This window comes from Triturus cristatus, chromosome 6 (assembly GCF_964204655.1).
Source record: "Triturus cristatus chromosome 6, aTriCri1.1, whole genome shotgun sequence".
In the NCBI taxonomy this organism is placed as follows: domain Eukaryota; kingdom Metazoa; phylum Chordata; class Amphibia; order Caudata; family Salamandridae; genus Triturus; species Triturus cristatus.
Genome location: NC_140589.1, coordinates 1,853,187,022 through 1,853,259,110, shown reverse-complemented (window position 1 = coordinate 1,853,259,110; position 72,089 = coordinate 1,853,187,022).

Below are 72,089 nucleotides of genomic sequence, written 5' to 3'. Positions count from 1 at the left end.
ATGGTGTTCATGACGTGGGTGGTGTCTTCAGTGCTGATGGGTGTCCATTCGCTGGGGGTGGTGTTGGCGGTCGTAGGTTTGGCGTCTGGAAGCGGAGTCTGGGGTCCGAAGATGTCGTGTATCTCTATGATCTTGCGGTAGAAGAACGTGGTGAGGGAGTTGCAGAGGTCTTGTGATGGTGTTATGTCGTTGTTGCTGGGGTTGGAGAGCTCTTTGATGATGCTGAAGAGTTCCTTGCTGTTGTGGGTGTTGTTGTCCAGCCGCTCTTTGAATGATGTCCTTTTGGTGGTGCGGATCATCTGGTGGTAGTCGCGGGTGGCGCTCTTGGGGGCTGTCACGTTTTCTGATGTCCGTTCGTGGCGCCATGTATTTTCGAGGGTTATGCAGGTTTTCTTTGCGTCTTTGAGGGGGTCTGTAAACCACAAGGTCTTTCTTTTGCCGGTCTTGCCTGGGGGTTCTTTAGTGGAGCAAGGTCGTCGGCACAGTTGGTGATTCACTGTGCGAGATTGTGTGCTGAGTTGTTGGTGTCAGGGGTGTTGACAGGTGGGTTCTTGCTCAGTGATGTGGTTAGTTGGTCTGTGGTGACTTTGATCCAGCATCTGCGGGGGATCTGTTGCGTGTGGTGGTGGGATGTGGTCTTCTTGAAGGTAAAGTGAATGCAGCTGTGGTCGGTCCAGTGTAGTATGGTGGAGTGGCTGAAGTAGACGTGGTTGCTGGCGGCGAAGATGGGGTCGAGCGTGTGGCCAGCGCGGTGGGTAGGCGTGTCCACCAGTTGCTTGAGTCCGATGTTGGCGAGGTTGTCCAGCAGAGTGGTGGTGTTGCTATCGTTTGTTTCGAGGTGGAAGTTTAGGTCCCCTAGGAGGATGTATTCTGGTGATACCAGGGCGTGTGGGCTGATAAAGTCGGCGATGGTTTTGATGAATTGTGTGCACCCGCCTGGGGGTCTGTAGATGAGCGTTCCTCTGAGGGTGGTCTGGGGGTCGGTGTGGATCTGGAAGTGTAGGTGTTCGGCGGTGGAGAGAGTATCTTCGGTGTTGGTCGTGATGCTGATGGTGTTCCTGTAGATGATGGCGATTCCTCCACCAGTTTTATTGGCGCGGTCCTTCCGGGTGATCTTGTAGCCGTCCGGGATGGCTATGGCGATGTTGGGGGCTGAGGAGGCGTTCATCCAGGTTTCCATGAGGAAGGCGACGTCTGGTGCTGTCCTATCAAGGAGGTCCCAGAGTTCGACAGCGTGCTTGTGGACGGAGCGGGTGTTTAGAAGGACGCACTTGAGGTGGTTGTAGTTTGGTTCTGCGGGCGGGGGGCAGGTTAGTAGGCAGGTGAATTTGCAGGCTTGACAGGTGAAGGGTCCGTGGGTGCACTTCGGGGCGGCTCGGTAGCAGGCTGGTGGTCGTCCGGTGTTGAGTGCATTGAGGGCGGCAGAGTCGTATCTCAGTCGATTTCTCTGGTTTCGGCGTGGGCCAGGGGTTCTGGCGCTGTGCGCGGTCCAGGCGCGGACGGGCGCAGACGGGCTAGCCTTAGGCGCGCCTTTGGCGTGCCAGCGGCGCGACCACTGCGCGCGGCCTCCATATGAGGGGCCGAGGGAGGGAGGAGCAGCTGGGAGGTGGGAGCGGGGCGGCCAATGGGAGTGAAGGGGGCGGGGCCGCAGGGGCTCAGCGGCGGGAGAAAACGGAGAGGGTCACAGAGGGAGGGGGATAACAGAAGAAAAGGGGGCACAATGGGAAAAAGAAAGGGTAAGAGCACAGGGGTACAGAATGTAAAAGGGATTAGGGGTACAACAAAAATACAATCAAGCAGAGGCAAAAGCGGCCAAAACGGAGGTAACCAGGCAACACAGCACACAGCCGGGATGCAGGTGGCTGACACGGGTGTAGGCAGTGGATCCGATCACATATGGGGCTGCGTGGCGGTGAGGGGAGCTCAGATATCTAGCACAGGAACTCACACTCACGGTCATGGCAGCATGCTCCATGAGGGGACAGATACATCACCTGGGAGAACCAATGCCAAATCACACTACACCCACCAGCAGGCCCTGTCACACACACCCCTTGCACAAGCACAAACCCCCGGGGCAGAAAATGGATTTACCCACTCTCACAATGGACATGTGACACAACAATATCAATCCATAGCCAAAGATGCATCCAAGCCTAAATTCTACATGTCAAACACTCTGGCGAACATTTCAATTGTTCCCCTGCAACATACCCATCCACAAGTGAACATTGAGGGGAATGCTAGGCACATACAACTACCTGGAGGAACTGTGCCAACTTGAACATGTATGAAACATGGATGTCACATGAAACAGCATTAACATAGTCTCTTTCTCACACACAGGGCAACATCATGGATCTCCCCCCAACAATGGGGGGGAAGAATCACAGTCCCAGGCTCGGGAGGAATCTGATCCCACCGGCAGTGACGCCTCTCAACACTCCGTGGATGACCCCAACCCACCTGGACCCTCTGGTGTCCAAGCCCCTGTAGCACCTGTGTCATGTACATCTGTGCCAACCACCACCCCCATTCCTGCCACATCCCAGGAGACACCCAGGAGCCCTGCCCGCACTGAACAACTGAGCCAGTCTGACCTGGAGGGACAAGGTTCGCCGTGCACCCAGGAGGAGGCAGACAACACCGCAACTGCCATCCCTCAGGGGTCCCGTAGACCCGATGTGCCCACAACGGCAGGCCAGGCTCGTGTGGGCAGGGGTGGTGGGAGTGGAGGCAGGCGGAGGCGAGAACCTGACCAGCCAGCTGAAGGGACCGGTATGTCACACGTACGCAACATCATGGAGGCATACCGGCGTGACACCAGGGCCATCAGTCAGGTAGTGGAGACCCTCACAGAGATGAAAAACCAGCAGGCCGAGCAACACGCCAGTGAACAACAACACCAAGGACGGATGGAGGCAAGACTGGCTGAGCTCCTGGCGGTGCAAACGGACATTTACAAGTATCAATTTACATAAGCCGTTCACTCCGTCGGATCGCCGACAACATTGGCAACCCTCCCTGTGCCACCAGGCGAAGACCACCACCAGCCACAGGGAGGGAGGAGGAGGAGGAGGATTCGTCCGATGGAGCGTCCCAAGCATCGTTAAGGCCTGCATATGAGGGTCCCGCGAGGAAGGTGGGTCGTCCACGGAAAAGACCGTGCGAGGCAGCGGACCATCCACATCTCCCAGGTCACCTGGCCTGGCACCGGGCCTTCATGCGCAACAGCAGCACCCCATTCACTGACATTCTCTGCCACATGGACTTGCTGGTCACAGTCTGACCAATGATGACCAACACTGTGGTCTGGATTCTGATGACTTCAAATGCCAAGGATCCCATCTCCCCTTGTGAACTTTGGATTCTAGGCACACGGTATAGCACCTATTTATAACAAAACAGGCACACCACCGAGAATAAAACTAAATTGCTTTAATTAGATGTTGCAGTCATTTTGCATGAGTCCACAACATACGTGTGGGGAAATGTCAAACTATGCCTGAGTGTTGAACTAACTCCAGCCATCCATTCCCTGGGATCTGAGTCCGGTCCAGGACACACATGGGTCACAATGTATCATCCAATACAGACTGGGAGCACAATACTCACCCGTGATGGCCTCAAGCTGCTGAGGGGGGACTTGCAATACTGTGTGGACAAACCAATTAGGAAGAGGATGATGAAGGGCCAGAGGTCATGGCTCATGTGGAGGTTCCCGGGGAGGGAGTCCCAGGTATGTTTGGCCAGGTGGGAGAACCATCTCCTTCATGCTGGAGTTTGGTGGATGTGAAGAATGGTGGCCAGGGCAAGTTTGGATGCATAGAGTTGGCCCAACGGGGTCTTGGATGACCGTCGTCCAAGGTTGATTTTGGTGTCTGGGGTTGTGGACTGCCTCCTGAGTGTATGTGAGGAGTTTGAAGGTCATCCTGCAGCACACAGTGATCACTTGCAGCTATCTCAGGTGGACGTTGATGTGGCTGGTGCACGGGATGTTGAAGCTGAGGTGTGCAGATGCACCCTGGATGTGGACAAGTTTGCCGGGAGTTTGGCTGTACTTGCTCTGTAGGGTGCGTGGCTGTAGTTGACACAGCTGGTGTCGTGGACCTGGGGGACGGTCTGTCTTGCCTTGGAGTGGATCTATCTGTGGGTAATGTGCATCATGCAGAGGGTGTTGCAGCATGAGGTACAGATGCTGGTGAGTTGCATGGCAATTGTGAGCGTCGAGTCCAGGATGCACACCATTTTGTGTGCGTGGCCATTGGGTGCTGTTGCAGTGCCCTGGTGGGTGGGACACAAGAAGTTGACCCAGCTGTAAGGGGACAATCCTCAGATGATTACCTCAGTCCTGGCAAAGTCCAGCCTCATGTGGCTGATGCTCACCCATTCATCAACGGACCTCATGCCTTCTTGAAGGTTGGAACCGGCAATGGCTGTGTCTTTGGTGAGGGTGAGGAGCAGCTGGCTGTCAATGGCATACGAGATGATGATGAGGTTGTGTGCGCATGTGATGGTGAAGAGGGGGGCATGGACACATTGAAGATTGACACGCTGAGAGATGATCCCTTGGCCATGTGCCAGATGACGCCACTGTACTACATGCTTAAGGCTTGAGTCCCACTCCCATGGCCTTGCTGATGATCTACTAGGTGATTTCATCAGGGTCCATACCCGGGATACCAGTGTTGGAGATGTGTGAGCTGACAGTGTGTGAGCACATCATGTATAATGCTGTGGAGAGGTCAAGGGGGGTGGCCTCACAATTGTTGAGCAGGGCAAAGTTGTCGTTGTTGGTGGTAATGATGACGTTTGCAGTGGGGTGATTACAGTGGAAGATGGCCTTGTGCAGGTTGCCTGGAGCTCTTTGCGTGGAGGAAGTCTGTCAGTCGCTCGTCGCCTGTCTTCCTGATGACATTTGCGGGCTAGGGAAGCACGGTGAGGTTCCTTGAGAGCCTGCGTTCCTGCCGTCCGTTGTCTAAGAAGGGCCTGGGTCACTGCATGCCTCCATCTACCATGGAATGTGGATAACTCCAATGATACATACATGACGTGCTGGACGGGGGCTACAAGGATAAGGAATGATGTGGTTGAGATGTTGTGTGGGAAGCGGCCTGATGGAGATCCCCAGTGGATGTTGCACATGAGCCGGGTGTTGTATCTCTTGATGATGGAAGGGCTAAACCTGAGGGGGCTTGCTCCCACGTAGAATAGTGCACTCTGCCTCTGTGTGCCAAGGCTTGCGTGCATGTCCATGAGCTTGCAGTGGTAGAGAGTAGAAAGGGATTGGCTCAGCCTTGCAAGGGTGGGCTGTCTTTTGGATGGAGAGCTGATGTCAGTGCATTCACAATGCTGAAGAGCTCCATGATGTCGTGCGCTGTGTTTGCCTCGGCACCTTCTGAAGGATCTCCAATTGTCCTTGCTGATGACATGGTGATGGCTGTGTGTGCCGTTTTCCCGGCTTGTTTGGCCACTGATGGTTATTTGTGTTGCAAGCTGTGCACAATAGTCCTGCTAGACTTGTATGAGTCCACTCGCTGTGCCTGGTCCCAGGTGGCGTAATTCTTGATGTGCGTCACAGGAAAGTCCGTCAACGTGGCTAGATTTTTGGATCAGTTGCTGATCCAGTGTGTGAGGTTGCAGGGTGTGGCGGTGGTGTTGGTTCCAGTGTCCCACACAGCATGTCTGTGTTGACTTACATCAAGCATCTTTGGTAGCGGGGTGTGTGTCAGTGTGTTGCTTGTCAGAAACGTGGATGCCAATGTGGATGGATCAATGATGGATGCTGGTGTGGTTCTCATCCAGCCAGAAGTTCCGGGCCCACAGCCACATGTATCCTGTGGATGTGAGTGCATGCGTGACGATGGACGTGTTGATGGCTTTGTGGAATTGTGGATGTAGGCCTGGCGATCTGTAGATGAGTTTTACTCTGAGGGTTTGCAGGGGGTTTGTGCCAAACCCGATTAGTGACCCTAAGTGCGTACTTGGGAATAGATATCAATTCATCCCCCGGGATTGTTAGTGTCGTCCCTGCGGCTGCTCTTGTAGCCATCTGAGATGGCAATGAAGAAGTTATGTGCTGCGGATGCTTTTATCCACGTCACTGTCATGAAGGTGATGTGTGGTCCTGTTGTGTTGAGGAGGTAACAGAGTCCAATGGCGTGCTGTTGGACGGAGCCGGTGTGGAGTAGGAGGGACATGACCTGGTTGTTGTGGGAGGGCCTGGAAGGTGGGGCAGAGCTGTGTAGGCAGTTGGAGTTGCACACTCAGCATGCGAAGGTGTCGTGTGTGCGCTTAGGGTATGCCTGAGAGCATGCAGTTGATTTTCAGTTGGACATTGCTTGGGGGGTGGCTGCAACATGAGACTGTTGTGTGATTTGGGTCATGCAAGGACATGAGGGTCGTGCAATGTGCACGTTGCATGCGCTGATGGTCCTGTCTTTGGCACCGCGTGGCGGCAACAGTGGCACAGACAAGCTGATGACAGCCTAATGAATGGGTGGCGGGAGGAAGGGAGGAGCCTCTTGGAGGCATGTGGGTTGCAGAATCCGGGAATTTGGTGGGCCCTTTCCGCTGGGGCCGCAGCAGCAGGTGGCATGTACTGGAGACTATGACGAAAGTAGCACACAAAGACAAGGAGGTCAGAAAGGACAACAATTGCAACAGGCGTACGTAAAGGAAGGAGTGTCAGGTTAGTCATGGCTCACCCAGAGAAAATGGATGAACAATCACCAAAGATGACTGACAGGATCAGGAAACAGAAGGCCGAGCTGCGCACAGGAGACACACCCTCAGCCGGCGTGGGTGGTCCGTTGGGGTGAGCAACCTGCCCAAAAACATACAAACACATGGACCACATGCAAAATAGAGATCATTATCCATGAAGAACTACATGCATGTTGACGAACTACACATAAACTCCTAGGCATAATCTTTGACAACTATGCCAGAGGTGACGCATGCAAAGTGGCAAGAGACCTGCATTGACAGAGATGAGGCACTTATGAGTATGATGAACACCTTTATTACTTAAACTCACACTAAGGGAAATGCATCTATGTGAACAGACTCACAGGTCAATTGACTGAACATGTGGGACCTACGCTGGACACCCCCTTCACAACACACAAGTTAAGGGGATGACCAAAACACTTCCTGCTGCACACAGAGAGGCTGCAATTCACCATTGAGCCTGTTATGGGGATGTCCCACATTATGTCCACCCGCAGCATCCCGTAGGTTTAAGAGGGAATTTTTACACACATTGATGCCTTCACCTGAATCCAAAACCCATTACAGATGACTGTCAGGAAGGGTGACTATCAATTCATGGGAGTCATGCTACATGTTATGTGCCCCATGGTGAGTCGACATGTATGCATGTGAACACAACATGCACAGGAGCAGTCCATTCCAAACACGTACCACCCAAAAAAAGCCTTGCTTCAATCCTTACCCAAAATGACATTTCCCCGTGTCCGTGCATGGAACACTGATTCACCGTGCATGGAACGCTGATTCACCACACGTTGCAATACTCATGAGGAATAGCAGGAGGACAACGATGAGTGCAAAGATTTTTCGACGCATACATGGTCAGTTACTAAACATGAACAATGTTGTCCCCATGCTAATTGAAAAGAAAGTGTCTCTGCGAAAATGTGTGGAATGACATCCTCACTCGAGTGACACATCAGAACACACATCTAAGTCACTTAGCATACAGTCAGCTGGACACACACATTGCAACACATGCCACCCAAGGATACAAGCATGCACCCTCAGACCCAGTGACTCAACATTATGAGAAGAAGTTGAGTATGAGCTGACTCCGGATATCCTCCTCCTCGTCTCTTGCCTCCTGACCAAGCCCTTCATCCTCCATGGGTGGATGTTCCTGCTCATCCGGATCCAGGATGAGTGGCAATGCCTTCTCCACTGCCATGTTGTGCAGCATGCAGCACACGAGGAAGATATTGCAGACCTTCACCGGTGCATATGGGAGGGACCCGCCTGTCTTGTGAAGGCACCGGAATCGTCTCTTCAGGAGGCCAAATGTTCTCTCAATCACTCGCCTGGTGTGCCCTTGTGCATTGTTGTACCGGTGATCTGCAGCTGATCTTGGGTTGCTGAGAGGTGTCATCAGCCATGGCATGTTGGGATATCCAGAGTCACCTACATGGAAACATCATGTAAAGAAGTGGGTCAGGAGATGCCGTAAGAGCCAATGATAACGCAACACACAGGACAAACAGAGTATACCCACCAACAAGACATGCTTGTTCGTTGTGCAGCCGCAGCATCATTTGTGGCACCCTGCTACGCCTCATGATGTAGGCATCGTGTGCTGACCCTGGAAACCGTGCACAGATATGGGAAATCAGCATGTTAGCAAGACACACCACAAGGGCATTAATAGAGTGGTAATGTTTACGGTTGCAATAGGCTACCTCCTGTGCCTGTGGTGGTACCAAAGCTACATGTGTCCCATCAATGGACCCAATGACATGGGGCATCCCTCCCAGGGCATAGAAATCACCCTTGACACCTGTCAACTCCTCAGGAGTAGGGAAATGGATGAATTCATCAAGGTGCTCCAACATGGCTGCCAAAACATCACGCAGGACACGGCTGAACATTGTCTGGGACATGCCATCCACATCAGCTATGGTGAATTGAAACGTACTGGTGGCAAAAAAATGTAGGGCTGCCATCACCTTCATCTTGGGGGTCAGCGCAGTAGGATACCTGTGTCGCGGTTGGAGGTGTGGTGCCAGCTTGGCGGTCAAGTCCTCAATCAACTGTTGTGTGAATCTGTAACGTCAGATGCAGTCACGTTCCCTCATGGCACCCAAGTCTGGCATTGGTCGGGGGACAGGCGGTGCCCTGCAGAAAATGGAATTGAATAAGGAAGATTTTGATCATGACATCATCAATGTCAATGAACATAGCACATGCGAAACTGCTACTACACATCAGATGAAAACAGAGTCTGGTCTGTGCAATACATCCAGGACACGTATGCCACCCTGGTGATACTCCTACAAAAAGCAAGATACATCCGTTGATTGGCAAGTCTACATGACATGCCCGGAAACGACCTGGGGGCCAGTCTGAGTGAACAGCCAGAGACATCACAGGAGTGACATACATCCACATAGCTGCATTTAAAGGATGTCATCTCATACACACAGCTGACGGCAAGCTAGACGCACAGGTCACATGGAATGTCAAATGTACAGATCAAACACATTGCAATGAAGGGGTACACGTGAAAACAGAAACCACAGACATTAAGACGATGCAGATATGTCCTCATGTGAAAATGTCATGTTCGATGCATACAGACCCTGCTTACGTGGGAATCCACATGTGGCATGGTGTGCACAGATGTGTGCCATGCCCATCTCCACACAGACACATGTTGGATGCAGCAACAGCAGATGTAGTTGACGGAACACTAACAGCAAGCTCATGGGACCACATGACACACACATGAAATAGTCACATCGGGGCACGCTGATCGTTAAATGTCAGTTGGTAGTGTCCCTGTCCATAGCATCAGGGGACAGTTGCGGGTGGTGGTGACTGTGCCATGCCAGTGATGTAGTGCTTGACACGTTTGGACTACAGGCACACATGTGCAAAGTGTGAAGGGGAAGTGTGCCACATAGTGCCCTATCACACATGAAATGTGTACACAGGTCATCACACAACAATTGTGCAACTACAAGAGGAGACGTGCAATTTCACTGCCTGACACACCTAGGCCCTACACACGAAAGTCTGCAATGACAATGACTTGATGTACAGCCTTGTGCGAGTCTGAGACCTCCATTCCTATTGTGTGCGCCTCACCAGTGTAAGCGTGTGAAACACACCGTACACACGCTCTCAGAGCGTGTGTACGGTCCGTATCACTATAGGAGTGGTGCCGTAGGAGTACACGTGTGTGACCGCTCCATATACACACGCGTACTCCTACGGCACCACTACTATAGAGGTACGGACCGTACACATGCTCTGAGAGCATGTGTACGGTCCATATCACTGTAGTAGTGGTGCCATAGGAGTACGCATGGTACGGACCGTACACACGTCATGGGTACGGTCCGTATCACTATAGGAGTGGTGCCGTAGGAGTACGCGTGTGTGTACGCTCCGTACACACACACGTACTCCTACGGCACAACTACTATAGTGGTATGGACCGTACACACGCTCTGAGAGCGTGTGTACGGTCCGTATCACTGTAGTAGTGGTGCCGTAGGAGTACGCCTGGTACGGACCGTACACATGTCGTGGGTACAGTCCGTATCACTATAGGAGTGGTGCCATAGGAGTACACGTGTGTGTACGCTCCGTAAACACACGCGTACTCCTACGGCACCACTACTATAGTGGTACGGACCGTACACACGCTCTGAGAGCGTGTGTACGGTCCGTATCACTGTAGTAGTGGTGCCGTAGAAGTACGCATGGTACGGACCGTACACACGTCATGGGTATGGTCCGTATCACTATAGGAGTGGTGCCATAGGAGTACGCGTGTGTGTACGCTCTGTACACACACGCGTACTCCTACGGCACCACTACTATAGTGGTACGGACCGTACACACGCTCTGAGAGCAGATGTACGGTCCATATCACTGTTGTAGTGGTGCCGTAGGAGTACGCGTGGTACGGACCATACGCACGTCGTGGGTACGGTCCGTATCACTATAGAAGTGGTGCCGTAGGAGTACGCATTTGTGTACGCTCCGTACACACACGCGTACTCCTACGGCACCACTACTATAGTGGTACGGACCGTACACACGCTCTGAGAGCGTGTGTACGGTCCGTATCACTGTAGTAGTGGTGCCGTAGGAGTACGCGTGGTACGGACCATACACACGTCGTGGGTACGGTTCGTATCACTATAGGAGTGGTGCCGTAGGAGTACGCGTGTGTGTACGGTCCGTACACACACGCGTACTCCTACGACACCAGTACTATAGTGGTACGGAGCGTACACACGCTCTGAGAACATGTGTACGGTCCGTATCACTATTGGAGTGGTGCCGTACGTGTACGGGTATGTGTGAAACGCACCGTACTTGTGTTTTTGACTCAAAAACTACATAGTGGACAAGTATTAGGCCCAAAATGCATGCTGGTTGTCATGGATACCGAGATTTCAGTTGCAATGTGCACATCATGTGGGCTGGAAAAGTCAGTTGGGCCAAAAATTACAATGTTGCAAAGTGGTGTTTGCCTTGCTATGAAGCTCAAATTTTGAACCATGCAAAATCGTGTCATTGGTGTATGTTTAAAGGGATTGGAGGAAACGTAGGATGCAAATGAGTCTGACCAATCACTCTGTACTCCTGTAAATGAAAGCCCCCAGCAAGACAGATATAAGTCAGGCAGAACCCATGAGACGACACTTGCCTGCACAACTTTCCTGTCGACCACACTGCTGCTGTCTGTGTTTCCTCTGGCACCATGTCAAGGACTGTGGAGAGGGCATAGCCATTCACCCAGGAGGAGAATGAGGCCCTGCTGGATGTGCTCCTCCCACAGTACCCCAGCCTGTATGGGAGACCAGGGGAACAGGTGAGTGCTGACTCCACTACCTTTGACTGTGCACCTTTTTTGTGACTGTCCCTTCTGGCATTGTGTCCAGGTGTGACAGACATGCAATGTTGTTTAGAGTGGGTCCCAGGGGGGGGAAAGCTTATGTCTCTCATGCTGAGCATGATGTAGTTCCTGTGTGCACTCCTCACTTGCATTGTGCTTACTGTGACATTCACTGCATAGTGCATGACACATTCAGCCTGGCAAATCCTTTGGTGCATTTTTTGTCTATTGTCCTGAGGTGATTCAGTGGTCCTCCCGGTGTGAAAGGTGACTGTACCCACAGATGTGTGTGAGTTGAGTGGAGCTGTGGTGAGAGTGTCCAAGTGATGTGTACGCCCCATGGACATTGATGTGTGGGAATGTTCCTTGTCATGTGGGTGAGTGTGTATGTGAAGTGTTGCACCACAGCTGCATGGAGGAGGCAACAGCTCTACCCATCTGATGTGAGAAGTAAGCCGTGCTGTGTGTCTGACTTGATGAGGTAGCTCGACACCTGTGACACCCCACAGGCAAGTGGCACATGTGCAGAGTGAGGTTTGTATCCACTGTTGCCAATGGCAGGTGATTGATCTGTGCCTGTGTGTGTCTCTGTACTCTGCTGAGGTTGCGTCAGTGGCCTAGGGCATGTAACTGCTTAGAGGTGCTGTCCATCAGCCTGGTGTTGCATGTGATGCACAGTGTGTGCCATGATCAGGGAGTGTGTCACACCCCTCCTGCCACCTGTGTACTTTCAATGGCATGTAGTGCATTGGGGATTCCACAGAGGCCAGTGGACATATGAGAAAGAATCAATTCCTTGGCAGCATCCTATGCCCTGTCCAACATATCAAAGATGTACAAATGTGTGTCTCTGTGACATGTAGCATGTGTAGTGATGTTGTCTCACTTTGTCATCCTCACAGGTAACTTCCTACGAGAAGGGGGTCATCTGGAAGAGGATCGTCAGGGCCGTGAGGATGGCGGGGGATCGCAGTCAGCGCCTAGCCCAAGTCCGCAAACGCTGGCAAGACATCCGGTGCTGGACCCGGCGGATTGCCCGGGTCCAGCTGGACCTATCACCTCCACGCCCACACGGCGGGCGGTGACGCTTGACTCCCCACATGAAGCGTGTCCTGGCGGTGGTCTTCCCTGACCTGGATAGGCAGTTCCAGGAGAGATAGCAGCAAGGAGGGGGTAGGTACATGTGTGTTTGTTGTGTTGTGTGTCACCAGCTTTTGGAAGTGCTCTGTCGCCTGGATACACTGCCAGGGTTTATATGTGCCGTGCATATTCTGCTCCCCAAAGTCAAACGGTGCTCTTATTCATCCCTTCCCCTCCTTGACATATGTCCCCTGGTCTGTGTGCAATCACTATTGCAAATGGGAATCTAGGCTTCCAGTTAATCCAAGTGCACATTGCTTTCTGCATCCTGTGGGAGGGTGGTCTGTGACATGTGTTGGTATCTTGCCTGTGCCCTGTCCTCTTCACTCACTTTGGGGTCCATATTTGTTGGCACTGATGATGAGTCTCACCATAGGAGTGTGAGGTTTCAAATGAACACACTTGCAGCATGCATGACCGATGTTGTGGCCTCAGACATGATGTGTATGAGTGGGAGATATGCATAGTGCCAGGACGGTTGCTCATGTTACAGTCAGATCATTCCAGGCACAAGGAGCAGTGTGCCCACTACAGTCCCTTTAGACACACTTGCCTCGTAAACATGTGTATCATCCAACACTGTGCCCATTCTCTGTGTGTTCAGCATTGGTTTGCCTCTGTGGCATTGTTCCCTGGCCTCATTTGTATTTATCCAAAGTGTGCTACATGTGTCCACTGGACAGGGAGACCCCATTTGGCTTATGCATACTCACACTGGGCAGTGCCTGTGTGTCTATTCACAACTATCTGTTGATGGTTGTTTGTCACATATATGTGTTGGCAGCCTCACGAGGTGATGTGGGGTACAATTGGGAAATATTGCAGCACATTTTAGAAAACACTGATTAAGAGGTGTCATTTCTTGGTCTGTCTCAATCACATTGTCTCAGGTATGGGGGGTTTGTGCGGGCGAGGCCTACATGGCCAAACCTTATGTCTCCTTGCCAGGTCTGACCTGTGTGCAATAATTGGCTTGACAGAGACTCAACGTGCAGTGACCCAGTCATGTTGTGCAGGGGTTAATGTTTGTGCGTTGCAGCAAGTGTCAATACTTTAAATACATGATTCCTGCTCATACATTTTTGGCACCAGTGTGTGGTCCAGATGCTACGTAGTTTTGTCTTTGTGTGCTGACATCTGTGTGGACATTCTGGCTTGCCATGAGGGTGTCTCCTCAGATGTGTGCCTTTTTACGACACAATTGCAGGCCCCTCAGCTTATGCATTGTCCTGTGTTTGGACATGTGTGCCACTCCACATGACAGGCAGTGGGTCAGATGTGTTGCCAACTGTGTCATCAGGGAACGGATGGCCATGTGACAACTGGCATAATTAAAGTTGTTAGTCAAAAGAGTCTTGTACCTTGGCACTCACTACACTTGTCAACATGTCTTCCAGTTTTAAATGCTTTAGTTTGATGTTTTTGTGTGAAGACAATAATGTGCATGCATGACAGATGTCTCCCAAGGAAGTGCACAACAAACCACCTTTACACTTTCATGGAACACGCTGGCACTTTTTAAAAGAAGCCATTGTTCTCATAAGACTGTTTTGCAGATTATACATATACATGTTCCCAGAGTGTTGTGGAATTTGGGTAAGTGCTTTGTTGTTGTTGATACCAACTTACGAGTGTCAAGTCATCAAGACCTCCGTGTGCCCACGTATATGTACTTTCTGCAACACCATTTCTTTTTGACAGTGGGTCCTGTAGATAAGGCTGCCAGCTTCTTCAATGACTTGGTAAATGTAGTTTTGTGTGCACCTCCTTTGGAGACATCTTTTATACAGGCACATGTGTGTTCTGTTCACAAAATGGCACATTCCCACATTATTAACATGTTGATTGTGTGAAGAATTGTTATTCCCAAGGGACTAAAGTTTTTTGGGTTACTGTTCAAAATTACTTGCAAGGCTCTGATTGTGGGGACACCTTTACTATTGAGGTGTGTTAGTTATGCCTTGGGTACACCACTCCTGTTTCTTTCAGGGTAAACAAGAGGTGTCATGACCTCATTGTATTGCTGTGCTCACCTGTTCACAATCACTAGCTTCTCAGTATATTTCTCAGTCTAGTTTTGGGCTGGTGTGTCCTATTTTTCCTTGTGTCCAAGTGGCATAGTGGGTCTACCAACTGGAGAGTACAGGCCTTACATATGTGTGGAGTAATCTAGCTGTTACTCATGAAGCATTGCCTGATATGCACTGTGACCTATTTTTTTGGTACTCATGTGTCAGAAGTATACAGGTGACTGATGTTTTTCTGTATGTTCACCTTGCCCACAGCATCATCAACGGAAACCGAGGGAGACACATGCACGGACCTTGAGGAGGGACCCAGCACCAGTGCCACCAGTGCTGGCGAGTCATTGGGAGCCAGTGGCACGGAGGGCGAGGGAAGTCAGTCAGAGGACCTGTCTGGTGGGGACAACAACTACGACGCAGATGGGTCCGAGGCTGACCTCATCAAGGGGGCGGAGGCTGATACAACACCTTGCAGCAGCCCAACATCTGGTCCCGCCTCCTCCATTCCCATCACCACCCTCCAAGTTGCTCCGGTCCCTTCTGTCCGTGCAGAGCCACTGCATGTCTCCTTCAGTCCAGGCACCGCACCCCCTGCCCCTATCACCCCTGCTGCCCTCAGTGCTGAGTCTGTGGACATACAGCGGCAGTTGCAGGTTGGGCAGGCATCGATGCTGCATGTCCTCCATGGCCACACCACACTGCTGACACAGATGGTGTCGTTCATGGAGGGCATGTCAGCAACGATGTCTGACCAACGCCGTTTTCTGCAGTCCATGGACTCTTCACTGATGGCAGCAGTATCTCTCCTGCAGCGCTTCGTCCCCCCCCTACCCCAGCCCCATCCACACTTCCCTCTCCCATACCTGTCACATGCACACACAGACCTTCCCACGCACGCACCACACCAGACACAGCCAGCACACCACCAAGAAATGGCAAGCGCACACATCCTGACACACACACTCAGGGGGAGATAGGCACACCCACTGGGTCTGGGGCACAAATCCATACACGCAGCCACAGTCTGAGTACGCATGCCTCACAACCCAGTCCCTCCCACAGCACTCCCCTTGGCTCTCCTGCCCCCACTGTGACACCACCCCTCAAGCGGTCCAGGAAGTCCCCGGGCAGGGGAGTTGAGTCCACCCCCATGTCCACCCCCTCCCCCGCCCCATCCCTGCATCCCCCCTCCGTTGTCCCTGGTGTTTCTTCCGGTGAAGGGGTTACTCTGGACACCCTGGCAGAAGTATGCAGCGCCGAGCTAACCACCACCTTTGGCGCAGCCCCACCCCCTGTGGTGGACACGTCCACCCCTGCACCCACCCACCCTTCCCCCTCCTGTCCCTGCGGTGCCTGGTCCTTCCCCATATGATGCCCCCCCTGGTCGACGAACCTGAGGGTTCCAGTGTGCAGGCAAGCTAGGGGAGACATGTGCCCCAGTTTCCCCCCAAGGACTTATATGATGGACTGTCCATTGGCCTTTGTATATAGTCTTCTTACTTCCTTTTGTTTAATGCTGAATAAAGCATTTTATTTTTCCTTTGAACACTATTGCATTTCAGGTATTGATGTTGGTGCTGAGGCCCCATGAGTTGGTGTTGTGGTAATGTATCATTGTTCTGAGACATGTTCGAGTCTGATGGTGTTGAGGTTGACCATGGTATCCGCGTGCCATCACAAGGTCTCTGCCAAGAATCATTGGTAGTGTGTGTTATTATGGTTTTGAGACATTGTCCCAAGGAGTGTTCTTTCCTCTGTGGCACCTGACATCTTCCCTGCAAAGAGTTGCACAATTGTTGTGCTGACCTGTGTCTACATTTCCTTTGTTGGTGACGGATCCCTTCAACTATGGCCATGCCTGCTCAGCAATGTCTCCGGCTGCATCGTCTGTGCCATCCTTGCTATTCACTGTACTTGTGTATTGAGTATGTTGAAATGCCTTCATGGAGAAATCCTCCCTTTTCAGCACTATGCATGTGTGTAATCCCAGCCTAGCACACATTTGTTACTTGTTCTGCAGAGTATTTGGGCACATGACTCACAATTGTGGGCATTGTATCTGTGGAAACTCCACCCTATTCCTTCCATGAGAGACGACATCTTGGTGGCTGGCCCAGCACCGGTACATTCCTATCATTCCGGGGATGTGGGTGACAATGTGTGTTCCCTTCGGCTCTCTTACTTTAGTAGGCAGTGACATGACTATACAGTCTTGTGGCATGATCTCAGTGTGTGTATTGTGCTGCATCCGCCAGGGGAGGGTATGCATGTGTCATTTGTCCTCACACCCACATGTGGTGTGTCATGCAGTGGGGAAAAGACAGCCATCCTCCTGGGAGTGGGACACTGCTGTCAGTGATGTGTTGTTATGGCACTATCATCATAGTCAAAACTCAGGGATGCGTACATACACCCATGGAGTCGTGGGCATATGCTAATGATGTACACACCCCCATGTCTATGTCCACTGCTGGGAGTCCTCTGCACCCACCCACATATGTCTGTCCACTGCTGGGAGTCCTCTGCAGCCACCACTCATATGTCTGTCCACTGCTGGGAGTCCTCTGCACCCACCCCTCATATTGCAGTCCACTGCTGGGAGTCCTCTGCACCCACCCCTCATATGTCTGTCCACTGCTGTGAGTCCTCTGCACCCACCCCTCATATGTCTGTCCACTGCTGGGAGTCCTCTGCACCCACCCCTCATATTGCAGTCCACTGCTGGGAGTCCTCTGCACCTACTCCTCATATTGCAGTCCACTGCTGGGAGTCCTCTACACCCACCCCTCATATTGCAGGCCACTGCTGGGAGTCCTCTGCACCCACCCCTCATATTGCAGTCCACTGCTGGGAGTCCTCTGCACCCACCCACATATGTCTGTCCACTGCTGGGAGTCCTCTGCACCCACCCCTCATATTGCAGGCCAGTGCTGGGAGTCCTCTGCACCCACCCCCATGTCTCTGTCCACTGCTGGGAGTCCTCTGCACCCACCCCTCATATTGCAGGCCACTGCTGGGAGGCCTCTGCACCCACCCCTCATATGTCTGTCTACTGCTGGGAGTCCTCTGCACCCACCCCTCATATTGCATGCCACAGCTGGGAGTCCTCTGCACCCACCCCTCATATGTCTGTCCACTACTGGGAGTCCTCTGCAGCCACCCCTCATATGTCTGTCCACTGCTGGGAGTCCTCTGCACCCACCCTTCATATTGCAGTCCACTACTGGGAGTCCTCTGCACCCACCCACATATGTCTGTCCACTGCTGGGAGTCCTCTGCAACCACCCATATATGTCTGTCCACTGCTGGGAGTCCTCGGCACCCACCCATATATGTCTGTCAACTGCTGGTAGTGATGTGCACCCACCCCCATGTCTCTGTCCCCTGCTGGGAATCCTATGCAGCCACCCACCCACCCCCTTGGTGCTGTACACTGCTCTCCTTCCCCTCCACACACACCAATATAATGGTGATATGCTGCACCAGGCCTTACAACACCATTTGTGTTGTGTGTACGCCTTGTATCACAAGTGTACTGGTGCCGTAGGGGTACGTGTGATACGGACCGTTCCCCCGTATTCAGAGGGTGTGTACGGACCGTACCACGCGTACCCCTAAGGCCCCAATCCAATAGTGGTACGGGCCGTACACACGCTCTGAGAGCGTGTGTACGGTCCGTATCACTATAGAAGTGGTGCCATAGGAGTAGCGTGGTACGGACCGTACACCCGCTCTGATAGCGTGTGTACGGCACGTACCACGCGTACTCCTACGGCACCACTACTATAGTGATACGGACCGTACACCCGCTCTGATAGTGTGTGTACGGCACGTACCACGCTTACTCCTACGTCACCACTACAATAGTGATACGGACCGTACCCACTCTACGGATGTGTGGGTACGGTGCGTATCACTATTGTACTGGTGCCTTAGGGGTATGCGTGATACGGACCGTACACCCGCTCTGAGAGCGTGTGTACGGGCCGTACCATGTGTACTCCTACGGCACCACTACTATAGTGATACGGACCGTACCCACGCTATGGATGTGTGGGTACGGTGCGTATCACTATTGTACTGGTGACGTAGGGGTACATGTGATACGGACCGTACAACCGCTCTGACAGCGTGTGTACAGTCCATACCACGTGTACTCCTACGGCACCACTACTATAGTGGTACGGACAGTGCCCACGCTATGGATGTGTGGGTACGGTGCGTATCACTATTGTACTGGTGACGTAGGGGTACGCGTGATACAGACTGTACAACCGCTCTGTGTGTGTGTGTACGGTCCGTACCACGCGTACTCCTACAGCACCACTACTATAGTGGTACGGACCGTACCCACGCTATGGATGTGTGAGTACGGTGCGTATCAAGAATCTAGTGTTGCCGTAGGGGTACGCGTCCACATCCACTTCCGTTGTTGCGGGACGCAGGGATTGTTGGACACGCCCCCCCCCCCCCGAAGTGACCAGACCCTGGAGGTAATGTATGTACAGAATATAGTAGTTTTTAATTTGGGTATGGGTTATGTTTCCTGCCCCTCGCCCCCCCTTTGCCCCTGGGTGTTGTTCTCACCTTCTATGGCGTGCGCGGCGGTTTCGGTGCACCAGGTCATAGGCTAGGAGGGCCGGGATGACACATAGGATGGGGTCCATGGCTGTCCGTTGTGTACCGGGGCTCCGTATTCGCGTCGTACTCAATTTCCCGGGAGTTTTTGGCTGCCGTAAAAAATAAGCCGCGCGGAGTGACGTAGGCACGAATCGTACTTGCTGGTCCGTAAAACGCTGCCTGACTCCGTACGGACGTCACGTACGCGCTGTCCCAGATCAGAATCTTTGTGATTTTTTAGCCGTACGTAGTTTTGTACGATTCGTCCGGAAATTGTATTTCTGTACGAATCGTCCTTGCTGGATTGTACGGTGGGTTGGCTGGATACGAGTCGTACGGAGAATACGCTCAGTACGACGATTCGTACCTGGATTTTACAGGATCGGAATCGGCACCCAAGTATGTAAAATATCTAAAAAAATAACATTTAAGGGTGAAATAATATAAAACGATAGTGCATACTTGTGTATATACATCGATAAAATATTTTAATAACCCCTTTTGCATTTAAAAATTGTGACATGTTTTATTAAATATAATTAAATTACTCTCACTTAATTTTATATGATCCGTTTAGTAATGATTAATGCATAATACAAAAGTATTTTTTTTTAGGTGGAATGTATTATTTTATTTAAACTTCAGAAATTTATTTTAATTTAAATTTATATATTTACATTACTTAAACACTTAATTCAAATGTAATTTAACAGTGCTGTAGCATTTATTTCATTAGTTCAACATTTAAAAATAAAAATATAAAATAATTTTATATTATTGTGCAACATAATATTTTTGCATATTTTTCAAACATAAATAAGTGTTTATATTTTGCTAACATTTTACAATATGGAGACCTCCACCCAACTGCAGATATCTGCCCATGTTAAAGTACTGGGGACATTCCCCTACATTTTAATCAATGTAAATCTCTGTCCCTACTGCAAACAGAGCCGTGTATCATTTAAAGGCCAGTGAATATAAGAAGAATATAAATGTAGCCGAATCACAATACTATATTCATAGTATCATTGAGGAACCTAATGTTTATAAGAGGAACACTTTTACACAATGAAGAAGTGCCAGTGCCTGACAATCTATCTAAGAACAACCCTTGTTCAGAAATATTTTGTGAGGAACTAGAATCTTATTTTCACCAACAGACTCTCAAATATTAGGTATACTATCATGTCCGAAACTTTCTTAACACCTGGTTCAGATGACTTTTCATCTATGGCAAGCTCAGTAAGTTATCCTTCGACTGATTTTCTTCCTATTACCAAAGAAGATCCGAGCATGACAATTAGACAGAGTTGGCCTTCTAGCTCCCCATTCGATTTTGAACCAGCAATAAGCTCTGCAATCTTAGTCTTTGTAAGAAATTGGGTGGTCAGTTAAGCGGGGTGCCTACTCACCTTAAGCAACAAACTCAGTCCTTTTCAAGGTGAGCCACTACAATCACTAAATTAGCTTGAGCTCACCCACCGTCCTGTAGCAATGGCATAGAACAGAGAGGCTTAACTTAGAGACAATGAGTGAAGTATTTATTCAGTACCAAAACAGTAAAAAAGTCAAAACACAACATAACAAAAAATTCAACCCAATTTAGAAAAATAGATTACATTTCAATAAATATACAACATCAAAACAACAGAAATCCCAAAAAGGAACTGGAGATATGAGTTTTTAAAGTTTTAAATAAAAAAAGTGCCAAAAAGCATTAAGCGCCAACCACGGTTTTCTGGTTGCTTTAGACCAGTATCTAGTCTGAGGTGGCTGCAATGGAGCGCGGGTCAAGTACAGAAACCAGGTTCGACCCGGATAGAAGTGTTACCTTGGTCTCAAATTGGAAGTCCAAAATCAGCTGGGCAAGGCAGCAGGCTGTAGCTATGGGGGGGGAATCCACAAGTCAGATAGCCATTGGATGAAGTCTTGGTGAAGCTTTTGGTTTTAGGCATAAATGCCCCAAGAGGGAGAAATTCAAATTTTGCATCCATTATAGGTATCTTGCAGGTCCGTTTCTTTTGACAAAATGAGCAACCCCTCCTCTGTGGTCACTTAGAGGCAGTTCTTGGAGCGGTTCTGTCCTCACTGCAATTGGAGCCTGGCTAACTGGAGTAACAAAGGACAGACCTAGTCCAGGTGTCATCTGACATCTACCTATCACAGGAGAGACCCATTTCAAGTAGAATAATTTCCTAGCCCTTGCTCAAATAGTCGTCTTGCCTGAGGAATAGAAAACATCTCCCTACACCCAGGTCTTGGTATCTGCTCTGGAAGTAGTGTTCACACCTCATTCAGGTCTTGAGCACTCAGAGGGCTCCAGAGGCTATAGGCAGGGAAAAGGTAACTTTTTAAAAGTTATTATCTGTTAGAAATTAGGCCTGGGTGGTAAATTCCGTTCTGCTCGCGGAATTTGCGATATTTTGACATTTTTGCGTTCCGCTGAGAGCGCGAAAATTTCAAAACTTTCACAACCTGTCACGAAACTGAAGTTTTTTTCTTGTTTGCGGTTTAAAAATGCGTTCTTGCGTGCGCGGTTGCGACTTACTGGGTCCCTGCATTCGCCACCGGGTTTTCCTATTCGTTCGCGTGCGCCACAAGATGTTGGATTGTTGGTAGCCGGTCGCACTATCCCGCGAGAGTTTGCGATCGCGAACACGTCATTGCAATCGCGTACAGGAAATAAGCATCGCGAGCAAGATGGCCGCGCCTATTAGCGACTGCATGGGCAAGTTGGAGATATATTTCCCCGCGAGAACGCAAAAACACATCGCGAACGGGCTCGCTGAGATTTTGCGCAATTTCGCGATAATTTGCAAAAGTCAATTTCGCAAATTCTCTTCACTGGTGAATTGGGCATTTGATAATAATAACAATACATAATAATACAAAGAATACAGAGATTACCTGTCTATGTGTTTCCTAGCCAAATATTGTATTATTAAATGTAATATTGCATCCTAGTGTTTCTCTATTGACAGCCAGATGTGCTACAGAGAAAATAGCTATTAGGTGCTAGTCACTGTAAGGATATGGATAATATTGCATTTTTACATCTACTTTTCAACTCCATGCACCCTGCCTTATGGGCTATAATGCCTACTTAGTGGTGACTTATTCATATTTAAAAGTTCATTAACTGCTTTAGTTAGGCTACAATGGTAGGCCTGAAACTATGTATGCTCTGCCACTACAGAGGAGGATACAATAGGTGCTGCAGTCCACTAGTTACATTTTTGGGTACACTTTATACCCTCACTTGTAATAGTGCACTTTATATATACATGTAGCATAACATATTCTGATCAATCAACCAATCAATCAATCAGGATCTATAAAGCACAGCTAATCACCCAATAGAGTATCCAGGTGCTTGCAGGTCCCGGAGGCTTATTCGAAGAGCCAGGTTTTGAGAGCCATTTGGAATTATGGAAATGAGGTGATGATCTGGAGGTGCGTGGAGAGGCTGTTCCAGGCTCTGCTGCGAGGTGGGAGAAGGAGCGTCCTCCACTTCTGCTTTGGTAGATGCGGGGATTATGGGCAAGTGAAAGGGAGGTAGAGTGTAGTCTTCTCAATGGTTGATGGAAGTTCAGGCGTGGTTAATGCAGGCAGGTCCTTGGTTGTGTAAAGCCTATGTGAGTGGGTCAGCAGCTTGAATTGGCATCTCTTCTGTACGAGAAGCCAGTGGAGTATCCTGAGGTGGGGTGTGATGTAGGAAGAGGATGAGTCTGGCTGTGAGCCAGAACCCCACATCCGGAGGTCCCATATCGGCGAAATAAATTTGTTAACACATATCAGGCTTGAAAACTATCCATCGTACATCACCACATTGAACTCTAATAATTCTCTGTATAGAAGATGAACTAATCCGTATATCGTGCATCATCACGACAGTCAGTTATCGCAAGCATTATTTCTACAATTAATCCTCCAACCAAGCATTTCAATAAAGAACGTAGAAACTGAAACATCAAGACAGTTTTGGCCCCCCTTATGCAACATCCAGACTTATCTCCTGACGTATATTAAGAAAATTAAGCGTGGATCACATATCAAGTACTGAATCACTTGACAGTCTCTAGTAGTTACCTGGTCACCATATATATATATCGGTTTTAGATTCTACATATGTTCAAGCTGTGGCCCTCTTCCTGACGAAGGCACACCAGTGTGCCGAAATGCGCGTAGAAACACCACCAGTCATTCGAATTTGTGCCACATTGTTTTGTTTGAACCTTTTTATAATATTTCTGTGTCAATTTATTACTGCACAAACTGTCATCATAACACATTTTTAATCTTTACTGCTTTGTTTGAATGAGAGTGAGATTGATGGACATGAATGTGAGAGTATGAATATCTTAGGTTATTTTTGGTAAAAATATTTAAATAAATAATCATCTGTACTTTTGATAAATACCTCTGTCGCCTTGGTTCATTCTGTTCTCTATTGTCTTATTATCAATTCTATTGTTATTTATGGTCGGCTGCCTTAAATATGTACATTGATTACCTACAGCCCTCTAGGTAAGGAATTATCAATCATATCTAAAATTCAGCCAAGAAATCTCTATTTTATGCACTTTAAAGCCAAAATCTCTTCTACCATACAACATGGTCTGAAGTCTCTGTAGACGGTTTGTGGCCATTCCTACATAGAGTTCATTGCCGTAGGCCACTTGGCTACTGATCCAAGCTGAGTGAGAAGCTAGTCCTTAACTAAGTGTAATGTTCCATAGAATAACATGTCATCTTGGAATCCTTTCCAAGCTAGTTTCTGAGCCGGAAAAAGCACCAACCTGCTGGTGCTCTCTGCGGTTCGCAGTATTTGTAGATTGATGGACAATGGATTGGTTGCATCTTTGGTGCTTCTGGACCTATAGGCCACATTTGACACTACTGACCATTCTAATATGATCGCCAGTCTAAAGGAAATTGGCATCTTAGCCTTTAACTCGTTGTACCCCTACTTAACTGACTAGTAGTAAGTGGTGGTTCTTCCTCCATATGAGTCCAAACCCAGAGATCTCAATTGTGATGTCCCTCTGGTCTCTACTATTTAACATTCACATGTCCCAATTTCTAACTGGGGTTGGGTCAAAGTTCTGTACATGTGCAGATAACATGCAACTGACCTTCAGTTTTGATCAGAACTTTTCTTCTACCCTGTCCCTATTTCTTACTGAAAAATTGGCACGCTGGTGGTTGTTCCAGAATTTCCTTAGGGTAAGCACATCTAAGATTGATCTTCTGATTGTACCAGATGGAGTAATAAACTCCCGATGCTCACACTGCAGCATAGGTTTCATTCAAATCTGACACCCTCATAAAAGTGCAATTGTCAACACCTGCTTTTATTACTTAAAAACATTTGCAATATCCTACCCTTTTCCTATTGTTCTGATGGATAGATGTGATGGAGCAGGTAAAGCAACATTTTGTATACCTTCTCTATTTTTCGTGAAAATACTAATTACGTAATCGAGTTATATTTTAATTTGAGATAATTGTGTGCTGTGTTACACTAACCAACAACATGCATTTTTGGTAAACACAAATTACAGTGCTATTTGCATGGCAGAATAACCTAATGACTAAATATGGTACGCATATTAACAGTAGGAGATGTGGTAATAGAAAATTGCATGATTTATGTTGCTTTGGTGACGTTTTGCATTCCTGTAAGGACCGAATGGTGAGTAGTATTGCTTTAAATGTTGCTATAAGCTAGGAAAATACTAATACATAGAGGGATTAGTGTGGGTTTTAACAGTAGAATCTTCATTTCCGCATATTAATTATTCTTTGTGTTTGTTTTGCTTAAGTTGGCATTCGGGTCTACCAAGCCATGACATTCAAAATGGAGTTCAGAAGTGGCCACTGTCTTGTGAGCGCGAAGTCTTCTGCGCAGACTCAGATGTCTCTGAAGATCTCCAGGCATCCTCAAATTCAGAGCACAGTGTTCCTGGTCAAGGATAGGAACATGGAGGACTGGCAAACTTCAGTCAGTGAAAATTACTACAGGCAACAATAGTCACACATAACCAAGATTTAACAATGTTGCAGGGGTATGACATAGACATAGACTGAGGAAGTGACCCAGCAACTTCTATGAGTCAGTGGGAAACTGGACCAAAATTGCAAAATTCGCCAAATGGACCAATCACATGCTTTTGTAGTCTAAGAAATGTTTCATGTTACCCAGAAATGTATTATAAAAGGGTAGTAGAATAGAGAGGAAATATATAGCAGCGGCAGATCATATCCGGAGGGGAGTGTGTTCCGTGATCGATTCGCTTGCGCAATTACTTGGTCCTTTGGAGATCATTGGGACTGTGTGGTGCTGAGCAAAGAACTTTTCCCGGACTTTTGAGTCTTGGCCTGCTTCCGATTGAGACGATTGAACAAAGAATTTGGGTTATGCAGAGCCAATCGAATTAGAAAATAACCCTAATAACCCTAATAGCAAGAATAGATAAATAAAAATGTAATGTAAATTTGTGTTGATTAATTAAAATTGGAACTTTGATTGACTGAAATGCCAAATTATGCAACTAGAAGCAATTAATTAGATAAACTAAAGATTGATTAACTGAGAATGAGTTTGTGATTTCTTTAAATAGGGCATTGAATAAGAATTCCGAAGCTTTAATGTTTTTTAGCTGGTTCTAAATCCCTATCAACCAGCCCAACCAATTGGTCCATTCGACCAAGTGGTGGAGTGCCTTGATGTTAAGGTTAGGATTCTATAGGTGTTGATGCATATATGTAAAATCTTGTAACATATTTCTTTCCCTATAGGTAATAAGGTACCCCCCACATGTCCAGCGGATTCATCATCCCCCTGTGTGCAGATACGAGTGCGTTAGTGTGAATGTTGGTGTTATGGGCCCCACCAATGAATGCGTGTGTGAATGAATAAGTGTGGTGACGGATCTGTGACGCAGGGAGAATCTGTAAAAATTCCGCCCTTTTTCAGCTGGATCAGTTTTTCTGGTAGCAGATTGATGGTTTTATTGCATTGGTTTGGTGATTATTGCTTATTGATTTTGATTTCTAATTTATTGATTATTGATTTATGTACTAACAGTCTATGTTGAGTCGCGTTGCGTTCTATGTTGTTTCTGAAGACTTCTGGGATGTAGGAAGTTGGATGCCCTGTATGTTCACGGGGAAAACGTGTGGCAAGTGAAGTCGCACGGTGTATTGTCTTGTTGCCCTGTAGGTACATGGGGAAAACTTGTGACGATTGGAGTCACGTGACGCATTGTCTGGGTTCGAATTGGTAACATCATCGTGTGTTATCGGTAGGGATTTTCTGTGTGGAAGTGGTGTATGGATAGCGAAGGCCACCTGTGAAAATTTCGGTCTTAAGTAACAGGAGTCAATTGTGAGCTCTTATTACGCTTATCACTGGAAAGGTAATAGGTCTCCCCTAAGCTTGTTAGAAGGGTAAAGTAGAGGGAAGTGCTACTTTATCAACGAATGAAATAATTCTGTGGAAGGGCAGAGGTAAGCGCTGCTCTCGAGAAATACAGGATTCTGTGCGAATGGACTACATTTTCCGTATGAATGTGTGTAAGTGAAATAGCATTCGGCTTTATTGTGAAACTCTGGCCTTAATTCTCAGGAGCAGTGTAGTCTCCACATGTGTTTTATCTCCAGAGAAACGGTTAGCTAATGCTTGCTAGAAGAGTAAGGTACAGGGAAGTGCTACTTTATCGGCGAATGAAATAATTCCGTGGTAGGGCAGAGGTAAGCGCTGTTCTCGATAAATACGGAATTCTTGTGTAAAAGGTCAAAACTATTCCTTTGGTTTAGCGAAGCGGAAAATTGTGGTGTTTTTATGTAGTTACTAACAGATTTTGAGTAAAAGAGAACGTAAGAAAAGGTTTGCCGAGAAATTTTGTAAAGGAGGGGTCAGCAGAAGCAGGAGTAGCGAGAAAAGCTGACGTCAGAAAGACCGCGCTGGGATTGGCCAGCAATTGAGAGACGTAAACGCTCCGGATTGGTGTGTTAGTGTGAGTCGCGCTGGGATTGGAGAAGTGCAGAAGTGACATAGACGCTCCTGATTGGTGCGTTAGTGTAAGTCGTGCTACGATTGGATAAGACCACAGAATAGACGAAACCTAGCGATACAGAAAAAGGAAATGATGTATTACGATTCACCAGAAAAAGAGAAAAAGTCCTGGTTTGGAAAGATTAAGAATGTGTTAAAAAAGGATAAACCAATTGTGACTAGAGAGGGACAGTTGCTTCCTCTACCAAAATCGCCCGCATCCTTCATGTTTGCAAAATATGGATATCATACATGTATTTGGCTAGATAATTGGGCAAAGTATACAAAAGATGGAGTTTTACCGTTTCCAGAACATGGTTCATTTAATTTGGCAGTATTAAGGAACTTAAGAGAAAGGATGATGAGATTAGAACCGAGACCTAGACCTACTCAGTTTGAAGCATTGACAGAATGGGGGGATGAGATGTATGAAAGAGAGCGACAGCGGAGTGGCGGAAGGTATAAATATATGTTTGGTAGACCGTGTGGACAGGAGAATCATGATGATAGAATGAAGAGATGGTGGAGTGCAAATATGGCTGATGGGATGTTCCCTATGAGAAATGCTGAAGAGACTAGTAGTAGAAAATGTACAGAGAAGAGAAACAATACAGAATTAGAAGGTTACAAGTATGGTGTGAATGAGTCGGAGGATAATGTACTCGAGGACATGTTTTATAAAAATCTTCCCCCGTAACGACCAAATTCTACGTTGTTGACACCGAGTGCCCCAGTGAAAGAGGCACCACAAAATATAAAATTTGAGTCAACGCCACCTTAGGTAGGGAAAAATAATCCCTTTAGAGAATCCGAAAATACACAACCTGGTAGAATGACAAATGAAAACTCAGCTGAATTAGCTAGAACTACTTTGGAGTTAACTGAAAAGATTAGGAAATTGACCAAAAATATGAAAGCTGTAACTGTTCCTGTAACAATAGGGCCAGTGATGCCTATTTTTGATAAGCAAAAGGATAGTAAAAATTGTTTAACCACCCCATACAACAGTAATAAGCAAGCTGAAATAGAAAAACGAAATTCAGGGGAAAATCCATGGGGAAAAGTGGTAGGAACTTCTGGATTGAGTACTCCTAAAAATTTGACAATAAATCAGAGCATGACAAATAAAAAATTAATGACTACAGAATCAGTACCAGGATCGCCAAAAAGTCCGGAATGAGTGAGGAATGAAATAACTTCTGTAGGTCCCAATTCCGATGAACTAAGCGAATGGTTAAAGAGTTTACAGCAAAAAGATGCTGAACCTCGACCTTTAGATGTGGCAAAATTAAAAATAACTTTAGAAAGAATTGATAGTAGGAACTATTCCCACAGAAAAATTAAAAGCATATCAGGATGAAGAACTAATGTTTCTATGTAAAAGTATAACATGGAGAGCGAGAAATTAACATGAAAGATTGGAAGAAGTGGCGAGTGAAATGGGTATCGATTTTGAAAAAATAAAGTCATTACAGAAACCATACCGAGTAGATTTTACTGAAAAAGACATTGAGAATTTGAATACCACGGGAAGAATAACACAAATTAAAGAGCTAATTGTTTTACTGAGAAAATGGGGCGATGTAGATAAATGGAAGAGCAGGTGGTTTTGGAAACGAGACGATGTAACAGATAAAACATTAGCAGATTTCCCAGTAAGAGAAAAAGTGAAAGTGGTAACTGAGTGTCCCATGAGGGAGATTCCAGGAGGAGGCTATGTGGATGTCCCCTGGACTAGACAAGACATTTTATCATTTACAAATGACTTCCCCCGTCTTCGCGAGAAGCCAGTGGAGTGGTATAGGCAGGTAGACAGGTTTGTCAAATTATCAAAAGTAATGTAGATTGATTTAAATAGTCTTTTTGACATAATTGTGCCAGCAGATTTATGGGAAGAATATAAAATTACGATAGGTTGGCCTACGCAGGAATACCCTAGAGATCCTAAAACAGGTGCCCCTGTGTTACAGTTTGTTGTAACAATCATGCTCAGACTCATTTAGAAAAGCACTGACTAGATACAAATGCTTTGTAGTTTGGACTAAATGTACTTTAAAGAAGGTCATTGTTATGATAAAGTGTCATTTACTGGTATGTTTCTACTGTATTATATTGTGTTTTCCCAATGTATTTACCAATGCTTGTTAGCAAACTGAAATGTTACAAGTCACGCTGCTCTTGTTCAGGCTGTCTCTCATTAACAAACACGTTTCTTTAACACGTTCTGTATTGGCAAAAGACTCATCAGTCACGTTGTTCATTCAGCCCGTCTCTCCTCAAATATGCACGTTTTTTTACATGCTCCGTGTTCGGCAGTTGCAGGTCACGTTCGTTGCATGTGTAATCAAAAGAAGTACTGTGCACGTGTAAATCTTTTTTTCCCCTGTGCCAACCCCACCCTCCAGCAATCTATTTAAACCCCAGACAAGCAACAAGCCACGCTTGCGCTCGTTGATTCCTTACTTACCTGAAGGCAGAGATTCGTCCTCCAAGCTCCCTCGTTCATGATCCCGACACTGCTTCCGCATTAATCAGCGGTTCCTGTCCGGTCATCAATTCTTTCCCTCGTCGTCCTGGAAACTCCTCACGCGTCCTTCTGGAGTTGCAGAAAAAGGCATCCCAGCCTCCAAAAAGGAAACAAAAAAGAGAAAATCGAACAGTGAGTAACCGGCTGGCTATGTAGAGACGTGCAGGAAGTTTTTGTTTCATAATATTCGCGCATTTGAACTAAATTCTTGGCCAAGTTAGCACAGACTTTAATTAAGCAAATAAGCAAGACGCGCTACGAGCAGGAAGAACTATGCTTATCTTATTTCTTGAATATCCAGCTTTTGCACTGCAATCTTCTCAGCAAAGACTCTGTGAACAGTAAAGAAAAATACATTTAAAATAGAATCAGAGTTAGTTTGAGAATCTACGGACAATTTCTTTGTAAGTGCTTAATACTGGGACAATTCACCAATTATTACGAAGGTATCCATATCAAGGCATTTGAATTTGTATTTATTTATTGTCGTTGCAGAACCATAGTATGCTTAGCAAATCATGAAAGGTATTCAGGTGACGACAAAACCTGAGTAAAGAAAGGTACACACCACGTGTTCTAATTTTCTAAATAATTATCGCAACATCTTGACTATTTGTGCTAATACCTTTTCTGTTGTTTGTTTAAACTTATAGACACTTTTCGAAGGAAAGCAGACAGTTTATCATTGAAGCAAGCTGAGATCCGGAGTGTCTTTTCTGTTTATTATTTTGTCCCAATTCCCCCTTCCCTTAGGAATTTAATTTGGACAGGCGGTGTTTATAAATTCAATTGTGTCCAAATGAAAGTTCTTAGGGGAAGTCGAGAACAATCTACACATCTCTCAAGTTGAACACCCTGCTTTTCAGGTGAGTGAAGGTTTAACACCCTGATCCAGAGGTAATGAGAAAATACAAACAGGTAGTTACCTTCTTGAAAAATAAAGTACCTCCAAAAGAAACTGATTGGGTAAAAATTGATAGAACTCATCAAGAAGTAAAAGAATCTGTACATGCCTATTATGAGAGATTGCTATTGGCTTTTAAACAATACAGTGGTGATGACAATTTAAGTGAGAAAGATCTAAGTCATTTTGTATATCGATTTTTGAACGGATTGTGACCTGAAGTAACTGAAATGATTAAACAGCATACTGTTGATTGGCAAAATAAAAAGATAGTTGAAGTATTAAGGCATGCAAAATATTTTAGCAATGAGATTGAAGCCAAGCAACGTAAGTTAAAAGAAAAAGCCATGTGGGCTCAAGTAAAAGTGGCAGAAAGACAAGAAGCCCAACTTATTGAACAGGCAAATGGCATGAGCAATATGAAACAAAAACCCAATATTGGGAAAGGAAAAGGACATATTAGTATAGAGGAAGCCAAAAAGAAGTGGCCATGTCACAACTGCGGAAAGATAGGGCATTGGAAATCTGAGTGTAAATTACCCCCAAGTGCTAAAGGCGATAATGCATCATTAAATCCACAGGTGCAGAATGAGGTGAGTTGTCAACCACAGCGACAGCAGCAGGTTGTTGCCCAACAGTGTCAGGTGCCAAAACCACCTTTTCCACAGAGCGTAAACCCTCAGAGTTACAGTAATGAGACTGGATTCTACACCGAAGAACAGGTAACTAAACTGCCGCACGCTAGTGCTGTTTCGCAGTATTGGCTGCAACGCGATGAGAGTGAGTCAGAAGAGAGTAATTGACGGTGCCGAGGAGAGGAAGAAGAGTGCGTACTTGGCGCAACTCTGGAAGTAGACCAGACAGGCCCTTTTGTGGATGGAAAGATAAATGACGAAAAAATTACTTTCCTAGTAGATACTGGTGCTACTCGTTCAACTGTTAGATCAGCTGATGTTAAAAATCTTTCTCTCTCGGATGAGACAATCCAAGTAGTTGGAGTTTCAAACAGACAGATAAAAACTTATCTTACTGAACCAGTTAAGGTCAAAATAGGGAAATTTTCTGACATGCACCGTTTTGTCGTGTGCGATACCAGCCCTGTAAATTTGTGAGGACAGGACTTGTTGTGTAAGATGATTTGCACAATTTTCTGTACTCCTGATGGCATAGCCTTTGAGACTCCTGATGAGGATGTACTGGTCAAAATGACTATAGCTAATATGGAACCCGAAGTAACTGAGGCATTTGCTGTATTTGACCCAGAGGAATTGCCTCAGGAATTGAAGAGAACAGTGAAAACAGAGGTATGGGATTTCACCGGAGAAGATGTGGGATTAATGAAAAATGTATATCCCGTAAGAATTACAGTAAAGGAAGGAGTAAGTTACCCAAATATTCCACAGTATAAATTGACACCCGAAATAATTGCAGGAGTTACTCCTATAATAGACAGAATGATTGAACAAGGTATTTTGAGAGAAAAAATGAGTAGCCCATGTAATTCAGCAATTATGGGTTTGAAAAAGCCTAACAGAACTTTCAGAATAGTGCAAGACCTGAGAAAAGTGAATAAAATCGTTGTATCATGTTGTCCTTCTGTGATTCTATATCAGATTCCTCATGATGCAGAATGGTAAACAGTCATTGACTTGTGTCATGCTTTCTGTTCTATTCCATTGCACCCTGCTAGCCAACAGATTTTTGCGTTCCGGTTTGGCGAACGTACTTTGGCATGGTGCCGAATCCCACAGGGGTATACAGAAAGTCCATCAATATTTAATCAGATTCTGAAAAACTCCTTAGAAGATTTTAAAATGCCCGAAAGTTCGGTACTGGTCCAATATATCGATGACCTACTTGTGGCATCGAGAACTCGAGAAGCCTGTGCAGTGGATACTGTTGCGTTGCTGAATCACTTGGCAGATGGATGACTTAAAGTATCCCCATCAAAATTGCAATTTTGTCAAAAAGAAGTACAGTATTTAGGCCATCAAATTGAAAAAGGGCTAAGAAAAGTGACTGCAGATAGAATCAGGATAATCAAAGGAATGAGAGCCCCAATGACTCAAAGAGAGGTGAGAATGTTTCTTGGAATGGTTGGATATTGCCGTCAGTGGATTAGTAATTTTTCACTGATTGCAAAACCTCTGGTACGTTTGACAAAGAGCGATGTGAAAGACCCCATTGAGTTGAATAAAGAAGAGTTTAAGGCTTTTAAACAATTGAGAGATGGTTTGTGTGAAGCACCAGCTCTTGGCATACCTGACTATGAAAAAGAGTTTGAGCTCTATTGCAGCAAAAGAAATGGATGTGTGGTTTCTGTACTAGTACAGAAACATGGAAAATTGAGAAGACCAATTGCATATTTTTCGGCTATATTGGATCCTGTAGCTGTGACATTGCCTGGTTGTTTGAAAGTTGTAGCAGCTACTTGTAAGAGCCTGGAACAGAGTGAAGGAATTGTGATGGGATATCCTGTGAGAGTGTTTGTGCCTCATGATGTAGCGATCCTCTAACTAAGTATGAGAAAGTCATTTTAGGTGCAACGAATGTGAGCCTTGTGAGGTGTCAATGTGAACCCTTCAACATTGATACCTGATGCTGAGAATGTGGAAGTCAGGGATGATGTGGATCATGACTGTTTGGAAGTGCTTGATTTTTGTACTAAGCCACGCCCTGATATAAAAGATGTACCTCTGAAAGAAAGTGACTATGTGATGTTTGTGGATGGGTCATGCTTGAGAACAGACAAGGGGATTTTGAGTGCAGCTTATGCAGTGTGTACTGTAGCAGCTGTATTGGAAGCATCTTCTCTGAAAGGAGTTAAATCAGCCCAGGTTGCTGAACTATTTGCATTAACAAGAGCATGCAAGTTGGGAAAGAATCAGAGTTACTGTGATTACTGATAGTCAGTACGGCTTTGGTGTGGTGCATGACTTTGGGCAAATTTGGTCCCAAAGAGACTTTTTGAGATCGAGTGGAACTCCTATAAGGAATGCAGATGTGGTTGGCAAGTTGCTTGAGGCAATACAGCTGCCTAAGCAATTGGCAGTAGTAAAATGTGCTGCTCACTCAAAAACCGCTGATTATATATCAGCGGGGAACGAGTTTGCTAACGACATGGCACAATATTGTGCACGAAACCAGAATTCGGTGAATCGTGGTAGGGAAAAAGAAATTAATTCATGTCCCTTGCTTTTTACTAACACTGTGAATACATGGGAGGAGGTAAGGCAGTTACAAGAAGAAGGAGGAGATGAGTAAAGAAAACACTGGATAAAAGCAGGTTGTGCACCTCGAGAGACCGATCATGTTTGGGTTTATCGGGATGGAAGGCCAGTCATGCCTGATAGCATGGTTTCTACCATGGCACGGATGTATCATGGACAAGCACACGTAGGAAGGGATGCTATGATCAGACTTTTCAAACAGACATGGTATAATGCCAAGTTTAGACTTGTAGCTGAGAGCCTATGTCAAAGATGCCTTATATGTCAGCAGTATAATCCTGGAAGGAAAACAGTGGTGAGCCTAGGAACGATAGGACAAGAAGGAGGGCCTTTCACAAGAATGCAGATTGACTTCATTGAAATGCCCCCCTGCAATAGACTGAGATATGTTCAAGTGGTAGTTTGCCTATTTTCTCGATGGGTGGAAGCATACCGACAAGAAGAAGTGATGGAATTACTGTAGCAAAATTACTATTGAGTGGAGTTCATTCCCAGATTTGGTTTTCCAGTCACGATCAAATCAGATAGAGGAAAGCATTTCATTATAAAATCATGAAACTGATCTGTGAAGCATTGAATGTACAACAGAAACTGCATTGTGCTTATCGCCCAGAGGCTTCTGGTGTGGTGGAACAAGTAAATGGCACCATTAAAAATAGAATGTTTAGCCACAGGATTGAAATGGCCAGATGTCTTGCCTCTAGTGTTCATGACTATTAGATCTATTCCTGATATGAATACTGGATTGAGTCCTCATGAAATAGTAATGGGGAGGGCAATGAGACATGTTTTCATTCCTCTCAACAAACTATTGCCTATATCTGATGACTTGGTGTTGAATTATTGCAAGGGGTTGGCTGATTGCGTTCATTCTGTGTTTCATCAGGTTGGATCGGATGCAACCACTCTTGAAAAGAAGCCAGCTCATGATCTGAGTCCAGGTGACTGGGTGAGAGTTAAAGTGCACAGAAGAAGAAATTGTCAGGTCCCACGGTGGGGTAAACCATGTCAGGTAATCTTGACCATGACGACAGCTGTGAAATGTGCAGGAGTGAAGAATTGGATTCATGCTAGTCATACCTTACGAATTCCAAATCCAGTGGATAACAGGAAAGAGGAATATTTTGAAGAATCTGATTCCAGTTCCGAGTCAGATTCAGAAGAAACAAGAACAAGACCAGATCCTGAAAAGGCGGAGTTGGAATCAAGTCCAGTTATAGCACCAGAGCATCTACCATTAAGAAGGAGATTACAGCTTGCTGACACTAGCTCAGAGTCAGACACTGAACAATTACAAGTACCTGAAAGTGTAAAAGAAAACGGTGAAGAGACTGTCAAACAAATTCTTGATAAGGAAGCTCCACATGCAAAAACAAGAGAAATTCCACCTGAAAACACAGAGGTAGATGGTGAGGTACTAGATACAGAGAGAGAGGGAAAAATTGTAGCGGAAGAACCTCAAGGAGGTGTAGGGAAACAACACATCCAGGTAGGTGAAGGGACAGTTAGTGAGCAGGAAGATTGTGTGGAAGAAACACGAGGAGGGACAGACGTAGATAAGAAAAAGGAAGTTGCAGAAAGAAAAACTACTGTAAGTAAGAGTCAAGGTGGAACTGAATCTGAGGACAGTGACGAAGAAGTACAGGAAGGACGAGTTCTGAGAAAAAGAGCATGGAGAACTGAGAGAAGTGAAAAGGGAAATAAGTTGAAAAGGCCAGCAAAGGAGGAAGTTTGGCCAAGCAAGATAAAGAGATTGAGATACAGATTGACACGAGATGAACAAGTGAATGATGTGTCTGGCCAAGAGAAATCAAAAGACATCGAACAGACACCGTCAGAGGAAAGAAAACGGACTAGGAAACCCAACCAGAAGTGTAAGTCACCAGAATGGTCGTACGTGGCACTTCCTGAAGTACAAGAGGAAGCAGACAGCCAAGGGGATCTAGGGGTGATTATACCAGAAGTGGTTGAGGAAGACGAAGAATCGGAAATCCTGAGAGTTATCTTGTCCGACATCGGGGAAGAGACAGATGTTCAGGAGATTCTGAATCATGACTGTGAGAGTAAAGTGAAAGACGATCAAATGCCAAATTGAGGAAACCAAGGTGTTCCAGAAGAAAATTTTGAAATTACAGAATAAAAGACATAACCGAAAAGAACCGAGTAGGCGCCTAGAGCCTTGGGTTTAGACAAAACTAGTTGTGTGTAGAAGAGGCTAAGTCAAAAGACACTGATCATTTTCCGAAATGGCAAACACAGAAAGTAGAAAATCTACATGTGTGTTCCTTCAAAGATGGTGCAAGGTGTGTTGCTGTTGTACAGGATTACTAATGCTTCTGTGGAGTGCGTTAGCTTTGATAGTTTCATTTAAAGTATCGTTTGAAACGATAGAAGGTCATAGTGAGAATAAGTCTGATGTAGAAAGGATTCATGACATCCATCCGATTAAAGAAATAGATAGAACTTACTTACATAAAGATAGGTCCATAACTGATTTTTCTAATAATGTTTTCTCAAAATTGTTGTATGAATATGTAAAAACAATGGATGTGAGAGATTGCTATGTCTGCATGCAGTTACCTGCATCAGTATCTGAGGGAGTGACGTATCATCACCTTCCAGTAACATATGGAATAACATGTAGTGTATTAGCAAGTTTGTTTTATAAAACAGGGAAACTAGAATATTATTTTTCTGATGTAGATAACATTTTTTCACAAGTACCTGTAGATCCTGAACTGAATAGAGTAAAACCTGGTAAAGTTTTAGGTGAATTTTTCCTAGAAACTAGAGAATTAACTTTAGAATAAGTATTTAGAAATAATCTCATTTGTAGTTTGAAGAAAGAAGAAAAAACTTTTCTAGATATAGCAGAAGAAAGGAGAATGAGAATGCAAAAGAAGATACCTAAGGGAAAGGAAGAAAAGACAGTCTGGGATGTTGAAAGAGAAAAACATCTGAAAGGAGAAACTAGTCCAGCTATGGCTTTAGATTGGCCTCAGAAAGGGAAATTGTGTATTAGAAAAAATCAAACTGTATATGATAATTACTTCATAGGTGCAAGTGACTGCCATGATACTTATAGAATCATGGGTGGATGGGGATTTAAAGGAGGAAATGATCCGGTATTCCCTGGATTATATTTTATCTGTGGGAACAAAGCTTATTATCGATTACCGGACCATTGGTATGGCACATGTTATCTAGGCCTGGTCTTCCCAAAGATATTTCATGTGGGAAGGGGAAAAGATGGTGCACATGAGATAGGTAGACAACTAACACGTAGAAGGAGGGAGAGTTGGTCAGAAATTGTAGGGGATATTTTTGGAGCATTGATACCAGCCGTTGGAATATCTCTGAATGCACACAAAATTAGAAAATTGTCTACAGTAGTGGATCGCTTATCGACAAGCACTGCTGGAGGAGTTTTTATTAGTAAATACAGAAATGGTTGCCATGCGAGCCATGGTTATGCAAAATCAACTTGCCCTTGATATTATTTTGGCCAAAGAGGGAGGAGTCTGTGGCATGCTGAAGGTTCAACATTGTTGTACTTATATTCCTGACGAAAGTCAAGATTTAAAGACATACATTAAGAATATAACTGATTTGCCCGAGTAGATTGTTCCATTGGAGTTTGAAGGTGTTTTGGAAAAGATTGGAAAATGGTTTTCTACTATTAAAAACTTTTTACTAAAATTAGGTAGTATCTTTATTGGTAAAATTCTAATTCCAGTAACATGTGTAATTTTTAGTATTAATTTTGAGACTAAGATGTTTATGTTGCAAAAGAAGAAAATTACAAAATCATATAAAAAGAGAAACTGCTAAGAAAAGAGAGAAAGGAAAGAGAGATGGAAGATATAGAATTAGAAGAATGGTAAGAGAATGTATATTAAAAGACAAGAGAGGATGAAACAGGGAAAACAATCATGTGACATAACAAAACTTAAGAGAACTGAATTCATTTCTATTGTAAATGTTATCAAAATTTAAGGGAATTTGTGGTGATATTAAAAATCACCTAAGGGGGTATTGATGGAGCAGGTAAAGCAAAATTTTGTATACCTTCTCTATTTTGCATGAAAATACTAATTACGTAATCGAGTTATATTTTAATTTGAATTAACTGTGTGCTGTGTTATACTAACCAACAACATGCATTTTTGGTAACACAAATTACACGCGGGACTCATTGCTATTTGCATGGCAGAATAACTTACTGACTAAATATGGTACGCATATTAACAGAAGGAGATGTGGTAATAGAAAATTGCATGATTTATGTTGCTTTGGTGATGTTTTGCGTTCCTGTAAGGACCGAATGGTGAGTAGTATTGCTTTAAATGTCGCTATAAGCTAGGAAAATACTAATACATAAGGGGATTAGTGTGGGTTTTAACATTAGAATCTTCATTTCCGCATATTAATTATTCTTTGTGTTTGTTTTGCTTAAGTTGGCATTCGGGTCTACCAAGCCATGACATTCAAAATGGAGTTCAGAAGTGGCCCCCGTCTTGTGAGCGCGAAGTCTTCTGCGCAAACTCAGATGTCTCCGAAGATCTCCAGGCATCCTCAAATTCAGAGCACAGTGTTCCTGGTCAAGGATAGGAACATGGAGGACTGCCAAACTTCAGTCAGGGAAAATTACTATAGGGAACAATAGTCACACATAACCAAGATTCAACAATGTTTCATGGGTATGACGTAGACTGAGGAAGTGACCCAGCAACTTCTATGAGAACCCAAGTCAGTGGGAAACTGGACCAAAATTGCAAAATTTGACAAATGGACCAATCACATGCTCTCGTAGTCTAAGAAATGTTTCATGTTACCCAGAATTTTATTATAAAAAGGGTAGTAGAATAGAGAGGAAATATATAGGCCTGGGCTAAATTTCCGTTCCGCTCGCGGAAATTGCGATAATTTGACATTTTCGCGTTCCGCGGAGAGCGCGAAAATGTAAAAATTTTCGCATTCCGCAGCTTAGCGATAATTTGTTTCTTGCTCACGCTGTAAAATAATACATTCTCGCGCGATCGCCTTACCTGAATCCCCGAGTTCGCCGACAAGTTTTCCTGATCCGGTCGCGTTCTCCACGAAATGTTGGATTGTTGGTAGCCATTTGCGCTGTCTCGCGACAGTTCGCGCCCGCAGTAATGTCATTGGTCGCGCGATCACGTCTTTCTTCTCGCGATCATGCACCGCGAGAAGAGTGAAAACAAGATGGCCGCGCCCGCAAGCAACCGCATGGGTAAGTTGGCAAGCCGCGACCACACAGAAAATACCGCGAGCGGGCGGGAAAAAAACTTCCGCATCTTCGCGATATTTCTGCGTGTTTGCGGAGATTTTTAACATTTTCGCGATAATTTGCGAAAGTCACTTTCGAAAATTCCGCCCACCCCTAGAAATATATAGCAGCGGCAGATCATATCCGGAGGGGAGTGCGTTCCGTGATCGATTCGCTTGCGCGATTACTTGGTCCTTTGGAGATCATTGGGACTGTGTCGTGCTGAGCAAAGAACTTTTCCCGGACTTTTGAGTCTTGGCTAGGGGTGGGCGGAATTTGCGAAATCCACTTTCGCAAATTATCACGAAAATGTTCAAAATTATCGCAAACACGCGGAAATATCGCGAAGATGCGGAAGTTTTTTCCCCGCATGTTCGCGAGAATTTCTGCATGGTTGCGGCTCGCCAACTTACCCATGTGGCTGCTCGCGGGCACGGCCATCTTGTTTTCAGTTGTCTCGCGGTGCATGATCGCGAGAAGAAAGACGTGATCGCGCGATGCATGACGTCACTGCGGGCGCAAACTGTCATGAGACAGCGCAAATGGCTAAAAACAATACAACATCTCATGGAGAACGCGACCAGATCAAGAAAATTTGTCAGCGAACGCAGGGTTTCAGGTAAGGCGATCGCGCGAGAATGTATTATTTTACAGCGCGAGCAAGAAACAAATTATCGCCAAACTGCGGAATGCGGAAATTTTGACATTTTCGCGCTTTCCGCGGAACGCGAAAATGTCAAATTATCGCAATTTCCGCGAATGGAACGAAATTTTAGCCCAGGCCTAGTCTTGGCCTGCTTCCGATTGAGACGATTGAGCAAAGAATTTGGGTTATGCAGAGCCAATCGAATTAGAAAATAACCCTAATAGCAAGAATAGGTAAATATAAATGTCATGTAAATTTGTGTTGATTAATTAAAATTGGAACTTTGATTGACTGAAATGCCAAATTATGCAACTAGAAGCAATTAATTAGATAAACTAAAGATTGATTAACTGAGAATGAGTTTGTGGTTTCTTTCAATAGGGCATCGAATAAGAATTCCGAAGCTTTAATGTGTTTTAGCTGGTTCTAAATCACCATCAACCAGTCCAACTAATTGGTCCATTCGACCAAGTGGTGGAGTGCCTTGATGTTAAGGTTAGGATTCTATAGGTGTTGATGTATATATGTAAAATCTTATAATATATTTCTTTCCCTATAGGTAATAAGGTACCCCCCACATGTCCAGCGGATTCATCATCCCCCTGTGTGCAGATACGAGTGCGTTAGTGTGAATGTTGGTGTTATGGGCCCCACCAATGAATGCGTGTGTGAATTAATAAGTGTGGTGACAGATCTGTGACGCAGGGAGAATCTGTAAAAAATTCCGCCCTTTTTTCGCTGGATCAGTTGTCATCACATTTTTGTTATCAATACTTCTATTAAGTCATGTATTGTCTTTGGAAATGCAGTTCTTTCAGCCCCAGCAAAAACGTTATATCCTCTTCAAATGATACAAAATGCACTTGTATGCCTGTAATGTAGAGTATCTGGGCGTCAACATACTTCACCTATTTTGAAGCATCTACACTGGATCCCTGTTCATCAAAGGATCATTTTTAAAGCTATAACAATTGTTCACTGTACAATATATCAACAATCGTCCAACTTCATATCTCCAAAATGTATATGGGATTAAGCCCCCTGTACCCTAAGGCCAAATTAGTTATTTCTCCCAAACATTTCCAGAACTAGATCAGTCTCTTTTGGTGACTGTTTTTTTTTTTACTGTCAAAAATCTGGACCTCACTTCCCTTATCCATATGTGCTGAAGCTTTCCTTCAGTGGTTTAGAGAGCACCTGAAATAGTTCCTGTTCCTCAGGGAAAGTAGCAACAACACCAACAAAAGTGCAGGTATTTGAATGCCAAGAAAATTATTTTTATGACCGCTTTCCAAACAGATATTACAGGGGGAAAGCTAGTTTGTTGTGCAGGCTATAAGGACTTTCTGTTGCCCACAAATCACCTGAATCCATGTAGGAGGATGAGGGGCTCTACCGGTGCACCATTCTTCATACTTCACCTGCTCACAATAATTAAAAGCGCATATGAAAAAGGCTCCAATATATGGTCGTTTTGAGCATCTGTGGTAGGAGCTATTACTGACAAGATTATTACTGTTGAAGAAGAACTGGGGTTATGCGCTACTGCTCCAAGTACGTTTAGGGACACTTACACCTGCAATCAATCCTACTGTTATCCCTGAAATTGATTAACTGACAACTGGCAACACTCATTCTGACAAGGCCACAATACACCAGTCCAGGGAAACCCGCTGTTTCCTCTGGGGTTGGTAGGGGTAAGAAAATAGAGGGCCATGTGTCTCGTAGGGTATCTACCCGGGATTGGGGTGGTTATGGTGTGCCCAATAAACTTTGAATATCTAAATCTTTAGACTCTTAGAGATACTTGGACATTTTGTTGCCAAATATTTTGCAATGTGCAACGAGAGGTTTACTAGAATAGAAGATGTACTCTCTAAAATAAGTGTCAAATCTCACACTTCCTTATTGGCTAACACAGATTCTGCAGAACAGATGAGATCTGTATTGACTCTTATACCTGACCCACATTTACCTTTTGATCCCTGGGTTCTGACTAGGTCTATATCGAGTGACGGGCCCTTTCTAAGATGTGCAGGATTGGAGGGTAAGACCAGAAGTCATACAACAGCGGACCATCAACATGATAAAGGATTCTCATGCTGATATCTGGCGGCCAAACTGTCAGGGAGGCCGAATCTCATGTGTTTGGTGGAGGAAAGACCCCTCTGTGATATACCCATAATTTACTGCCTGCAACCACCTCTTATGCTATTATTCTAGCTAATGTTTTATCTTTGAAGGTTGGGATTATGGACCATTATTCACAACTGAACAATAACATTCTCCATTGAGTTAAAGGGGACCTTGACCACATACCTTATTTTTACATTTTCATCAATATGGTCAGAAGGGTTTCATGGTTGGGTAAGCCTCAAAAACCATTGAAGGTGAATGTGTAGTGGTGGATTCTAATAATGCATAAACTGTCAGCCAATTGTTAAGAAAACTTAAGGTCAACCAGAGAGACTCTTCTGCTGATTTGCCTCTTCCTTTGTTTGTTTATAGGAGTCCTTTGCCAAGTGCAACCATAACTCACTCAATGCCAGTGTCTTATATCAAGGAGCACCAATCCAATAAGGAGACCTTTAATGTCCCTTTGTGGTACAGTTCTTACTTTCTCAGTAACACTGTGCGTTTGTTGGACAACATAAATTAAAATCTGTGCAAGTCCACGCACACAATGAGGATATGTTGGCCTTATTCCTGGCTAGCTCACAGTGCAGCATATGTACTCCTAACCTAGCAAGGTAACAGGTGATATGTGCAAACTCAGAACATGGCAACCCTGACTTCCCAAAGACATTGTGGAAACAGGTCTAGAACCCTTTTGTTTGGCAACTCATGCATGACCAAAGAGAAACACTAGAAATACTTGTATTAGCATTTCAAACATATTTATTGAAGCAATAAGATTCTTGTGTAAAATACTTGTAATGCAATAATTAATAGAAGGAGTAATCAGCATCATGGAAATGGTAAAGAAGATGAACAATTCAACCACTGTGCTGTTACATATTATATATGCTTGCATATAAGAACAATTAGATTAGTGCTCATACCTAGCACTCCCTATCCTAGTGTGCCTAAGGTGGGTAAATCTGTGTGCCTAAGGTGGGTGAATCTGACAGCATCCATGAAGGGTGATCTAACTCCACAGTTACCTGTGGGTATGTTTCATCAGGGAGCCCGTCTTGGTGTAGAGCTGGACACCATCCTTCTCAGGAGGTAGACAGGAATCAGCTGGGCTGGAGTTCCAGCATGGAGTTACCTCAACAGTGTCAGCGAAATGCTCCTCTAACTAAACCAAGGAGTGATGTTGTTTTTATAATAAACTTCACCCATATTACCATGCCGAAGCCCCAGTCAGTCTGTCATTATTGATTCTATCCTCACAAAGCAGTTTCTGAGTGAAAAATAACAAACAACAACATTTTGCGTGGTGAAAATAGCTTTCGTACAAAATGTTTAAGGCTGTGAAATTCCACTCTGCTCATAGAGTTTGCAGAGTTTTTCTGGAGTGGAGCATAGTTTTTCTTCGCTCACGCTTGCCAACATTAAGTTGGTGCTTGCAAGTGAGGAAAATCTTACTCCTGACCACCTCCCAGCGAGATTTCTCAACACAGGCAGATGTGGTTGGTCACTGTCTCTTGAGTTGCGAAACCTTCCGTTCATGTTGAGGAAGCTGCCCCTCCAATAGAACATTAACTTGAGCAGCAGAAAGAAGCAGCACCCTCTTGCACTGTGTGGTGGTGGTGTTCCTGTTGATTTTACAGTGTGGGACAAACACCCAGCGATAATATTCAGCCCAAATGGTCACGGTGTAATGCACCCTGCCGCTTGCATATCTCCGCATAGCACGGCTGAGGTTTTTGGTCAGTTCACGGAGTTCCGCGTAGGCCCCCCAGGCCTACTGATAACATGCCTACAAAGAAGTGTATATGTATGCATAGTTGTTTGATAGAACATTATCCATACAGGCACGTAAGCAAATGTGTGTCAAATGTCAATGTTCAAGAAAGATGCCAACTTTAAAACGGGAACTTGTAAAATGGTGGTGTTCAAATGAATTGGGTCCTTTATAGAATCAGATATGCCTTTAGTTGGAAACAAGCTTGTAATAGCCAGTTGCTTTTTACTCGAGTCCCCCGTTAGAGAATTTTTAAGTAGGGGGTATTTGTTCATTTCTTGTTACCCGCTCTTACCACCAGTAGCATGCTCATTTCTTTTCTTGTCGATTTCAATCCTCTTAATTGCTTCTGTTGGTGCCGGTCCAGGGATTGCCTGTGTCTGGGCAGAGGATCGCGTCTTGCTCCGAGCACCGCGAGCCGCCATCAGACCTGTAGGCGGTGTGACGAAAACCCCGGCGTCTGTGTTGCCTAGCTGCAGCGCTTCTATGTCAGGAATCCCGTAGCCGGCAGCCGCCGGCAGCAAAAGCCGTGCGAGGCTTTCCCAGCGCCTCGCCCGATCCGAGTCTTTCAGCGAGAAATGTTGCAAAACCCAGCGATGGCAGCCTCTACACCATCCATTCGAGGGAGACCAGCCCAAGCCTCTCTCGCGAACCCCTAGAGTCGTCAGAACCATTGAGGACGGAGGTAACTTCAAAGGGGAGGTCTCAAGTCATCGATCTCAGAGGGAAACGCCGCGGGGGTGGTATCGGAGGATCTCGCTACGGCGCCATCTTGCCTCCCCTATGGCGCCATCTTGCCTCCCCATGTATGTAGGACCACCCTACTCTCTAGACATTCTGTGTTGAAACATAGTGGATCTGGTGGGTATAAGGTCCAATTGCAGCTTGCTGTAATTTTTGAAAAATTTAATATTATATTCCTTCAAAAAACTTGGGAGGTTAGTAACAGCTTATTTTTAGATGGATATTGTGGGTTAAATTCCCCGCTAATTATTTCATGATCGCGGAAAGCAAAGATTGCCTTAGTTGCTTACATTGCAAAATACAACAGCTTGACACTGTCGCTCCTAATGAACTTGCAATTTCCTTATTTTTCCCGACTCATGCAGGTTCCTCATTTTTCATTTTTATAATGCTAACTATCCACAGCGTATCACAGAACATGTATGCTTTTCTCAAGACCTTCTAGATTGACTCAATAATACTGAAGAGGTGTACACTCCAGAAGTTGTGCGGGCTGACTCTAATCTACAACATTTATTCTTGCTTCCTGATGAACTTTAATTTCTCCCTGTTAAGTGAGGTTTGTGCTGACTTTGGTTCCAATGTGGGCATGCCTACCTTCACTACTAGAGGACAGTTCTCTGTGATTCAATAAATATTTGTATCTTATGCTTTGGTTTCATCGTTATTTAATTACAAAGCCCAATGGGATTCCCAGAGCAAACATAATCCATTAAAACGTCACTATCTCAGGCATACAATGTGGCACCCACTATCTACCTGCCGCAGAGGCTGGAGGCCACATGGGATCATGAAGAATGTTTTTCTGAAATCTTCTATACCAATTTGTTATATGCATGATTCTGTTGTAGCTTGCCTTGATGATAGGTTCCCTGGTGAGAGTATACTTCTTTTCATGCGATTAGTGATAAAGTTGGGACTCTTCTTATCACTACGAGGCACCACTGTCTGCACCACATAGATGGTTTGATCAGTCATGTTCTAAGACCCATTGTGATATCATGAAAGCATATGTGTGACAAATATGCTAAGGATCACATGATTTGTTCAACAACTGTTATTTTAGTGGAACATTGACAATTTATCCAGACTTCCACCACCATATCACATACACACATCTCAAACTTTGCTTAAATGTATCCTTTCTACACATATTGAATTTAATTGTGGACCACATGATTTGTCTTTTTATTGTTTAATATTGCAGAACTTGTTTTTGCATCCTCTCACACAATGTGAGATGACACAACACTTCTCACAGTGGTATTTTTCCTACTCTCATTGTTGGAACAGTGATGGAATCACACAATGGAACATCATTGACTACATGTTGGAGAACGTTCTTCTCACTATGTGCACATGACACAAGATCCAGACACAGAGATGGCTTTTAAGTCATACGTTACAAATTCTTAGTTGGTATTCTGTATATTTCAACTTCCCTCACCAATGAGTAGTCCATGCCCATAACTGTCTTTCAGAAACCGTTCATTGATGGTACTGTGGCGGAAGATGTATGCATCATGTGCACTTCCAGGTAGCTTTGCTAGGACATTGATTAACATTCCAAGATGGAATTGCAGTAATTCTAATCAGAAAAAGAACTATACCTGGGACCACAGAACATCAATATGTAGGGACTGAGTCACCATACCACATCAGTACCTATGGGCCCAAATTTGACTAGTTAATAGTGCCTTACTTTACCCCCTAGCCTTTCCGGACAGCCAAGTGAATTGGCACCCGAGAACACAACAATTTAGACCCTTTCAGGTTTTATGATCACTAATTCCTGTGCCCAAGCATGTACCACATATTCAACAACCCATTGCTTAATAAATTATGTAGCTGCTCCTCAATCTCACACACCTTAGGTTAAGGATTTTGTCTAAGTGTGATATCACTTTTGCCTAAATCAAACATTTAGATTATCTTCGTGTTTGCAGTTTTTCATGTGCGTGATAATTATCCATGTGCCTGCAGTCAGAGACTTTCCAGTCTGGTACTTTCCAGAGTGATTCACTGCCACCAATACAGTGACTTTCATGTAGGGTACTTTCCAGAGTGATTGACTTGTACGTAATTATCCATGTGCTTGCAGTCAGGGACTTTCCAGAACCATTGAACGATAAATAAACACGTGCCCTTCTAGAAAGAACTGCTACCTATGAATACTCTCCCATATCACAGTCGGTACTTGGCTTTATTTCCTGAAAAGAGAATCCTTCTTCACCCTCCTACTCTCCTGGATCATCGCACCCTCTTCTCCCTGATCCTAGGTTTTTCGCCTGGCCTCATGACAAGTGTGCCCCCACAGACTTCCCTGAGCAGCTCATCGGACTTCTTCGATCCCTGCATTCCAGAAAAGAGCTACCACTGAGCAACAGTGGCAAAGCAGCTGTTCTAGAGCTGACCCGTTAGTCATCCCGGCATTGTGAGGGCATAACCTGTAATGAAAGGAAAGACAAAGCAAAAGAAGAGAAAAAAAGGTTAGTGCACTATTCTTTGTTTCTTTTCAAAAACTCACCCGCTACAATTCTACAAAATAAAAACTTTAAGACTTGTGAATTATCTCAACATAAGAAACCCGCACATTCTGCCGGAAGTTCAAGAGACAATTTGCAAACTTTTAAAAAGGGAAAAGGAGAATTCAAAAACGGAAGAACAGTCACATAACAAAAGCATATGACGTAATATGCTGACAGAGGTAAACCTGTGAACTGTTATTTGAAGCTCATGAAAGGAGTGGGTAATAATATCCAGCAAGAACTAAAAGACTATCAGGCACATGCATCAAACCTTTTTGCGATCGCAAACGGTGCGAATCGCAAAAATTGGCCGTTTGCGATCGCAAAATACCGTGTAGAAATGCATCAACTGGATATTTGCGAAAACCCAATTTTTCGCAAAAATAAGGAATCGCAAAAAAACTGCGATTAAAATTGCGAGTCGGTAGTAGCGTCTTCCAAATTGCGATTCGCAAACAAAGAATCGCAAAATGAATGCATGAAAAATCGCAAATTGCGATTTCCATGAAAATCGCAATTTTGCGAGAGCAAAATAAGAAGGATCCCAACCAGGTGGTAATCATGAGTGCTAATCAGAGACAGCTGAAAACCCATTTAAACACAGCCAGAATGAGCTAGCACTTTTCACAATGGCAGGGATTTACCTGATGGCGAGGAGGATGAGGCTGCAGGCTGCCAGACGGAGGCGAATAAATGAGCGCATTTTCAGAGTCCGCATAACTTTGCTAGGACAGCAAGAGGATGAGATATACGATAAGTATAGGCTTAATGCAGCAATGATCCATGATCTAATCAATGAATTGGACCCCATTCTGCAACGACAGACACGTAGGACCAATGCTATCCCAACGCATGTGCAGGTCCTATGTTGCCTACACCTACTGGCATCAGGCAGTTTTCAGGGGGTCATTGCTGTAGCGGGAGGTGTGACAAATGCAAAAACAACAATTGATGGAAAGAATGCAGAACAATGTCATACATTCACCCCAGTACAGAGATCTGGGCCTAAATCCATCGTTTTTTTGCTCACCATGCCATTCCAGTTTGAACCCAGCCATATGCAAATCAGTCTTGACCCTGTGCCTCATGGGAACAGTCCAGCCCGAACTGCCAAGCCAGGTCCTCCCTCGACTGGAAACAAGCATCCTAGGACCGGTTTCGGGGTTTAACCCCTCTTCAGCCAGGATAGCTTGATTCCAATGGCATGGAGAGCAGGAGACTCACGTCTGAGCATACCCGTCCCACTCGGGGTGACAAATGCAAAAACAACAATTGATGGACAGAATGCAGAACAATGTCATACATTCACCCCAGTACAGAGATCTGGGCCTAAATCCATCGTTTTTTTGCTCACCATGCCATTCCAGTTTGAACCCAGCCATATGCAAATCAGTCTTGACCCTGTGCATCATGGGAACAGTCCAGCCCGAACTGCCAAGCCAGGTCCTCCCTGGACTGGAAACAAGCATCCTAGGACCGGTTTCGGGGTTTCACCCCTCTTCAGCCAGGATAGCTTGATTCCAATGGCATGGAGAGCACGGGACTCACGTCTGAGCATACCCTTCCCACTCGGGAGGTGTGTCACAAAGCGCACTTTCAAGAATATTCAAAGCATTCCTTGATGCCATGATGGCCTTGATCGGGTCTCACATCAAGTTCCCTACCACCGCGCTTGACCTTGCAAAAACAAAACAGGAGTTCTACCAGATAGCTCGCTTCCCACATGTGTTGGGTTGTATTGATTGCACCCACGTGGCAATCTGTCCCCCTGCAGCACAGGAATATTTATATAGAAATAGGAAATGTTACCATTCCCTCAATATTCAGGTTGTTTGCAATGCCAAAAACATCATCACTGACATAGTTGCGCAATTTCCCGGGAGTGCACATGATTCTTATATTTTCAGGCAAAGTGGCATTGTGGGAGGGCAGGTCGGATAATCAGACGAGGAGGCTGTATATAGTGGGATGCTCTGCGAGTTTTATTAGAAATGACAGGTATTATGCCACTCGAGGGTTGTATAGGTTTCTCAACAGTCCCCTGGGGTTCTTCTGACGTCACTGGCCCTTCTACTGATGGTTCTCCGCCTCTTCGGACCGCTCCTAGTTCGACGTGGGATTCTTCCTCTCCTGGTTGTGCATCTGGACCCACATTCGTCCCATGGAGGCTCATAGGAGAGAGTAAAAGACGAGCTGTCAGACACTTATACTGGATGTGCCAAGAGTGTAAACCATCACCGCAACACCACGTGTGAATTGTGCTTTCCTCTTTTATAAGGAGGGTGATTCCGTAATAGTGAACTCGGTCGAGAATGGTGAAGGGGATTTAGGGTCGGAGGGGTGAAAGGAGTACGGCTTCGACTGGAAGTGCCTATTCCTAGTTTGGAAAGGGCCCCGTTCTCGCTCCTCCCGACAGTGTCTAAGTCCCCTCGACAACCGATAAACGATAAACCAAAGGGGGGGGTTTTCAGGTGAGTGCAGACCTAATGGTGAATAATCATCAATATCGACATACAATATTTAAGGAGGCAAATGCGGAACTGACTGCAAACAGTTCTTACTACCGGTATCCAATCCCTCCCCACTTGTAACCGGTCCCAACCTCCACCCGCTCTTCTTTCACCCTCGCTCAGGGTTACTCACAGGCTCCGCCGCAACTCTCCTTGAGTTGCGGCCGCTCTCCAGCCTCCTCCGGTGGGGACCACCACTCCTCGCACCACGTCTCGTCTTCTTCGGGATATCCGTCGTCTTCGATCTTTGTCCCGATTCGATCTCTGTCCTCGCGTCCTTCTTCTCCGTTGCTTCCGCCTTTCGCTTCTCCTAGTCCTTCGACCGCTTCCTCCTTGATCCTGTGTCTATCGTCTCTTTTCACTACCTGTTCCGTAGTGCTTCCGGGGTTAGCCCCTCCTTCTACCACGCTCTCCTCATCGCTGATTCGTCCCTGTGAAGGGGGAGGACAAGGGGGGGTGGTTATCTTTTCCGTCATCTGTTCGAAGGACCTGTGACGTCGGGTGTCGACTCTCCTGGCTCCCCGAGACCTGGGGATACGGTGGTCCCCGGAAAGTAAGTGACATGGGGAACCCGATCCCTTCTCACATCCCCTTTCCCTTGCTGTCCTTCCCGTAGGGGTTTTTTTTTTAGGAAATCGAGATAGAAAGTCTACGTTTGCTTGTTCGCTTCCTTTACGATGTTTGGTGTGAAAACGATACGGTTGGAGGGATAAAAACCACCGTAGCACTCTATCGTTGTTTCCCTTGTTTCGCGCCAACCACTCTAATGGCGCATTATCGGTATACAGGGTGAAGTCCCTTCCTTCCAGATAATACTTCAAGGCGTCAATGGCCCATTTGATGGCCAGGGCTTCCTTTTCGATGACTGCATAGTTCTGTTCCCTGGGGAACAATTTTCTACTGATATACAGTATGGGTTTCTCCTCCCCTTTGTGGGTTAATTGAGACAGGACAGCCCCCAGCCCTTGATCGGAGGCGTCTGTTTGGAGAATAAAAGGCAAGCTATAATCGGGGCTAGCCAATACAGCGTCTGATGTCAGGGTGGTTTTCAAGGTGCGAAAAGCTTGATCTACTGTGGGGCTGGGATTTCTTAACATGGTTTCGGTTTTTACTGATTTATGTAATAGATCTGTTAGGGGGGCAGCTATCTGGGAGAACCGGGGTATGAATCTCCTATAGTATCCCAGGAGTCCCAGGAAGGCCCGGAGTTCTCTGGCAGTACGTGGGAAGGGAATCTGTGTAATAGCCGCTAGTTTATTGTTTTGTGGCCGTATAACTCCTTCTCCTAACAGATACCCCAGGTATCTTACTGTTTGGGCTGCTAGATGGCTTTTGGCCGGGTTGATTTTGAGACCCTGATTACCCAATGCCTGAATTACTTCATAGAGATGAGTCAAATGTTGTTCCCAGGTTTCGCTGTAGATGACAATATCATCAATGTATGCCCCGGCGTACCTTTCATGTGGTTGTAGTATACGGTTCATAGCCCTCTGAAAGGTGGCCGGAGCCCCGTGTAACCCGAAAGGGAGTACAACGAATTGGAACAACCCATCGGGAGTGGAAAAGGCTGTCTTTTCTCTGTCTTGGGGTCGCAGGGGTATTTGCCAATACCCCTTACACAAATCCAGGGTACTAATGTATTTAGCCTTCCCAATCCGCTCTATCATCTCATCCACTCGGGGCAAGGGGTAGGTGTCAAACTCCGAGATTTTATTGACCTCCCTGAAATCAATACAAAAGCCTACCGAACCGCCTGGTTTCGGTACAAGCACTATTGGCGAGTTCCATTCACTGGTGGAAGGTTCTATAATACCCATCTGTAACATCTGCTGAACCTCTTCGCGTATGGTATTCCTACGGGCCTCCGGTATTCGATAAGGACGAAGGCGTACCGTTTTCCCTGCCTGTGTTTTTATCGAGTGTTCCACCAAGGTGGTTCGTCCAGGGGTTAAGGAGAAGATGGGCTGGAGGGGCAAGAGGGAGTTCACTAATTCTGTCCGTAAGTCGGAGGGTAGCTCCGCATCAATTCATTGGACATATAAAGGAGGGTCCTTCACAGTACCTACCAAAGAGGGGAGAGGCCCTTCCCATCGTTTCAAAAGGTTCACATGATACACCTGGGTGGTTCCGCATTTCTTATCCAATTCGATCTTATAAGTAACGGGAGTCACTCTTTCTAACACTATATAGGGACCCTTCCATTGCCCTAATAATTTGTGGTCAGAGGAGGCCAACATGAGCAGAACGGCATCTCCCACAGCAAAGGATCTACTCTTCGCCTTTTTGTCATACTGTACTTTTTGGGCTTCCTGTGCTTTTTCCATATTGTTTCTTACTATTGTTCTTATTTGTCCCAGATGGGTCCAAAGCTGTGCTACGTATTCTACTAGCGGTTTAGAGTGGTCGGGTTCTGCCTCCCAGGTCTCCCGCATCATGTCCATTAAGGACCTAGGTTGGTGACCATACAGAAGCTCAAATGGGGAGTACCCCGTGCTTTTCTGGGTTTTGCAGCGGATCGCATATAGGGCTAAGGGTAACATATCCTCCCATTTCCTTGTTTCTAGTTCTAGGAGTTTTTTTAGTGTGATCTTGAGGGTGGCATTGCATCGCTCCACCAGACCGTCGGTCTGGGGGTGATACGCCGCTGTTCTTATTTGTTTTATCCCCAGTTGGGCACATACTCGTCTCATTAATTTGGACACAAATGGTGTTCCCTGGTCAGTTAATATTTCCTTCGGGAACCCTACCCTGGAAAATATAGCGACCATCGCTTTGGCTATGCTGGTGGCATCGGGATGTTTTAAGGCAACGGCTTCCGGGAACCTGGTAGCATAATCCACCAATACTAGCACGTAGCGACACCCGCTCCGGGAAGGAAGTAAGGGTCCTATGATATCCATTCCGATTCTACAAAATGGCTCATTGATTATTGGGAGAGGTTGTAACGGGGCTTTTGGGGGTCTATACCTACTGTTTTTTTGGCATATAGGACACTCACGACAATAGGTTTCTACATGTTTATATATGCCCGGCCAATAAAACTGTTCTAAGATTAATTGTTCTGTTTTCTCCTCCCCAAAATGTCCTCCCAGTAAATGACTATGGGCTAAGTAGAGCACTTTGTCCCTAAATGGGGTGGGAACTAACAACTGGGGATTGGCTGTGGCTTTGGCCTATCTATACAATAGACCGTTCTTGATGAAGAATTGGGGTCCTACATGAAGTGGATCTACCTGGTCCTTGGCTTGGTTCCATGCTTCTTGTAGGACGGGGTCCTCTCTCTGGGCAGCTCGAAAGTCTCGGTTGGTTTCCCATGGACTCTCTTCCGTCCTTACGGGAAAAACGGACACTGGGTGACCCTTTTCTTTCCTTCTTTGATTCTTGGTTTTTCTGCTCTTGGAGTGCGGCCACTCGGGATTCTCGTCCTGAGAGAAGGGAGCTACCTTCCACCAATCCTTCTCTTCAGGAACGGCTTTCGTGAGTAGCTCGGGTAGGTGGTTATAGTCGCTCCCCAGTATGATTTGTTCGGGGAGGCGGGGAATTAGACCCACTTTGAGATCTGAGCCGGAATCCGAGGCATGTTGTATGCGAACATGAGTGGTGGGGTACGATTTAGTGTCTCCGTGTACACACTGGATGTGTACTGTGCCATCTGGATCCCCACACGCCGGACCTAGATCCTGGGGTCGTACGACACTCTGTCGGCAGCCTGTATCGGCTAATGCTGTCAGGGGTTGTCCATTTACATAGACCCCGCAGTGGTACGGTGGGGTTTGCTGGGTCGTGGTACGACAACTAAAGTTCCGAGCTACTCCGATCTCCATGGGTTCTTCCTTTTGAGGACAAAACCGTGCTATGTGTCCTAACCCTCCACAGTTAAAACATTGGGGTCCGGGGTGGGGAGGTCTGAACACCGGTGGACCCTGAGGTCTAAAGGGAGGAGGGCCTGGGACGATGGTAGCAGGGTCGGGCTTTCGGCCTAATGTAGGACGAGAGGGTCGAGGGGTCCCACTTATCCCTGCTCTCCAAGGATGCTCTTCTCGTCCCTTCTGCGCTTCTTGGGCTTGGCTATAGGCACTGGCGATCTCCACCGCTGTCTCCAGGGTTAGATGAGCATGCTGTCTCACCCATTTCTGTATGGGAGGATGAAGGGAGGACAAATATTGTTCCAAATAGACTTTGGCCATGATATCCTCCTTGGTGGCAGTGGCAGGTTTTAGCCACCGGTCGGCCATGTCTTTTACTCTGAAATATAGGGCTCGGGGTGTTTCTTGGTGCCCTTCTTTGATCTGTCTGAGTCTCAATCGGTATGTGTCGTCATTGACGCCTAGTCGTTCCATGATACATTGTTTGATTTCCTGGTATGGAGTCAGTCCCGTGATGTTCGCTGCTTGGTACGAGGCTTGTAATTCTCCAGAGAGTAAGGGTCCTAGGTATTGTCCCCATTTGTCAGCTGGCCATGCGGCGGCTAATGCCATGCGCTCAAAGTTATTGACGAAAAATTCCGGATCCTCCCCGCTGACGTATTTTTGTAGGATGACGGAGGGTAATGTACTGGGGCCTCTTTGTTGTCCCAGGGCATCTGCTATTTTCCCCATGGTCGTATCATGAGTCTGTCCTTGATTGGTGAGGACTTGTTGTAGTTTCCCCCGGTCTTCTTCCACCACCATGAGAAATCTCTCCATCGCCTTTCCTAGACTCTCCTGATTTTCTGCCATTTTGTTCAATACGGCCTCCATGTCTCCTTGGGATCCCACTTCCGACACCACTTGTGGGAGGGCAGGTCGGATAATCAGACGAGGAGGCTGTATATAGTGGGATGCTCTGCGAGTTTTATTAGAAATGACAGGTATTATGCCACTCGAGGGTTGTATAGGTTTCTCAACAGTCCCCTGGGGTTCTTCTGACGTCACTGGCCCTTCTACTGATGGTTCTCCGCCTCTTCGGACCGCTCCTAGTTCGACGTGGGATTCTTCCTCTCCTGGTTGTGCATCTGGAGCCACATTCGTCCCATGGAGGCTCATAGGAGAGAGTAAAAGACGAGCTGTCAGACACTTATACTGGATGTGCCAAGAGTGTAAACCATCACCGCAACACCACGTGTGAATTGTGCTTTCCTCTTTTATAAGGAGGGTGATTCCGTAATAGTGAACTCGGTCGAGAATGGTGAAGGGGATTTAGGGTCGGAGGGGTGATAGGAGTACGGCTTCGACTGGAAGTGCCTATTGCTAGTTTGGAAAGGGCCCCGTTCTCGCTCCTCCCGACAGTGTCTAAGTCCCCTCGACAACCGATAAACGATAAACCAAAGGGGGGGGTTTTCAGGTGAGTGCAGACCTAATGGTGAATAATCATCAATATCGACATACAATATTTAAGGAGGCAAATGCGGAACTGACTGCAAACAGTTCTTACTACCGGTATCCAATCCCTCCCCTCTTGTAACCGGTCCCAACCTCCACCTGCTCTTCTTTCACCCTCGCTCAGGGTTACTCACAGGCTCCGCCGCAACTCTCCTTGAGTTGCGGCCGCTCTCCAGCCTCCTCCGGTGGGGACCACCACTCCTCGCACCACGTCTCGTCTTCTTCGGGATATCCGTCGTCTTCGGTCTTTGTCCCGATTCGATCTCTGTCCTCGCGTCCTTCTTCTCCGTTGCTTCCGCCTTTCGCTTCTCCTAGTCCTTCGACCGCTTCCTCCTTGATCCTGTGTCTATCGTCTCTTTTCACTACCTGTTCCGTAGTGCTTCCGGGGTTAGCCCCTCCTTCTACCACGCTTTCCTCGTCGCTGATTCGTCCCTGGGAAGGGGGAGGACAAGGGGGGGTGGTTATCTTTTCCGTCATCTGTTCGAAGGACCTGTGACGTCGGGTGTCGACTCTCCTGGCTCCCCGAGACCTGGGGATACGGTGGTCCCCGGAAGGTAAGTGACATGGGGAACCCGATCCCTTCTCACAGGCATACACACCCGTCTTGTCTGGGGAGAATTTGGAGAGGGACATCTGCTTGGTAAATATGTGTAATTGTTTCTCACTGTCATTGTACGTATGTCAATGTCAAACTGCCACTGACCCTTTCCTTCCTTACATGTAGGTGACAGCGCATACGCCTTGCGTAATTACCTCATGACGCCTTACCTCAATCCCACAACTGCCAATCAACAGAGGTACAATGCAGCACATATTTCAACAAGGAACATCATAGAGCGCACATTTGGCCTGCTGAAGAGCCGATTCAGATGTCTACATAAGACCGGTGGAGCACTGCAGTACAACCCTGAACAATGCTGCAAGATAGTAGCAGCATGTACCATGCTGCACAATATTGCGACAAAGGGAGGAATGGAAATCGAGGTGTCTGACAGCGATTCGGAGGATGGGAACCAGCAAGTGCCACACCGCCATGCAGCACAAGGGGCAAACGCAGCAGAAGGGCGTAGGAGAAGATTGGACATCACACAAAATTATTTCTGAGGTGAGTACTGATGACACAGAAACGTTATATTGCAATCAAAGTAATCTTTAATTAAATAAAAATGTCATGAGTGTTGAAGCACACTTTTAATCTGACCAGTGTAATGGACATAAGTGGTTTGCAAATGAAAATGTACTTGTAAGTCAGTAAAGTCAGATCCCAACAATGGTTACGTCACCATGGTGGAATGTACTTGTACATGCCAGTCTAGCGCTTTCTACCACGAACACCCAGACGCCTGTCAGAGCCAGCATGGTCATCCCCAATGTTGGAAGCGGCTGTGGTACTGCTGCGTGTGTTGCGTCTTCCTGCAGTGCCGACTGGAATTGCCAAACTACTTAGGCTTGAGGCACCCTCACTACCCTCTTCCGGCGTGGAAATGTTTGACGCAATTGTGGAAGCATTAAGCAATTCTACTGCATTGGTCACCTGGTCCAGTGCTTTAGCCACATCCCCGCTCCAATGGCACATTTCAGTTTGCATGGTCACAGACCTACGTGCCAGCAGTGCAGTTGTCGTGGTCAGCCTATTGTTTGATTTCGCAAACAGTTTGAGGTGCTGCATTAGTTCACAATGCTGTCTCTTCTGGGATACATTTCCCTCCTGCATCACCTTGCTCAGTTGCTGCACACTTTCAGTTAGTACTGCTATGTTGCTTGCCATCTTGCCTATTTGGAATTGCACTGCACGTGTGTTTTTTGTCTGCAGGCGCTGCATACGGAGCATCTGTCCCTCAAGACCACCCCAGACATCAATTGGTTGCTCCTCCTGCTGTGTCCTGAGTGCTCTCCCTCTTCTGCGCCGGACTCTGATATTGGTTCTGGGGACCTGTGGTTGTGGTTGTTGGATGGAAGTAGGCTGTCCATGGCTGGCACCTGGTGTTGCATCAGGCTCATCATCACACTCCATGGTGACTAGGGATGGGACAGTTGCCCTGCGTGAGTTTGTGGCACGTGATGGATTTATTTGCACCACAGGTGTGTCCATATGTTCACCTGCGCTGGTGTCCTGCATGTCTGGGGAATCGCTATCCACAGCTTCTACACGTTGAGCATCTGTGAGGTGAAACAGTGCAAAACTGCATTATTTAATGTCTGTGATCAAAATGTCACAGTAATACATTTTTGACTTTGTTAATGAATTTATAATCTATTAAACTATTTTGGGTTGTTCCTCTGAGATTTGTCATTGTAACTGCTTGACCTGACTACATCTCCCATAATGCACCTCCCCTATTGAATACATTGTGTACTGGATGTTCAAAGTGTGCACTTGGGCTGTACTGTGGTCATGTTCTACCTTTCAATTTTGGGATAATGGTAACATGCATTCATCTTACCTTCAGATGTGTTTGCTGCTCCGGACGTGTCAAGCAGGGTCACACCTACAACAGCTTCTGGCTGGATGGTGGATTCCACCAAGTCCTCCATGGGAGTGTTCCCAGTGTCTGTTGGTGTTCCCCCTCCTGTCTTTTTAGCCTCCTTGAGCCGGTCAGCAATGCGCACCTTAGCCCGGCTGCGCAAGTCGTACCATCGTTTTTTCAGCTCTTCAATGGTGCGGTGTGTCACCCCAATGGCATTGACCCTGTTTTGGATCCGGAGCCAGATTTTCCTTTTCTCCTGCTCTGCAACTTTTAATGATGCCTTTCCAAACAGCTTATCATGGCTGTGGACTACTCCCTCAATGAGGGTGTCAATTTCTTTTTCTGCAAACTTTATTTTGCGCTTCCTGCCTGTTTGGCTCTCCTCTGCTGTTTGTGAGGCTTCCATTTGGTTGAGGAAGTTTTTCTAATGTCTCTGTCCCACTCCTGTTCAGCTCCCAGAGCCAGCTCCCTCCTCTCCCTGAGACTGTACAGTGGAAATGAGGCTGGAGCTGCTCACTTCCTGGTTGTGATGTCATCAGGATGCATCAAAATGCGACTTCGGTAATTGCGATTTCGCAAATAGCGAAATCGCTATTAGCGAGTACGCAATTACCGGACTCGCTATTATATTTGCGATTTTTAGCGATTCTTTATTTTCTCGCAATTTTTTAGGTGCATCGCGTTTTGCGAGTCTTTATTTGTGATTCCTTAAAAATCGCAATTAGGAACTCACAATTTTTCTATTTGATGCATGTGCCTAAATGCATTTTCTGTGCTGTTCTGAAAATCTCTGAATGTAAGTACTTCAATTGTTCAAATGCTATTTGAACTAACTATGTAAATGTGTATCAATGCTAATATACTCTATGTTTTTATTCTCCTTTGTTATTCTCCTCTACACCTCTAGAAGACGCACCCTGAAAGAAGACATTTAGGGCTTTCCTGAGCAGGATAGCGAGCTAGACACCACTCTGAGGGTCCAAGTCTTTGTCTCTTGTATTACTTTGTCCTAACCCCCTATCCACCTAGGACAGCACCTGGTTTGAGATTATAATTCCTTGATCGGGCATTGGGCTGGGAGTGAGTAGGGCTCAACATCGACTCTGCGGACTATTTCTCCAGATGAGTGTCCTGACATCAGGGATTTCCGTAGCAGGTCACCTCTCTTTCTCTCACTCAAACATGTCCACAATAAATAAAAAGAGACACGAAGAAAGATTACAATATTTATGGAATCTATTGTGCTCTATTATGTAACAGCTGTGCAGCAAGTGGAAAACATATGCAGGTCAATAATGTGATTAGCATCATTAAGAGATCATACACAATAAAATGTCCTGTCATATTGACTGACAGATCTGTCTAAGCCTACCCTCAATATAGAAGCACAGTGATGTATTAGAGATCTCTGGGATTAGTGGTGAACCCCATACTAAGGGTGGGTGACAATTTCCGTTCCGCTCGCGTAAATTGCGAAAATTCGACATTTTCGCGTTCCGCGCGGAACACGAAAATGTCGAAACTTCCACGATCCGCGAGGGAAGCGGAAATTGTCGCCCGCCCTTAATAATAATTACATCTTCTGTCACTAATGAGATCCTATTGAAAACATCTTTCCAGAAATTCATGTCAAAAGAAAAATTAGCACATAAAACCGATTTGCTTTCTCCAGTTTGCCTCGCCAGCATGTAGATTATTTTTACAGCGCACTGAGTTTTAAAATCACTCTGAATAGGAATAAAGTGTTCTCACACTCCTGACGTCACAGACCTGCACCCAGAACGCTTGGTTACCTCGGACTCTTGTGTTCAGACTCAGGGGGACTTGGCCCAAGCCCTGGCAGACGCTCAAAGAACGACCCTTGCTCCAGGAGAGACTCATTGAACACTATCATCAATGCCCCCGACCCGGTTAATCATCTCCTTTGTCCCTCTCAGAGGGCGAAGCGTGATCCTGCGTACAGTGGCTTGGAAGCGTATGTCATCCACCGACGCGGTGACGCAGAGGACCCCAGCATGCTTCGCGGCTGAAAGAAAGACCGCAAGCACTACATCAACAATATGACAAGCACACATTAATTCAACCAGTCTGGAAAACACATGCTGATCGTCATTTGTCAAATGTAATATTTACTGATGAGGTCTGCTTTGTAATGCGACTTAGACGCTCTTTTTTTTAATAAGCAGAGGTAGGTTTACATTGATTAATTGGATTCAAATCTTCATTTCTATTTTAATCTATGTTGGCTTTGATACTTCTTTAGGACTCACTCCACAGCTACTCGCTATAAATTCCTGCCCATGTTTCATTTCCTGTTTGCATCTTTTAGTCAACCATTTACGAGAGGTTACTTTAATTAAACTTTGGAATGCTTTTCAACAAATAGCATTTAATGTGTAAATACTGCTAGGACACAGCTTGTAATATACATGCATTTGCTCAACTGTTTTCTGACGGTTCTATATGTAATCTATCCAAAAACGTTATAACTAAACTAAACTGGCGCGGATGTGGCCTTCGGATTGAGCTTTTCACCACTTGAGCAGTGGGAGTTTTTCCTGTTGTTGCCCCACTGACCTCTGCGGCATGACATCAGGAACCGTCCTGTCTTAGCCATTCTTACACACAAAAATTAAACCTCAACAGGAAGCACTTATACTGAATTTGACCTTCAACTCGGGCACCTGCTTTATTTATATATGTAAGTCTTACAGATATAAATAAAGCAGGTGCCCGAGTTGAAGGTCATATTCAGTAACGGATTAATCAGCACAAAATCTCTGCGATCACGCGAAATTTCACGTGATCGCTGAGATTTTTTGTCGTTTCGCGATATTTTGCGTAAGGCACTTTCGCATATTCCGCCCACCCTTACCCCATACATGGCATACATAGATAGCTGTTTCACATCTCAGCTGGCGCAGCTCTCTAATCTCAGGACCATTGCTCTGTGAGAATGTCTTCTTTCTGTTTTCAAAACAACAAGTCCCAGCTTATATGATAAAAAATGTGTGTTCAAAAGCAGCAGCTGGATTTCTCTATTATGTCTAGATGTTAATGTCCGATCACAGTGAATAACAGGGAGCAGTGTTTAACCGTGTATACAAATGTTCCAAATAAATCCCAGTCAGAATAATCAAATACCAACACATGTGCAGCTTATTTCTGAAATAACAATCTGACTTAAAAACAAGCAGGATATATTGCAATGTGTGCAAAGCAAAAGCGGCCTGCAATGTGCACAGGTATGCTAACATAGTAAAAAACAACAATGGGCTGCATAGGGAACACACAAAACCCTCCCTTTGGTCAGGACAGTAGCTCGACGACTAACTAAATAATAATAGTGAGGTCATAAGATACGTACGTTCAAAGCATTTCAACTCAGCCTGTTATAAAAAAAGTCATATTTATAATATGAAAATGAACATGTCAGTTTAGAAAATGTAACCAAATTAAAGTGCATCGGAGGTGTCCATAATGTCACTTGCAAATTCAAATGCCAGGAAATCCAAGAAAGATTCAGTCTCCACTGACATGATCTTAAGTCTCAGCTGATGTTGAGAAAGTAGCCAGGCAATCTCCACCCGTGTTATTAGAGCCACTATTTAGTGATCCATGTGCTGAGACAGGTCGAAGACAAAGTTTACATTAACCGCTGATAAGGATGTAGCCCACTGTATCCATCTAGGATGGAGAGCCTTTACATTTGGAATGCTTGCTTTAGTGACAGCCTCTAAGGCTGGCACAGGATTAACAACAATGATGCATTTACTTTGTGCATGTGGCCATTATTTTAGGATAGTCATCTGCATTGAAATCATTGAAGCAAAACACATATCCGCCACTGAAATATTAGGGTGATTTATATGCAATAGACACCAGGTAAAATCGTGACGTGTAGCAAGTAAGTCAGATTGTAATGATCTGAGTGTATCCGTGTTGTGGTGTCAAACATGCATTGGAAAAACCAGGTTGTATTAATTCATAAAGTGATTAAATGCATTGTGCAAATATGGTATGTATGTTCTGCCACAATTAAGAAATTCTAGCAGGGACTGTAATTTCTTCAATGCAGTTGGAGGTTGCAACTATGTACACTCCTCCCAAAAATGAGGTGCAAGGAGGTCCTTTCCCGTGTGTGGAAGTTCATTTCCTAGGAAAAGGACACTCAGAAAAGCTATATTAGATTTCCCGAAGTCGAACTTATAGCCAAGTTCAGCAAATCCCAATATTAAGCGATCTACTCTGTCCAAATGTAGAGTTGATTCATCTACATAGGACAATGCATCTGGACCAATATCGTGTAGAATTAGCATTATGTGAGCAGCAAATAATCCTGGGCTGTTCCTGCAGCCGATGGGAAGCCTTGCATATCTCATTTGAAAGCCGAGTGGCCAGAAGGGTGTAGAATCATTGCTTTCAAGCGCTGGATTGTGGCTGAAGAAACCATTGGATATATTCAAAGTGGTTTTTTTACTTTTTAAGAACTACATTCTGAATTAATGCTGTACTATGTGTGTTTTGCACGACAAAAGTGTGTGTATGACTATTTAACCCGTTTACCGCGGTGGTAATTCCACCGCGGGGTGTTCCATTGAGTGGGCGGGGCCGTGTTGGCCAACAGACGTGCGCAGCACTACCGAGGTAGTGCTCGTGATGACCCTTGGCTGACGGGTGCAACAAAGGGGTTAAATGTCTATATTCTAAGACTATGTGGTATGTGTGTTTCAAAACAGGAAAATTAGGATTATTCATCAGAGAGACACAGGGTTCAATTTCTTCTGGTACTCAAATTGGCGAGAGTATTTCTCTAACTTGTGCCCTGGCATCCCGTTTTATATGGTATTGTGCTAGCACCTGTGGGCTGGACCCTAAGGGTATAATATGATAAGGTGATTCCTTATCCCAGACGATTTGACTGTGATATAGAAGAGGGGGTAGTGCAAGAGCCCATTCTTTCGAATAAGCTTGTTTGACCTGTTGAAGGGCAAGGACAGAAAAGAAAGAAAGAATAACATTCTCTTATTGGGAAGATTTTTGTACAAACTTTGGGAGCCAAAAGACTTCTGCTACAAAGATGTCATAGGATAAAGTTACATTTCCCCATAGTATTGCTTTAATGGTGCACTGGACGTCACCCTCTATTTGAATGTCGAGAATATATTATCTATCAGGAAGCGCTATGTGCCTATTTAGGGGCTCAACTATAATAAAGAAATCAGTTGCTTTTACTACCAGAAACTGCTAGAGATTCTGGTGCACTATGGCGGCTTCTGCTGTGCTGTTGAGGAGAGCCACCCCCTAACTCCTGTTCAGGAGGAGGGTTCTCAGGTTCTGTGGCATCTTTAGCAGTTATAGACGTAACTTTATTTTTCTGAAAAGGGGCTTCATATTGAGGAGGCCTTTCCTCCTTCTTTATTTTCAAGTCAGATGAGCAGGTGTCTCCCTTTCTAGTGTCACGTACTCTTCTTGTCTGCGTTCAGATTACCCTCCTCTGTCATATTGCTGGTCAGACAATTCCTGGAAGGAATTTATAGAACGTGTATCAGGAACCTGATAACTGCCAGGATTTTTGATTTTAGCGTGATCACAAAAATCATACCATCTCTCTCAGGACTCCTGGGGCGGAAAATCTCAGCGAGGCTTACATTTCTGAGGGTGTTTAGATTTATCCCATTGTTTTTTAACAAACTTGTGGGTTTACTTGGCTTCCTTGTCTGTACTAGGTATGCCAAGAGGTGGTTTTGTAGGTCTTTTTTCCAAATGATTGTGTCCTAGGGATATGTACACATCAGCAATAATTATATGCAACTCACCTTCATGGTTGACTTGTGCAACTGCTGCTAGCCTCTGGCATATAGCCAGAGATTCTGCTTCACCTTTAACGTTAGACAGAATCATTACGAATGCTGCAGGAAAGTTTCCTATTAGTTTCATCCTCAAATCCTGTGTTTGTTTTGTATCTGTTTCAAGATGCCTGGTAAGACAGACATCGAGGGAGTGCCATGACAGATAGTATAAACAGCGGCAAAAACTGTCCCCCAGGTGTTACAGTCTCAGATTCCAGGAACCATACCATTAGTTAACCACATAGTCAATATTCTGTGCTTGTTTTGTCGTCCCGTAAGGGAAAATACAACTTCAATCTTCAATTTGATAAATTTTTTTGCTGATCCAAAATGGAATTTCCTCACAATTGGTGGGTCTTTTGCCCATAGCAGAATGAACAATTACAAACTTATTGTAGGCACTGCAGGGGACTGGGCTTGCCCCAGCAGGTCAACCCTTGCTGGTTGCGCCAACAAGGTGCGTGAAATTAGTGATTGCACAAGATTTTGATTAGCCATATCAAGGAACGGTATATATCTGACAAAAGCTGGCCAGGTCGAATCGTAATTACTAAGGGGGTCGAAGCGGGTGCGTGGTATAAGGATTAGCATTGCACATGATTTTGATTAGTCATATCAAGGAACGGTATATATCCGACTAAAGCTGGCCAGGTCGCATCGTAATTACTAAGGGGACCAAAGCTTACAGGTTTGAGTACATGTGGAAGGGTGCCAAGGAACCAAGTGTGGACTTCCCAATAAGACAAAGGTATATCCACAAGCACATTTGCTTTGTATAGATATGATGCAGCTGGTGCTGTGTATGTATGAATGTATTTATTTAACCATCAACTGCTGTAAATTCAACCCAAGAATAAAAAACTTCAAAATGGTAAATGGAGTCCCCTTCTATCACAAAGATAAAAACACGACCTACATTAGCAAGTCCAGATTGAATTAAATGAGCATGGACAGTCGGTCTGCAATTCACTAGAATAACAAGAGATTGTGTCTTTGCCATAATCTAAACAATATGGAAAATGAAGTGCAACACAAAAGTGGGCTTTATTCTTTTCAAATTTCAAGCTTGAAAAAACCCAACATAATTAGGTGCTTCCTAAACACTGTGGAGGATTAATCCCTGGTACCACTGACGTCTCCGGTGGAAGGTGGAAGAGTATTATGGACACGCAAAAGTACTACTCAGGAGACCCATAAATAAGTACCAGACTAAGAGTTGGTGGGGCCATGTTGCAGGTATTCTGTTCAGAAATAGAACAATGTCTGGGTCCACAGGAGCATCAATATGTAGGGACTGAGTCACCATACACCATTAGTACCTTTGGGCCTAAATCTGACTTGCTAATCGTGCCTCGCTTCCCCCCTTTTCCTTTCCAGAGAGACAAGCGAATTGGCACCCCAGAATACAACACTCTAGACCCTCTCAGGGATTGCGGAAGCAGGTCATCACCTTTCATTCTCTCACTCAATCATGTCCAGAATAAAAAAAGAGACGTGAAGAAAGCTTATAATATTTTTTGAAACTATCATGCTCTATTATGTAACAGCTGCACTGCAATTAGAAAACATTTGCAGGTAAATTATGTGGTTAGCATGATTAAGAGGCCATACACAATAAAAAGCCCTGCCATATTGACTGATAGATCTGCCTAAGCCTACCCTCGCTATAGAAGCACAATGTTATTTTATAGATCCCTGGGATTAGTGGCAAAGCCCATACCTGCCATACATAGGTAGCTGTTCTACATCTCAGCTGGCACAGCTCTCTTGTGTTGGGACCTATGCTCTGCGAGAATGTCTTCTTTCTGTTTACAAAATGACAAGTCACTGCTTATATGATCACATGTGTGTGTTAAAAAACAGCCCCTATTATGTCTAGATGTTAGTGTTGGCCCACAGAGAATAACATGGAGCAGTGTTGTTTGACATTGTAGGAAATGTTCTAAGTCCCAGGCAGAAGAACCAAATACCAAAACATGTGCAACCTATTTGTGAAATAACAATGTGGCTCAAAAACAAGCATGTTATATTTTATTATGTGCAGAACAAAAGCAGACTACTATGTGCACAGTTAGACTATCACAGGGAAAAATGACAATGCGCTACATAGGGAACATACCACAGCCCACTATCACATGGACATTGATGTAGTAGGTTATGCTTACAGTTTCTGCACAGGTTCAATGTTGCTGTAGGGGTCACAAATTGAACATGTGTGCAATCTATGACACCACGTGCTTTTGGAAATCCAGCAATGGTGTAGAAGCTAGCTTTGGGGAAAAGAAGGCACAGTTGTGAGACTTTTATGATGGCATCCAACACAGATGGGAGAAACACAGAAAATGCTCCCTGTAAAATACCAACAAGTGAAGCAAAGCCAGTGTGGTGGGATGGAATTGGTCTGTGCAGTTGCTGTCTGGAGACTTTGTGCTATCTTCTCCAGCATTTCCTTGATGGACTTCCCCTTGAGTCTTTAAAACTGTATGACCTCTTCCTCCCTGATGTCAATGAGGGATATGCGCTGCCGGAAAACACGTTCCTTCCAACTTCACTGCCTATGTGGTTGTCTCACAGCTACTGAAAATTGCAGTATAAACATCCTCCATAGCATAGTTGAGCTTACCAGAGTGTCCTGTGATGGTGAGGTATTTGTACTACAACCACTGCATCATTTCCTGCGCCTGAGTTGCCAATGTGCAGTAATTCTGACACATTCCCAGCTTTGCGTTGCAATTATACACAATGTGTGAAGCAGTGCTACACTTATAAATACCACTGAGAACGCCTATATTGCATATATTAATTTCTGCATGACACAGCAGGATTCGGCTCAGCTTTTGCACCACACAATCCTTAAAATATTGATGCTTTTATGTAGATACGTCATTCTTTAAATATGAATTTCTACTTGCACCGGCCTTATGTCACACTACATGATGCAAAGCTAGAGCAAAACCATGATAAATATTCCCCCGAGGGCACAGCCACCCAGTGAGTCTGTATGATACTAACCAACCAGCTGTGAGAAGGCTGACAATGACCTGGCCATGAACATTGCTCTAGCAGCAGCCAAACACCGAATTCTGCACCGGATGCTATCTAGAATCTAGTGGTACAACAAAACCTTAGTGCCCCCATTGTAAGGTACCTACAGGGAGAGGGGCATGCCAAACTTAGACACGTACATAGAAACTGAGGGAGAAAAATAGCACATGCCTTGCTGAAAGCAGACAACCAAGTCAGTTTTCAGGAGAAGGTTCCACAGTGCATCCTGTTTCAAGAATATTTGGATAAAAAGCACTCTGAATAGGAATACATTGAGCATTAAAGTACTTGCATGTCTGCCACAATACCCTGAATACTCATCAACATCAGCAAATCATATATGCATGTGCAAAGCACTTGTTGCACAAAAGACAAATAATTGTGCCACAGAAGAAACTGTGCATGATATCAAGGGTCCATTCTTTTGCTAGGTATTACCCCAGCAAATTGTGTGAGTCAGGAAATAAGATAATATCAGCATTTCTGATCTTGTAGACAAAATATTATGTAAGGGTATACAGCAAATGCCGGACTATTTCCAATGGATGTGCCTACTGCTTCCATATTCTAGGGTGCTGCTTAAAAAGCATGAGGTTAAAGGAACAGAGCCTAGAAAGGGGCAGGGTCTGGACAGGGTTTAGAGGGCTTTCAGTCTGTCACAGCCTAAGCATCCTTAAAAAGTCATTGGAGGGAGTGGGCCTGGACAGGGATGGCAGAGCTTTGTGCTCAAAGCACTAATTCCTAACCCTTGCCCTGACCAAAACACCAAAAATGGCTTCTGAATCTGCCTCTGATGCCCCAGGGAGGTTGCAAAATCCATAATATATTTTTCACATATGAACTCAAAATCTGCTTTACTGTTCACTTTATTTTCTTACCAGTGTTTATCGAATGACCATGTAAAAAGTGTCAATATCATGTGACACACAACTGGCATGGGGTGCGTTAACAGACCTGACACTTATCTTTCTAGTTTTTATTAGGGGGTGGGTGATATAGTCTGCTCCGCGGGCGAAGTTGGCAGAGCTTTGGACACTCCACTTTACGCATGCATCATTGAGTTCCGGCTGAATTCTGCCAAACGCCACGTGGTGAAGTTTAGTTTCATTTGCAGCTTACAAATGGTAAGTTGGCGAACAAGATTTGGTATCCCCTAGCCTGATTTTCTGTCGCTAGGCGGGCACTCTGTGAGATTTCCCCAACACGGGCGGTCGTTGTCAGAAAGTTGCCCTTCGAGTAGTAAATGTACTCGAGCGGGAGTAAAATCAGCTCCAGATATAGCACTCTCTGAGGTGCCACATGGTGCCTTGCGCACTTAGTTGTCAGCACGGAACAAGCTCCAGGCACTAAAATTCAGCGCAAGAACCTTAATGCGCCTAATTCTGCTCATTCTGGGAACTCTGCAGAATCTGGCAGAGTTTTCATGTCACTCTGTGGAATTCTGCGGAGTCAAACTATGCAAGTTCTCCCCACTCCTAGGGGCATATTATCAAGAGAAGTTTTGACGCTTTTCCGGCACATATCGCTGGAAAAGCGGCAATTTTCCTATTGCACTATCAACAAGGACTCGCTAACATGCGTTAGCGCTTGTTTCCGTGCGATAGCAGTTGTTTTTTTGCCGCTTTGCACATCAGCGATATTTATCGCTAATGATATGTAAAGTAGGCGTTCCTCACTAAAACAACATGGAAACAGTCTCAAACACAACTTCCCTTTATTACCAATGTGGCCCCGGACCCGCGAAGCGATAATAAAAGTCGCGCTAACCGCGATTATCGCTGGTATTTAACGCCTGATTAAAACCTGACATGAGTCCACACCGGCCTATTAGCAAGCTTTACATTAGCGCAGTCAAAATATCGCTGGATTTCTCGTGCTATTGCTGCTTTTCACCGCTATCGCTGGAGTTTACATCGCTGCTAACACGGTGATGTAATCCAGCGATAGCCGGCGATAGTAAAAGATGCGCTAAACACGCTTTGCGATGATTATCGCATTCCGTTGATAATATGCCCCCTAGTCTTTATATAAAGGAATAGTCAGAATATGAATTTCCAGTTTAACTGTAAATTTTAAATGGGCACGCAAAGCCTTTAAGTATTTGTTATATTGTTTTCCCACTTAAGAAAACATAAAGGGTGGCATCATGTTGGCAGTTGGCAGGAAGAACAACTCTTCTAAATTTTTATTCCGTCAATTTCAGCATGATGTTAATTTATTTGGCACAGATGACTTAGGTTTCTTTGTGAACAGAGTCAATGTGGTTTGAGCATCATGTAGGTTTTTGCTGCCAAGTGACCTTTCAGGTCATTACACTTTGAATACTGACAGCAGACAATTTATGATGTATTTATCCCTGTATTGTGATGTCTTCTCACTTTATGATTCTGGCATGGTTAGTAACTTCAGATATTTGGAATAATCTTGTTTTTCAGGGTGCTCCCTTCTATATTCTTGGTGGCTATGTCATGGGTATCTGCAGGCTGACCATTTAATAGCATTTGCTTATCGTGCCTTCACCAAACATCCTGCGACAATAGACCTCAATTTACACCATGAGAATAGAGAGATCGCTCAGTTAGAAATTGGGTTTCTGGTTGGCAAAGGTATGCACCTTGTCCAAGCAGAAACCACAATCCTAGTAAGGGCAAGCTAGATACACACTAAAATAAAACCTGTGCTCACCCTCTGATAGCTTGGCACAGAGCAGTCAGGCATATATTAAGAGGCAATGTGTAAAGTATGTGTGCAACTCACATACACATAGTAACACAATGAATACACCACAAAAAGACTCCACACAGTCATGCAGGAGGTCGCTGCAGCACATTTCCCTCAGAGATTTAAGCTGTGAACTTCACACATGGACTCCCTGCTCCATGCATCAGGGGAATCCAGTGCTGCACATGTCAGGGGTAGGGACCCCTAACTATATACCACACACTCCTTCTGTTACAATCACACTAGCTGTTGTATATCTCATCTAGCTACCATCCCTCAATTTATGCTGCACATTGGGACATCTCTGATGTACAACACAAACAGACCACTGTTAACTTTCACATGTCACACAAGCACTCTCTGTTGCACACATCAAGAAGTGCATCCCTCCTCCACACACCAGAAAGGAGTTCCATTGTGCATCCCCTCCCCGTGATCTGATGGCTGCACACACCTCTGCAAAAGACCCTGCCGATCAAAACACTCTACCGCATGCGGATCACATCAGCCATGGAACACTGCTGACGCTTCCACCCTTGGACGCCCTGCTTAGCATGCCACCCAGGCACATCTTGATGACCACATCACCCAAACTCACCTAGCTGAGCAGGCTACCAAGTTACACCCAGCTGCACACACCACCAAGGAACACCCTGTTGCACCTACCAGCAATGTACATCTAGCTGAGTACCCCCCACCCCCATAAAAACAGATGGAGAGGACATCACCATCAAGGGACACCCTGTAGAACACACCACCCAGGGACTCCTGTATGACACCACAAAGGAACACCTTGCTAAGCATGCCACAGAAGAACACCCTGTTGCACACTACTCACTTCCATGCTGAGAATACAACAACCCAGGAACTCTCTGATGAACACACCACTCAGGTAGAGCCTGCTGCACACACCATCAAGGGACATCCTTCTGCATATTCCACTTCTGGGTAATCTGCTCAGTACACCAATTCTAATCACCCTGCTGAACACAACATGAACTGCCAGCTGCACACTCCATCCATAAGCACTGAGTAGTGTCTGCAGTAGTATAGAGGCACTCATCACCAATCACCCTCATGCACCTTGCTCTCCCTTCCGCCAGCAGGCATAATAAAAAAAGCTTTATAACATACCCAGTGTGGGAGCGTCATAACGCTTTTTAAAAAGATTCAGCCATGCCACATGTGTGCAGCATGGCTAATAAAGCATTGATAAGGTCAATGCTGTGCATAAACAAGCCCTATTGCATTTACCAATGTTTTATTTTGTTCAAGAACCAAATGTGCTGACAAATTTACATCACCCATCCATGACCTTTGCCACAGTGTAAACAGGTGGCAACGTTTATTTGCTCTTATTGCAGCTGTTGTCTTGAAAATTATGAAGATCAAGCTTCACAGCTACTTTCACAGTAATTTTGCAAAACACAAAATTGCGAAAAACTGGAGGGTGTGATATCTGTATTTGGATGAATGACAAAATTATGAGGTAATACTGTCACAAAATGTGCTGCATTATGCCACACAGTGTGCATTTTCTTGCCACCAAAATTGGTCCTTTCTTCCACATAATTCCAGTGGAGCTGCTCTTAGTTTACTAATACCACGATCATCAGGGTAGGGGCAGTAATGTTTCTCAGTTAATGTTTAAAAACTCTCACTTTTACTAAATACATCTCAATTCAGCAATAAGATGCAATGTACTGAGGTAAAACACTTCACTGTGTTGAATAAATGTGGTTTTCTTTACATTTTAATTACTCCTGTCTCTCTTTCATCCATCCTAGGTGATGGGACATGATCCTTACTTTTGTTGTGAGCCCTGCAGGACACCCTGCTTTCCATTCACAGAGGAGCAGGGCTCCCTTCACACCTAACAGCACTCAAAGTACCCATCTAATCGCTGTTATGATACAGATGCTGCAATTCGATTTCTGAAGCTGTTTCAGCCTGTGGCTACGAGTCCTGTAGGAGGGACACCCCCCCTTGGGCCATGCAGCTCTGCACCACTGCTGCTCTCTAGGCCTCCTAACGCTAAGTGTTTTTTAAAGGCAGTGCAGGGACCCTTAGTTGTGAGCCGAAGTGGGGCTCTGGGCAGCTGCCCACACTGCTCATGCCTCGTGCCAGCCCTGATTGTGATAGATTGGGAACAGTGTATTGGTATGGGTCAGGATCAGTGGGAGGGACACAAGGTTGAGAGATAGAAGGCTGTGCTGAGGAAGGAGTCCAGAGCCTGAAAAGATCTCTGTAGGCCAAACATTGCACTGTGAATGCCTTCCAGTAGGCCACCATCTGCTGCAGATGGCTGTCTTGCCCCTGGATGGCATTCAGTACTGCATTCTGACTCACAGAGACGTTTCTCAGGAGGTCAAGAGTCTTCTCACTCTGTACAGAGGGGAGTGGGGGGGCAGGTGAAGGGGCTGAGGTACCTGGAGTGTAGGAGACTGCTCCCTAGATGGGAGCAGGTCCGTCCAAGTGGGTGGGAAGAAACAGGGAGGGTGGCGATGAAACTAGGATTGGCGGACAAGGATGAAGTTGGATCAACTCCTGTGGGGCCACTCTGTAGAGTACACTGGAGGATAACTCTGAAGATGGTGAAGTTGAGATTGTCTCCTCTGTGGCACTCCCCACACCCCTTTGTAACTGGGTCCCTCTGTGTCTGAACTGTCATGAATGGAACCACTGTGACCAGCTGCGTCCCCAATGATGTTACTCCTTTCTCCTTTGCTTGCCTGGGATGAATTTGAAATGACCTATAAAAATGGATTTATTGCACCTGCGTTTACCTAACTGACCAGCAGATTTCAACACAAAACAATGCACAGATCACAACAGCTTCACGGTTGAATATATAGGCTTCAACATTAGCATGAGTATATGCATGC